This window comes from Oncorhynchus tshawytscha, linkage group LG07, assembly GCF_018296145.1.
Source record: "Oncorhynchus tshawytscha isolate Ot180627B linkage group LG07, Otsh_v2.0, whole genome shotgun sequence".
Lineage (NCBI taxonomy): Eukaryota > Metazoa > Chordata > Actinopteri > Salmoniformes > Salmonidae > Oncorhynchus > Oncorhynchus tshawytscha.
In genome coordinates, this window is record NC_056435.1 from 72,869,163 (window position 1) to 72,930,595 (window position 61,433).

General features: G+C 43.9%; 1 protein-coding gene across 2 annotated transcripts; it reads right to left on the bottom strand.

Moving 5' to 3' along the window:
• Positions 1 to 24,446: 24,446 nt before the first annotated feature.
• alas1 (aminolevulinate, delta-, synthase 1) lies at positions 24,447 to 48,287 on the bottom strand. 2 transcript variants are annotated; one of them, XM_042324914.1, is made up of 11 exons: positions 48,111 to 48,287; positions 43,506 to 43,740; positions 43,060 to 43,245; positions 40,905 to 41,042; positions 35,835 to 36,054; positions 34,984 to 35,168; positions 32,839 to 33,018; positions 32,019 to 32,183; positions 28,259 to 28,527; positions 27,338 to 27,500; positions 24,447 to 24,955 (listed from the first exon to the last, which is right to left on the bottom strand). In XM_042324914.1, the coding sequence occupies exons 2-11, from the start codon at positions 43,717 to 43,719 to the stop codon at positions 24,792 to 24,794; spliced, it is 1,884 nt and encodes a 627-aa protein (XP_042180848.1). In that variant the 5' UTR covers positions 43,720 to 43,740; positions 48,111 to 48,287; the 3' UTR covers positions 24,447 to 24,791. The 2 variants fall into 2 exon arrangements, with proteins under 2 accessions (XP_042180848.1, XP_024259306.2); XM_024403538.2 differs by having other exon boundaries at positions 43,060 to 43,248.
• Between the last annotated feature and the right edge of the window lie 13,146 nt (positions 48,288 to 61,433).

Below are 61,433 nucleotides of genomic sequence, written 5' to 3' on the forward strand. Positions count from 1 at the left end.
ACCTGAGCCCTAGGACCATGCCCCAGGACTACCTGACATGATGACTCCTTGCTGTCCCCAGTCCACCTAGCCATGCTGCTGCTCCAGTTTCAACTTCCACCTGACTGTGCTGCTGCTCCAGTTTCAACTGTTCTGCCTTATTATTATTCGACCATGCTGGTCATTTATGAACATTTGAACATCTTGGCCATGTTCTGTTATAATCTCCACCCGGCACAGCCAGAAGAGGACTGGCCACCCCACATAGCCTGGTTCCTCTCTAGGTTTCTTCCTAGGTTTTGGCCTTTCTAGGGAGTTTTTCCTAGCCACCATGCTTCTACACCTGCATTGCTTGCTGTTTGGGGTTTTAGGCTGGGTTTCTGTACAGCACTTTGAGATATCAGCTGATGTACGAAGGGCTATATAAATACATTTGATTTGATTTGATTTGATGGTAGAGGGTTAGGGTTATTATGTTAACTGGTAGAGGGTTAGGGTTATTATGTTGACTGGTAGAGAGTTAGGGTTATTATGTTGACTGGTAGAGGGTTAGGGTTATTATGTTGACTGGTAGAGGGTTTGGGTTATTATGCTGACTGGTAGAGGGTTATTATGTTGACTGGTAGAGGGTTAGGGTTATTATGTTGACTGGTAGAGGGTTAGGGTTATTATGTTGACTGGTAGAGGGTTAGGGTTATTATGTTGACTGGTAGAGGGTTATTATGTTGACAGGTAGACGGTTATTATGTTGAATGGTAGAGGGTTAGGGTTATTATGTTGACTGGTAGAGGGTTAGGGTTATTATGTTGACTGGCAGAGGGTTGGGGTTATTATGTTGACTGGTAGAGGGTTATTATGTTGACAGGTAGAGGGTTATTATGTTGATTGGTAGAGGGTTAGGGTTATTATGTTGACTGGTAGAGGGTTATTATGTTGACTGGTAGAAGGTTATTATGTTGACTGGTAGAGGGTTGGGGTTATTATGTTGACTGGTAGAGGGTTAGGGTTATTATGTTGACTGGTAGAGGGTTAGAGGGTTAGGGTTATTATGTTGACTGGTAGAGGGTTAGGGTTATTATGTTGGCTGGTAGAGGGTTATTATGTTGACTGGTAGAGGGTTATTATGTTGACTGGTAGAGAGTTAGGGTTATTATGTTGACCAGTAGAGGGTTATTATGTTGACTGGTAGAGGGTTAGGGTTATTATGTTGACTGGTAGAGGGTTGGGGTTATTTTGTTGACTGGTAGAGGGTTATGATGTTGACTGGTAGAGGGTTAGGGTTATTATGTTGACTGGTAGAGGGTTAGGGTTATTATGTTGACTGGTAGAGGGTTATTATGTTGCCTGGTAGAGGGTTATTATGTTGACCAGTAGAGGGTTATTATGTTGACTGGTAGAGGGCTGGGGTTATTATGTTGACTGGTAGAGGGTTAGGGTTATTATGTTGACTGGTAGAGGGTTATTATGTTGACTGGTAGAGGGTTATTATGTTGACTAGTAGAGTGTTATGGTTATTATGTTGACTGGTAGAGGGTCATTATGTTGACTGGTAGAGGGTTATTATGTTGACTGGTAGAGGGTTATTATGTTGACTGGTAGAGGGTTAGGGTTATTATGTTGACTGGTAGAGGGCCATTATGTTGACTGGTAGAGGGTTATTATGTTGACTGGTAGAGGGTTATTATGTTGACTGGTAGAGGGTTAGGGTTATTATGTTGACTGGTAGAGGGTCATTATGTTGACTGGTAGAGGGTTATTATGTTGACTGGTAGAGGGTTATTATGTTGACTGGTAGAGGGTTAGGGTTATTATGTTGACCAGTAGAGGGTTAAAAATAACTTCACCAGATCAAAGGCATCACATATTACTGGTCTTTATTCAGGAAGAGTATTTACAGAAGAATATACTTAAAAGAGTTGCAGAAACGTCTGCAATAGAATGTCATGTCATTAATACTGGTAGAGGGTTATTATGTTGACTGGTAGAGGGTTATTATGTTGACTGGTAGAGGGTTATTATGTTGACTGGTAGAGGGTCAGCTAAAACTTTCAAAATGTTCCTTTCAAGGTCATCCTTGAATGTGTGTGTGCGTGTGCGTGTGCGTGTGCGTGTGTGTGTGTGTGTGTGTGTGTGTGTGTGTGTGTGGCCGGCCACATGCAACCTTGCTTGGGAGGGTCTGAGAGGGGTCGGCCAATCGAGCCGTTTAAGGAATGTCCAGCTGGTTGTTCTGGACCGAATACTATGTCAGGGAGGTCAGGGCCTCAGGGGGCCTGGAGGGCCCTTGTCTCTGCCAGGAGAATAAGTGTGTGTCCCGTGTGACTCAGTTGGTAGAGCATAGCGCCACCAGTATGAAAACGTATGCTCTGGATAAGACCGTCTTCTAAATGACTTGAAATGTGAATGTGTATGCATGCGTCTTTGTCATTAGAATCTCAGCCCTACCTCAGTCCTACCGCTGTCCTATCCCAGCCCTACCTCAGCCATATCCCAGCCCTACCTCAGCCCTACCTCAGCCATATCCCAGCTCTATCTCAGCCCTATCCCAGCCCTATCCCAGCTCTATCTCAGCACTATCTCAGCCCTACCCAGCCCTAACTCAGCCTAACTCAGCCCTAACTCAGCCATATCTCAGCCCTATCCCAGCCTTATCCCAGCCATATCCCAGCCATATCCCAGCCATATCCCAGCCATATCCCAGCCCTATCTCAGCCCTATCTCAGCCTTATCCCAGCCTATCCCAACCCCTCAGCCTATCCCAGCCCTATCCCAGCCCTATCCCAGCCCTATCCCAGCCCTATCCCAGCCCTATCTCAGCTCATATCCCAGCCCTATCTCAGCCATATCCCAGCCATATCCCAGCCATATCCCAGCCCTATCCCAGCCCTAACTCAGCCCTAACTCCCAGCCCTAACTCAGCCCTATCCCAGCCATATCTCAGCCATATCTCAGCCATATCTCAGCCATATCCCAGCCCTAACTCAGCCCTAACTCAGTCATATCTCAGCCCTATCCCAGCCATATTTCAGCCATATCCCAGCCCTATCTCAGCCATATCCCAGCCCTATCTCAGCCATATCCCAGCCCTATCTCAGCCCTATCTCAGCCATATCCCAGCCATATCCCAACCCTATCCCAGCCCTATCCCAGCCCTATCTCAGCCCTATCCTCAGCCCTATCTCAGCCATATCCCAGCCCTATCTCAGCCATATCCCAACCCTATCCCAGCCCTATCCCAGCCCTATCTCAGCCATATCCCAGCCCTATCTCAGCCATATCCCAGCCCTATCTCAGCCCTAGCCATATCCCAGCCCTATCCCAGCCCTATCCCAGCCCTATCCCAGCCCTATCTCAGCCATATCCCAGCCCTATCTCAGCCCTATCTCAGCCCTATCCCAGCCATATCCCAGCCCTCATCCCAATCCCCATTATCTCAGCCATATCCCAGCCCTATCTCAGCCATATCCCAGCCTTATCCCAGCCCTATCTCAGCCTCATCTCAGCCATATCCCAGCCCTATCTCAGCCATATCCCAGCCCTATCTCAGCCATATCCCAGCCCTATCTCAGCCTAATCCCAGCCCTATCCCATCTCAGCCCTAATCAGCCCTAACTCAGCCCTATCTCAGCCATATCTCAGCCCTATCTCAGCCATATCTCAGCCATATCCCAGCCCTATCTCAGCCTAACTCAGTCATATCTCAGCCCTATCCCAGCCTATCTCAGCCATATCCCAGCCCTATCTCAGCCCTATCCCAGCCCTATCTCAGCCATATCTCAGCCCTATCTCAGCCATATCTCAGCCATATCCCAGCCCTATCCCAACCCTATCCCAGCCTATCCCAGCCCTATCTCAGCCATATCCCAGCCCTATCTCAGCCCTATCCAGCCCTATCCCAGCCCTATCCCAGCCCTATCCCAGCCCTATCTCAGCCATATCCCAGCCCTATCTCAGCCATATCCCAGCCCTATCCCAGCCATATCCCAGCATTATCTCAGCCATATCCCAGCATTATCTCAGCCATATCCCAGCCCTATCTCAGCCATATCCCAGCCTTATCTCAGCCATATCCCAGCCTATCCCAGCCATATCCCAGCCCTATCTCAGCCATATCCCAGCCCTATCTCAGCCATATCCCAGCCCTATCCCAGCCCTATCCCAGCCATATCCCAGCCCTATCCCAGCCCTATCTTAGTTTGATCATCCTGTTGTAGTAGGAATTAGGTGTGTATTCAAGGTTTATCAAGGTGGTAACATTTTACTTTACTTCCAGTGTCATTGCACGTCATAACCATGTCATAACAGCTGACATAACTTGTCATAACCATGTCATAACAGCTGACATAGCACGTCATAACCATGTCATAATATGTCATAACAGCTGACATAACCATGTCATAACCATGTCATAACAGCTGACATAACTTGTCATAACCATGTCATTACCATGTCATAACAGCTGATATAACTCGTCATAACCATGTCATAACAGCTGATATAATCATAACCATGTCATAATATGTCATAACAGCTGACATAACCATGTCATAACCATGTCATAACAGCTGACATAACTTGTCATAACCATGTCATTACCATGTCATAACAGCTGATATAACTCGTCATAACCATGTCATAATATGGTCATAACAGCTGACATAACCATGTCATAACCATGTCATAACAGCTGACATAACTTGTCATAACCATGTCATTACCATGTCATAACAGCTGATATAACTCGTCATAACCATGTCATAATATGGTCATAACAGCTGACATAACTCGTCATAACCATGTCATAACAGCTGATATAACTCGTCATAACCATGTCATAATATGTCATAACAGCTGACATAACCATGTCATAACCATGTCATAACAGCTGACATAACTTGTCATAAACATGTCATTATATGGTCATAACAGCTGACATAACTCGTCATAACCATGTCATAATATGTCATAACAGCTGACATAACCATGTCATAACCATGTCATAACAGCTGACATAACTTGTCATAAACATGTCATTATATGGTCATAACAGCTGACATAACTCGTCATAACCATGTCATAATATGGTCATAACAGCTGTCATGAAACATATCGTACATATTGACCTGTTGTGACATATATTGGGTTATGTTACGGCTGGTTAAGACACCTACATAAGAGTGTCAGAACCCACATTTATTCAAATGTATTGTTTTCCCCCCCTGCCAAGAAGTTTCCTTCCTTTTGAAAGTTTGTTTCTTAGGTCCTTTGTTGCATGTTGCAATATATCGGTCATGACAGTGTTGTTACAAGCTATGTCGGCTGCTATGACATAGTATGACATGGCAACGATCGTGACATAAAGACTTATGATGCTGGGTGTCAAGTTAAAGTGTTCCCAAAAAAGGCTTCTAAAGTAATTTCCACGTAAAAATTCCAGACTCGATTTGATCTAATGAAAAAGGTGTCAACCTGCTAAAAAAATTATAATAAAAGTAATAATAATTTGCATTTCCTGTTGCTGTGAGAAACTGGGTCAAATTAAGATACGGCATTTGTATTCAACAACCTGTTCCACTTTACTAATGTCTCATTATAGTTCAGCAGGCCTCAGTCTCATTATAGTTCAGCAGGCCTCAGCCTCATTATAGTTCAGCAGGCCTCAGTCTCATTATAGTTCAGCAGGCCTCAGTCTCATTATAGTTCAGCAGGCCTCAGTCTCATTATAGTTCAGCAGGCCTCAGCCTCATTATAGTTCAGCAGGCCTCAGTCTCATTATAGTTCAGCAGGCCTCAGTCTCATTATAGTTCAGCAGGCCTCAGTCTCATTATAGTTCAGCAGGCCTCAGTCTCATTATAGTTCAGCAGGCCTCAGTCTCATTATAGTTCAGCAGGCCTCAGTCTCATTATAGTTCAGCAGGCCTCACAGCCTCATTATAGTTCAGCAGGCCTTACAGCCTCATTATAGTTCAGCAGGCCTCAGCCTCATTATAGTTCAGCAGGCCTTACAGCCTCATTATAGTTCAGCAGGCCTCAGTCTCATTATAGTTCAGCAGGCCTCAGCCTCATTATAGTTCAGCAGGCCTCACAGTCTCATTATAGTTCAGCAGGCCTCACAGCCTCATTATAGTTCAGCAGGCCTCAGTCTCATTATAGTTCAGCAGGCCTCAGTCTCATTATAGTTCAGCAGGCCTCAGTCTCATTATAGTTCAGCAGGCCTCACAGCCTCATTATAGTTCAGCAGGCCTCACAGTCTCATTATAGTTCAGCAGGCCTCACAGCCTCATTATAGTTCAGCAGGCCTTACAGCCTCATTATAGTTCAGCAGGCCTCAGTCTCATTATAGTTCAGCAGGCCTCAGTCTCATTATAGTTCAGCAGGCCTTACAGCCTCATTATAGTTCAGCAGGCCTCAGTCTCATTATAGTTCAGCAGGCCTCAGCCTCATTATAGTTCAGCAGGCCTCACAGTCTCATTATAGTTCAGCAGGCCTCACAGCCTCATTATAGTTCAGCAGGCCTCAGTCTCATTATAGTTCAGCAGGCCTCACAGTCTCATTATAGTTCAGCAGGCCTCAGTCTCATTATAGTTCAGCAGGCCTCAGTCTCATTATAGTTCAGCAGGCCTCAGTCTCATTATAGTTCAGCAGGCCTCACAGTCTCATTATAGTTCAGCAGGCCTCACAGCCTCATTATAGTTCAGCAGGCCTCACAGTCTCATTATAGTTCAGCAGGCCTCACAGCCTCAAAGGTTTCCCTCTCAGCATAAGAAAACACCTCTAAATTACAGTTAATGCATAATATAGCATAATTTCTTGTTGCCCAAAGTTGACAAATGACTTTTGACATTCGACTTTTGGAAAGTTATTTTCCTGCCAAACATGTTTCCATAAATACCTGGATGAACAAAAGAAGACAGTTTCTAGAAAACTGATCCACGACGGCAAAGACTGAAAGAAGTAAAACAGTAAAAAAAATAATAATAATAATAATTTAACTCACAGACCAAAGATACACCCCGTTACTCTGAAACACTAATGGTGGTGACAAATTGTGTGAAATTCTTGTGTTTCCTGGTTGAATACAGGAAAGTTTGTATTGTGTGTTTTCCTTGTAATAATGGAACGGTTTCGTAGATCTTGCAATCACAAAAAAAAGTTTGTTTGTCAAGACTGGGTCAATGTTCTTTGAGATAATGCAGTTCAGCAAACTGTAATAGTCATTCTGATCATTTGAGTCCTACTAAAAAGGTCCGTTTCTCTTGTCTCAGCATTTGACGATGGGTTTCCTTTTCTGTGAGAAGTCTTGTGTGAAAATGTAAAATCACCACATTGTTATAATGCAGTAGAAGAAACATGAGGATGTACACCACCTCTGACCTTTACACACACAAACACGCCACTACCTCTGTGGTGTGTTTACTCTACCGGCTGGCTGACCCTGGGACAGATAGAGGAGATGAGAGAGGGGAGAGTCACATGATCATTCCTCCTGGGGCCCTGAGTTTCAAGGACTAACAGATAACAGGACCTTGATGAGAATCCAAGTCAGTTAAGAACAAATTCTTATTTACAATGATGGCCTACTGGGGAACTGTGGGTTAACTGCCTTGTTCAGGGGCAGAATGACATATTTTTACCTTGTCAGCTCGGGATTTGATCCAGCAACCTTTTGGTTACTGTCCCAATGCTCTAACCACTAGGCTACCTGACCCCCCAAAGTGAACTCACTGTTACAGTCAGATATAAAGTAGTTCACTGTTACAGTCAGACAACAATGACTTCACTGTTACAGTCAGATATAAAGTAGTTTACTGTTACAGTCAGATAACAATGACTTCACTGTTACAGTCAGATAATATGAGTTCACTGTTACAGTCAGATATAAAGTAGTTTACTGTTACAGTCAGATATAAAGTAGTTTACTGTTACAGTCAGATAACAATGACTTCACTGTTACAGTCAGATAACAATGACTTCACTGTTACAGTCAGATATAAAGTAGTTCACTGTTACAGTCAGATAACAATGACTTCACTGTTACAGTTAGATAACAATGACTTCACTGTTACAGTCAGATATGAAGTAGTTCACTGTTAGTCAGAAATAAATTAGTTCACTGTTACAGTCAGTTAGGAATGACTTCACTGTTACAGTCAGACAACAATGACTTCACTGTTACAGTCAGATATAAAGTAGTTCACTGTTACAGTCAGATAACAATGACTTCACTGTTACAGTCAGATATAAAGTAGTTCACTGTTACAGTCAGATAACAATGACTTCACTGTTACAGTCAGATATAAAGTAGTTTACTGTTACAGTCAGATAACAATGACTTCACTGTTACAGTCAGATAACAATGACTTCACTGTTACAGTCAGATATAAAGTAGTTCACTGTTACAGTCAGATAACAATGACTTCACTGTTACAGTTAGATAACAATGACTTCACTGTTACAGTCAGATATGAAGTAGTTCACTGTTAGTCAGAAATAAATTAGTTCACTGTTACAGTCAGTTAGCACACACATATTGAGTTATTATGACAGATCATTTCAGTAGAGAGGTAAGGTTTCAGTATCAGTGACTAAGCATTCTTCTGGAGAGTAATGAAGACCATTGTGCCTTACACTCAGGTGGACAGCACGGCTCTGGAACTACATCATCAGAATAATAATGTGGGAAGATAAAGATGAAACAGATATTTTACAGGGATCTCTCCTCTCCTCTCCTTTCCTCTCCCCTCCTCTCCTCTCCTCTCCTCTCCTCTCCTCTCCTCTCCTCTCCCTCTCCTCTCCTCTCCTCTCCCTCTCTCCTCTCCTCCCTCTCCTCTCCTCTCCTCTCCTCTCCCTCCTCTCCTCTCCTCTCCTCTCCTCTCCCTCTCCTCTCCTCTCCTCTCATCTCTCTCTCTCTCTCTCTCTCTCTCTCTCTCTCTCTTATTCAATTCAATTCAAGGGTCTTTATCGACATGGAAACCATATGTTAACATTGCAAAAGCAAGTGAGGTAGATAATATACAAAAGTGAAATAAACAAATAAAAATTAACAGTAAACATTACACTCACAGAAGTTCAAAAACAATAAAGACATTACAAATGTCATATTATGTTTATATACAGAATTGTAAAGATATGCAAATGGTTAAAGTACAAAAGGGAAAATAAATAAGCATAAATATGGGTTCTATTTACAATGGTGTTTGTTCTTCACTGGTTGCCCTTTTCTCGTGGCAACAGGTCACAAATCTTGCTGCTGTGATGGCACACTGTGGAATTTCACCCAGTAGATATGGGAGTTTTTCAAAATTGGATTTGTTTTCGAATTCTTTGTGGATCTGTGTAATCTGAGGAAAATATGTCTCTCTAATATGGTCATACATTGGGCAGGAGGTTAGGAAGTGCAGCTCAGTTTCCACCTCATGTTGTGGGCAGTGAGCACATAGCCTGTCTTCTCTTGAGAGCCATGTCTGCCTACGGCGGCCATTCTCAACAGCAAGGCTATGCTCACTGAGTCTGTACATAGTCAAAGCTTTCCTTAATTTTGAGCCAGTCACAGTGGTCAGGTATTCTGCTGCTGTGTACTCTCTGTTTAGGGCCAAATAGCATTCTAGTTTGCTCTGTTTTTTTGTTAATTCTTTCCAATGTGTCAAGTAATCATCTTTTTGTTTTCACATGATTTGGTTGGGTGTAATTGTGCTTGTTTAGGGGACTCTTCTCCAGGTTCATCTCTCTGTAGGTGATGGCTTTGTTATGGAAGGTTTGGGAATCGCTTCCTTTTAGGTGGTTGTAGAACGACTCTTTAACGACTCTTTTCTGGATTTTGATAATTAGTGGGTATCGGCCTAATTCTGCTCTGCATGCATTATTTGATGTTCTACATTGTACACAGAGGATATTTTTGCAGAATTCTGCATGCAGTCTCTCAAATTGGTGTTTGTTCCATTTTGTGAATTCTTGGTTGGTGAGCGGACCCCAGACCTCACAACCATAAAGGGCAATGGGTTCAATAACTGATTCAAGTATTTTTAGCCAAATCCGAATTGGTATGTTGAATTTATGTTCCCTTTGATGGCATAGAATGCCCTTCTTGCCTTGTCTCTCAGATCGTTCACAGCTTTGTGGAAGTTACCTGTGGCGCTGATGTTTAGGCCGAGGTATGTATTTTTTGTGTGCTCTAGGGCAACGGTGTCTAGATGGAATTTTTATTTGTGGTCCCGGCAACCTTTTTTGGAACACCATTATTTTGGTCTTACTGAGATTTACTGTCAGGGCCCAGGTCTAGCAGAATCTGTGAAGAAGATCTAGGTGCTGCTGTAGGCCCTCCTTGGTTGGTGACAGAAGCACCAGATCATCAGCAAACAATAGACATTTGACTTCAGATTCTAGTAGGGTGAGGCCGGGTGCTGCGGACGTTTCTAGTGCCTACGCCAATTCATTGGCATATATGTTGAAGAGGGTGGGGCTTAAGCTGCATCCCTGTCTCACCCCACGGCCCTGTGGGAAGAATTGTGTGTTTTTTGCCTATTTTAACCGCACACTTGTTGTTTGTGTACATGAATTTTATAATGTCGTATGTTTTCCCCCCAACACCACTTTCCATCAATTTGAATAGCAGACCCTCGTGCCAAATTGATTCAAAGGCTTTTTTGAAATCAACAAAGCATGAGAAGACGTTGCCTTTGTTTTGTTTTGTTTGGTTGTCAATTAGGGTGTGCAGGGTGAATACATGGTCTGTTGTACGGTAATTTGATAAAAAGCCAATTTGACATTTGCTCAGAACATTGTTTTCGCTTAGGAAATGTACGAGTCTGCTGTTAATGATAATGCAGAGGATTTTCCCAAGGTTTCTGTTGACGCATATCCCACGGTAGTTATTGGGGTCAAATTTGTCTCCACTTTTGTGGATTGGGGTGATCAGTCCTTGGTCCCAAATATTGGGGAAGATGCCAGAGCTGAGGAGGATGTTAAAGTGTTTAAGTATAGCCAATTGGAATTTGTTGTCTGTACATTTGGTCATTTCATTAAGGATACCATCAACACCACAAGCCTTTTTTGGGTTGGAGGGTTTTTATTTTGTCCTGTAGTTCATTCAAGGTAATTGGAGAATCCAGTGGGTTCTGGAATCCAGTGGGTTCTGGAATCCAGTGTGTTCTGGAATCCAGTGTGTTCTGGAATCCAGTGGGTTCTGGTCTTTAATAGTTGATTCTAACATTTGTATTTGATCATGTATATGTTTTTGCTGTTTGTTCTTTGTTATAGAGCCAAAGAGATTGGAGAAGTGGTTTACCCATACATCTCCATTTTGGATAGATAATTCTTTGTGTTGTTGTTTGTTTAGTGTTTTCCAATTTTCCCAGAAGTGGTTAGAGTCTCTGGATTCTTCAATTACATTGAGCTGATTTCTGGCGTGCTGTTCCTTCTTTTTCCGTAGTGTATTTCAGTATTGTTTTAGTGATTCACCATAGTGAAGGTGTAGACTCAGGTCTTTCTCTATGTTTTTGGTTGGACAGGTTTCTCAATTTCTTTATTAGATTTTTGCATTCTTCATCAAACCATTTGTCATTGTTGTTCATTTTCTTCCATTTTCTATTTGAGATTTTTAGATTTGATAGGGAAGCTGAGAGATCAAATATACTGTTTAGGTTTTCTGCTGCCAGGTTTACACCTTCACTATTACAGTGGAACATTTTGTCCAGGAAGTTGTCTAAAAGGGATTGAATTTGTTGCCTAGTTGTTTTTTGGTAGGTTTCTAAAACTACATTCCTTCCATCCATATCATTTCTTAATGTTACTCAGTTCCTTTGGCTTTGCTGCCTCGTGATTGAATGTGTGTGTGTGTTTAAGATTGACCAAAGCAAAGCAAACCCGACAGGCATTAGTTGTGGAGGTGGAGCCTCTATCAGTCAAGGTTGTTGTGTAGATAGGTAGTCTCTCTCTTTCTCCCACAGTCTCTCTCTCTCTCTCTCTCTCCTCTTATCTCTCTCTCTCCTCTTATCTCTCTGTCTCTCTCTCGCCTCTTATCTCTCTGTCTCTGTTTGGCACATGTTCCTGCTCCACATCAGCGGCAGCTGGTGGGAGGAGCTATTGTGCTCATTGTAATGGCTGGAATGGAATGGAGTCAAATGTGGTTTCCATGTGTTTGATGTGTTTGATACCGTTCCATTGATTCCGATCCAGCCATTACAATGAGCCTATCCTCCTATTGCTCCTTTCACCAGCCTCCACATGTCCTAACCCAGGGCTTTTTGACTGGCCTGCCCTGTTGGCTCCACCTGTAAATAGAAAGGGAATGACCTTTACAATAAGATTAGCATGGAGCCGCATTTGCCTGTTGGCTACAGTTCATTGATCTCACTGACCTGTTAGTAATTAATTCTGTGCTTGACAGAGAGAGGTGAAGAGAGAGAGAGAGAGAACGAAAGCGAGAGAGGGAGAGAGGGAGAGAGAGAGAGAGAGAGAGAGAGAGAGAGAGACAGAGTATGTGTGTGTGTGTGTGTCTATGTGTTTGCGTGTTTATTAAGGTTGACCAAACCAAAGCAAACCCCGACAGGCATCAGTTGTGGAGGTGGAGCCTATATCAGTCAAGGTTGTTGTGTACGAGTCTCAGACCACCCCAGTGTGCATTAACTGGTCAGGTAGGTAACTGGTCAGGCAGGTCGTCTCAGACCACCCCAGTGTGTATTAACTGGTCAGGCAGGTCGCAGGTCGCCTCAAACCACCCCGTGTATTAACTGGTCAGACCACCCCAGTGTCAGGCAGGTATTAACTGGTCAGCTATGTAACTGGTCAGGCAGGTAACTGGTCAGGCCAGTGTGTATTAACTGGTCAGGCAGGTCAGACCACCCCAGTGTGTATTAACTGGTCAGGTATGTAACTGGTCGATCAGGCAGACCACCCCAGTGTGTATTAACTGGTCAGGTAGGTAACTAGTCAGGCAGGTAACTGGTCAGGCAGGTCGTCTCAGACCTCCCCAGTGTGTATTAACTGGTCAGGTATGTAACTGGTCAGGCAGGTAACTGGTCAGGCAGGTCGTCTCAGACCACCCTAATGTGTATTAATAGTAGAAGTGTCAAATCAAATTGTTTTTGTCACATGCGCCAAATACAACAGGTGTAGACCTTACATTGAAATACTTACTTACAACCCCTTAACCAACAGTGCAGTTTTTAGAAAAATAAGTGTTAAGTAAAAAATAGATAAGTAAAATAAATATTAATATACAGTTGAAGTCGGAAGTTTACATACACTTAGGTTGGAGTCATTAAAACTAGTTTACATCCACTTAGGTTGGAGTCATTAAAACTAGTTTACATACACTTAGGTTGGAGTCATTAAAACTAGTTTACATCCACTTAGGTTGGAGTCATTAAAACTAGTTTACATCCACTTAGGTTGGAGTCATTAAAACTAGTTTACATACACTTAGGTTGGAGTCATTAAAACTTGTTTTTCAACCACTCCACACATTCCTTGGTAACAAACTATAGTTTTGGCAAGTCGGTTAGGACATCTACTTTGTGCATGACACAAGTCATTTTTCCAGCAATTGTTTACAGACAGATTATTTCAGATTATTATAATTCACTGTATCACAATTCCAGTGGGTCAGAAATGTACATACACTAAATTGACTGTGCCTTTAAACAGCTTGGAAAAGTCCAGAAAATGATGTCATGGCTTTAGAGCTTTTGATAGGCTAATTGGCATGATTTGAGCCAACTGGAGGTGTACCTGTGGATGTATTTCAAGGCCTACCCTCCAACTCAGTGCCTCTTTGCTTGACATCATTGGAAAATCAAAAGAAATAAGCCAATACCTCAGAAAAAAATGGTAGACTTCCACAAGTCTGGTTCATCCTTGGGAGCAATTTACAAATCCCTGAAGTTACCACGTTCATCTGTACAAACAATAGTACGCAGGTATAAACACCATGGGACCACGCAGCCGTCATACCTCTCAGGAAGGAGACGCGTTCTGTCTCCTAGAGATGAACGTACTTTGGTTCAAAAAGTGCAAATCAATCCCAGAACAACAGCAAAGGACCTTGTGAAGATGCTGGAGGAAACGGGTACAAAAGTATCTATATCCACAGTAAAACGAGTCCTATATCAACATAACCGGAAAGGCCGCTCAGCAAGGAAGAAGCCACTGCTCCAAAACTACCATTAAAAAGCCAGACTACGGTTTGCACATGGGGACAAAGATCGTACTTTTTGGAGAAATGTTCTCTGGTCTGATGAAACAAAAATAGAACTGTTTGGTCATAATGACCATCGTTATGTTTGGAGGGAAAACGCTTGCAAGCCGAAGAACACCATCCCAACCGTGAAGCACGGGGGTGGCAGCATCATGTTGTGGGGGTGCTTTGCTGCAGGAGGGACTGGTGCACTTTACAAAATAGATGGCATTATGATGGAGGAAAAATATGTGTATATATTGAAGCAACATCTCAAGACATCAGTCAGAAGTTAAAGCTTGGTCACAAATGGGTCTTCCAAATGGACAATGACCCCAAGCATACTTCCAAAGTTGTGACAAAATGTCTTAAGGACAACAAAGTCAAGGTATTGGAGTGGCCATCACAAAGTTCTGACCTCAATTCTATAGAAAATGTGTGGGCAGAACTGAAAAGGTGCCAGCAAGGAGGCCTACAAACCTGACTCCTTACACCAGCTCTGTCAGGAGGAATGAGCCAAGATTCACCCAACTTATTGTGGGAAGCTTGTAGAAGGCTACCCAAAACATTTGACCCAAGTTAAACAATTTAAAGGCAATGCTACCAAATACTAATTGAGTGTATGTAAACTTCTGACCCACTAGGAATGTGATGAAAGAAATAAAAGCTTAAATAAATAATCTACTATTAGTCTCACATTTCACATTCTTATAATAAAGTGGTGATCCTAACTGACCTAAAACAGGTCATTTTTACTAGGATTGATTAAATGTCAGGAATTGTGAAAAACTGAGTTTAAATGTGTTTGGCTAAGGTGTATGTAAACTTCCGACTTCAACTGTAGTATATATATCATAATTAAAGAGCAGCAGTAAAATAACAGTAGCGAGGCTATATATGTATATATATACAGGGGGTACTGGTGTAGAGTCATGTGCGGGGGCAAGGCTAGTCAAGGTAATTGAGATAATATGTACATGTAGGTACGGTAAAGTGACTATGCATAGATAATAAACAGAGAGTAGCAGCAGCATAGAAAAAGGTGGGGGGCAATGCAAATAGTCTGGGTAGACATTTGATTGGCTGTTCAGGAGTCTTATGTATTTATTTGATTTAACCTTTATCTAGCTAGGCAAGTCAGTTAAAGAACAAATTCTTATTTAAAATGACGGCCCGGAAGACGCTGGGCCAATTGCGTGCCGCCCTATGGGACTCCCAATCACGGCCGGATGTGATACAGCCTGGAATCGAACCAGGGACTGTAGTGATGCCTGTTGCACTGAGATACAGTGCCTTAGACCGCTTTGTCACCTGGGACATTGTAAATATCTTATAGCTTAGGGGTAGAAGCTGTTAAAATGCCTTTTGGTCCTAGACTTGACGCTCCGGTACCGCTTGCCGTGCGGTAGCAGAGAGAACAGTCTATGACTAGGGTGGCTGGAGTCTTTGACAATTTGTAAGGTTTTCCTCTGACACCGCCTGGTATAGAGGTCCTGGGTGCCAGGAAGCTTGGCCCCAGTGATGTACTGGGGCCGTACGCACTAGCCTCTAGTGCCTTGCGGTTGGAGGCCGAGAAGTTGCCATACCAGTCAGTGATGCAACCCGTCAGGATGCTCTCGATGGTGCAGCGGTTGAATCTTCTGAGGATGTGAGGACCTATGCCAAATCTTTTCAGTCTTCTGAGGGGGAATAGGCTTTGTCGTGCCCTTTTCACGACTGTCTTAGAGTGTCTGGACCACGATAGGTTGTTGGTAATTGTAGACACCAAGGAAATTGAAGCTCTCAACCTACTCCACCGCAGCCCCGTCGATTAGAATGGGGGCATGCTCAGTCCTCCTTTTCCTGTAGTCCACAATCATCTCCTTTGCCTTGATCACATTGAGGTCTCTGACCTCCTCCCTACAGGCTGTCTCATCGTTGTCGGTGATCAGGCCTACCAAATCAAATCAAACTTTATTTGTCATATGCGCCGAATACAGCAGGTGTAGAACTTACCGTGAAATACATACTTACAAGCCCTCTGTGTATGATAATGACTTAACACTATACATGTCAGCTACTACAGTGACTTAACACTATACATGTCAGCTACTACAGCGACTTAACACTATACATGTCAGCTACTACAGCGACTTAACACTATACATGTCAGCTACTACAGCGACTTAACACTATACATGTCAGCTACTACAGCGACTTAACACTATACATGTCAGCTACTACAGCGACTTAACACTATACATGTCAGCTACTACAGCGACTTAACACTATACATGTCAGCTACTACAGCGACTTAACACTATACATGTCAGCTACTACAGCGACTTAACACTATACATGTCAGCTAGCAGCTGACTTAACACTATACATGTCAGCTACTACAGCGACTTAACACTATACATGTCAGCTACTACAGCACTTAACAATACTACCAGGACTTAACACTATACATGTCAGCTACTTGACTTAACACTATACATGTCAGCTACTACAGCGACTTAACACTATACATGTCAGCTACTATAAAACACTATACATGTCAGCTACTACAGACTTAACACTATACATGTCAGCTACTACAGCGACTTAACACTATACATGTCAGCTACTACAGTGACTTAACACTATACATGTCAGCTACTACAGCGACTTAACACTATACATGTCAGCTACTACAGCGACTGAAATGACTGCAACACTTAACAAAGAGCTGCTGTTAGTTTCAGAATGGGTGGCAAGGAATAAGTTCATCCTAAATATATATAAAACTAAGAGCGTTGTATTTGGGACATATCATTCACTAAACCCTAAACCTCAACTAAACCTTATAATAAATATTGCTGCCTTGGTAGGAACTAATGGGGATCCATAATAAACTAATGGGGATCCATAATAAACCCCAGGAAGAGTAGCTGCTGCCTTGGCAGGAACTAATGGGGATCCATAATAAACCCCAGGAAGAGTAGCTGCTGCCTTGGCAGGAACTAATGGGGATCCATAATAAACCCCAGGAAGAGTAGCTGCTGCCTTGGCAGGAACTAATGGGGATCCATAATAAACCCCAGGAAGAGTAGCTGCTGCCTTGGCAGGAACTAATGGGGATCCATAATAAACCCCAGGAAGAGTAGCTGCTGCCTCGGCAGGAACTAATGGGGATCCATAATAAACCCCAGGAAGAGTAGCTTCTGCCTTGGCAGGAACTAATGGGGATCTGTAATAAACCCCAGGAAGAGTAGCTGCTGCCTTGGCAGGGGATCAATAATAAATACAAATACTAAATATAAATACTAAGCAAACCAGACGGAACCATTTTAATTGTTTTTATTCACGGATAGTGAAGGGAACACTCCAACACAACATTTAAAAAATATGCATTTGTGTTTAGTGAGTCCTCCAGATCAGAGGCAGTAGGGATGACCAGGGATGTTCTCTGTTTAGTGAGCCCTCCAGATCAGAGGCAGTAGGGATGACCAGGGATGTTCTCTGTTTAGTGAGTCCTCCAGATCAGAGGCAGTAGTGATGACCAGGGATGTTCTCTGTTTAGTGAGTCCTCCAGATCAGAGGCAGTAGAGATGACCAGGGATGTTCTCTGTTTAGTGAGTCCTCCAGATCAGAGGCAGTAGGGATGACCAGGGATGTTCTCTGTTTAGTGAGTCCTCCAGATCAGAGGCAGTAGGGATGACCAGGGATGTTCTCTGTTTAGTGAGTCCTCCAGATCAGAGGCAGTGGGATGACCAGGGATGTTCTCTGTTTAGTGAGTCCTCCAGATCAGAGGCAGTAGGGATGACCAGGGATGTTCTCTGTTTAGTGAGTCCTCCAGATCAGAGGCAGTAGAGATGACCAGGGATGTTCTCTGTTTAGTGAGTCCTCCAGATCAGAGGCAGTAGGGATGACCAGGGATGTTCTCTGTTTAGTGAGTCCTCCAGATCAGAGGCAGTAGGGATGAACAGGGATGTTCTCTGTTTAGTGAGTCCTCCAGATCAGAGGCAGTAGTGATGACCAGGGATGTTCTCTGTTTAGTGAGTCCTCCAGATCAGAGGCAGTAGGGATGACCAGGGATGTTCTCTGTTTAGTGAGTCCTCCAGATCAGAGGCATTTAGGGATGACCAGGGATGTTTCTGTTTAGTGAGTCCTCCAGATCAGAGGCAGTAGTGATGACCAGGGATGTTCTCTGTTTAGTGAGCCCTCCAGATCAGAGGCAGTAGGGATGACCAGGGATGTTCTCTGTTTAGTGAGTCCTCCAGATCAGAGGCAGTAGGGATGACCAGGGATGTTCTCTTGATAAGTGTGTGAATTTGACCATTTTCCTGTCCTGCTAAGCATTCAAAATGTAACGAGTACTTTTAGGTGTCAGGGAAAATGTATGGAGTAAAAAGTACATTAACATCTTTAGGAATGTAGTGAAGTAAAAGTAAAAGTTGTCAAAAATATAAATAGTAAAGTACAGATACTTTTAAGTATTTTTTACTTAATTACTTTACACCACTGCTTAAATAAGGATGTTAGTTTAAACATATTTTGCAGGCAGTAGGCATTTAGAGTGGACTGGAGCTTTACATTCACGTGATGACATCACGTGCCACGCGTACCTTCAAAATGATTTGTGAATCATCATTTATTCTAAAAAACTCAATTTCCAACATGATTTATTCAACAACAACATTTTTTTTTTTTTTTTACTAGGCAAGTCAGTTAAGAACAAATTCCTATTTACAATGACAGCCTAGGAGCAGCCTTGTTCAGGGGTAGAAGGACAGATTTTTTTTTTTTTAACCTTGTCAGCTCAGGGATTTGATCTAACCTTCCGGTTACTAGTCCAACACTCTAACCACTAGGCTACCTGCCACCCTAAAGACACCGTTTCCATCATCATTTGTCCAAATAAAGAAAGTTAGACAAAATAAAATTAAAAATAACCCCCCCCCCTGGATAATAATGTCTATCTTTAGAAAATATGTTTCCACTTCATATTTATCATAATTTCTTAGTATATCACAATGCTTTTGAATCTGGGTCAATGGAAGCCTGCCTATAGTTAAAGGTAGATTCAGCGATATGACATAGAGGCAGAAAGATAAAAGCATAGTGGGTACATTTCTGCAACAGCTAAAACAGTTGAAGCCCGAGGTTCAACTTTCTCCATTGTTTTGGTTCCCTGGTTACCACGCTGTAAAGCCATGAAGCAAACTTGTGCAGATACACTGTGTGACTGTGGGAAATCGTGCATCTCAATGGACTAGTTTTAGTGACAAGGCTGTTGACCAAAGTTAAGGAGTAAAGTCACTGGTCACGATAACAACACCAGCACACGCTCCAGCAGGTATATCTCACTGGTCATCCTCAAAGCCAACACCTCCTTTGGTCGCCTTTCCTTCCAGTTGTCTGCTGCCAATGACTGGAACGAATTGCAAAAATCGCTGAAGTTGGAGACTTATATTTCCCTCACTAACTTTAAACATCAGCTAACTTTAAACATCAGCTATCTGAGCAGCTAACCGATCGCTGAAGTTGTACACAGCCCATCTGTAAATAGCCCATCCAATCTACCTCTTCCCCATATTGTTTCTGTTTACTTTTTTGCACACCAGTATTTCTACTTGCACATCATCATCTGCACATCTATCACTCCAGTGTTGATTTGCTGAATTGTAATTACTTAGCTACTATTGGCTTATTATTGCCTTACCTCCTCATGCCTTTTGCACACACTGTATATAGACTTTTTCTATTGTGTTATTGTCTGTATGTTTGTTTATGTGATACTCTGTGTTGTTGTTTGTGTCGCACTGCTTGGCTTTATCTTGGCCAGGTCACAGTTGTAAATGAGAACTTGTTCTCAACTGGCCTACCTGGTTAATTAAATAAAAAGGTAAAATAAAAAGTATATATATTTTTTAAATCGATAGAGAAAGAAAGAGAGAACGAGATAAAATGTGTAATGTTTATACTATTCATTGTTTATTTCACTTTTGTTTATTATCTATTTCACTTGCTTTGGCAATGTTAACATATGTTTCCCATGCCAAAACAGCCCTTTGAATTGAATTGAGAGACTCAAAGATTACATTTGTCAAAACAAAAAAAACACCCTCATGATTGGTTGACAATAGATCCTCCCACAGTGCAGAAGATGGCTGCAGGAGGAAGTTAGTGAAGAGCAACTTCCAGGAACTTCTAGTCGACAGCAGTCAAAACTTCACGACCCATGATCACGTGATTTATGTCAAGCTTACGCAGTCTACACATTAGGCGCAAGTCTGACCATTTTTATTCCCATAATGCAACACACTTTGAAAGTCACCGATTTGACAAAAGCGATCCGTTCGATCACGCCCATAATCTTCGGCGCTGCTTGTGGCAAAGTCTTTTCAGTGACCTTTAACCTATGGGCTACCAGACGCTGGCTCAGGGACGGCTTCGATCTCCACTGAGTGAGATCTGATTTTAGTTGTCCCCCGACGATTGAAATCGGGGAGGGGACTGTGGATAGTTAGTACTTTAGTCACACTCGATATCAGCACCGGACTGATTTGTGCCAGAGCCAGGCTAAACAAAAGGCTTTATAGTCACTAATCCTCATAAACAAATCTCGTGTGTGCTTGCCAGCTACTCAACAGTGTCTTGATTTAACTAGGAAAATAAACGCTTCCATTGATCAGAGTTGCGATGTGGAAAATGGATTAAAATAAGAGAGATTAGTTTTACTTTAATCTTGCTCCAGTGTGACATGTGACCAAATACTTATAAAAAAGAGAAGTGTTGTTACAGTGTAATGAATTGTTTATGACTCAAGTTCAAAGGAATATTCTTACCTTACCTGTCGGTCATTCACAGTGGAATCTCGGAACCCTGGAACTGTCACAAGACCACGGCATCATTTCTAATGTGTACTGTAGAAACCTTCTGGGACTATCATTTCTAATGTGTACTGTATAAACCTTCTGGGACTATCATTTCTAATGTGTACTGTATAAACCTTCTGGGACTATCATTTCTAATATGTACTGTATAAACCTTCTGGGACTATCATTTCTAATGTGTACTGTATAAACCTTCTGGGACTATCATTTCTAATGTGTACTGTATAAACCTTCTGGGACTATCATTTCTAATATGTACTGTATAAACCTTCTGGGACTATCATTTCTAATGTGTACTGTATAAACCTTCTGGGACTATCATTTCTAATGTGTACTGTATAAACCTTCTGGGACTATCATTTCTAATGTGTACTGTATAAACCTTCTGGGACTATCATTTCTAATATGTACTGTATAAACCTTCTGGGACTATCATTTCTAATGTGTACTGTAGAAACCCTCTGGGATCCATCTTCAGATGCACTATAAACTTCACACTACGGGCCGGTTTCCTGGATACAGATTAAACCTAGTGTTGGATTCTGGGTTAAACTTGGAACATTGCTATCCTAGAGACATGATAGATCAGAAGTAAGACTATAGTATCTGAGGGTTGATAGAGACTGGTTTTTACATCAGAAGTAAGACTATAGTATCTGAGGGTTGATAGAGACTGGTTTTTACATCAGAAGTAAGACTATAGTATCTGAGGGGTTGATAGAGACTGGTTTTTACATCAGAAGTAAGACTATAGTATCTGAGGGTTGATAGAGACTGGTTTTTACATCAGAAGTAAGACTATAGTATCTGAGGGGTTGATAGAGACTGGATTTTTACATCAGAAGTAAGACTATAGTATCTGAGGGGTTGAGATTAAACTGGTTTTTACATCAGAAGTAAGACTATAGTATCTGAGGGGTTGAGAGACTGGTTTTTACATCAGAAGTAAGACTGTAGTATCTGAGGGTTGATAGAGACTGGTTTTTACATCAGAAGTAAGACTATAGTATCTGAGGGGTTGAGAGAGACTGGTTTTTACATCAGAAGTAAGACTATAGTATCTGAGGGTTGATAGAGACTGGTTTTTACATCAGAAGTAAGACTATAGTATCTGAGGGTTGATAGAGACTGGTTTTTACATCAGAAGTAAGACTATAGTATCTGAGGGGTTGATAGAGACTGGTTTTTACATCAGAAGTAAGACTATAGTATCTGAGGGGTTGATAGAGACTGGTTTTTACATCAGAAGTAAGACTATAGTATCTGAGGGGTTGATAGAGACTGGTTTTTACATCAGAGGTAAGACTATAGTATCTGAGGGGTTGATAGAGACTGGTTTTTACATCAGAAGTAAGACTATAGTATCTGCGGGGTTGATAGAGACTGGTTTTTACATCAGAAGTAAGACTATAGTATCTGAGGGGTTGATAGAGACTGGTTTTTACATCAGAAGTAAGACTATAGTATCTGAGGGGTTGAGAGAGACTGGTTTTTACATCAGAAGTAAGACTATAGTATCTGAGGGGTTGATAGAGACTGGTTTTTACATCAGAAGTAAGACTATAGTATCTGAGGGGTTGATAGAGACTGGTTTTTACATCAGAAGTAAGACTATAGTATCTGAGGGGTTGATAGAGACTGGTTTTTACATCAGAAGTAAGACTATAGTATCTGAGGGGTTGAGAGAGACTGGTTTTTACATCAGAAGTAAGACTATAGTATCTGAGGGGTTGATAGAGACTGGTTTTTACATCAGAAGTAAGACTATAGTATCTGAGGGGTTGAGAGAGACTGGTTTTTACATCAGAAGTAAGACTATAGTATCTGAGGGGTTGATAGAGACTGTTTTTTACATCAGAAGTGTTAATGGTTATCTATAGGAGCCAGATGGCTTTGAAATGTGCTGGGTGGACGGGAGGAAGTCACAGGGTTGCTGGAGGGGATACGGGTGGAGGTCTTTGGGTTAAAGCATCAAGGAGATTGAGGTCAGGTCAGATCCCCTTAAGGGAGAAACAATTGTTTATTACCCAATCACTTCCTCTTCCTGTGGAACCATAAAAGATGGAAGGATTGGAAAGAAGGTGGAGTGCCTACATTGGAGTGTGTATATATATATATATATATATATATATATATATATATATATATACACACACACGGTGGTGGAAACATGTTGTCTGAATGCAGCTGTGTTGACACTCTGGGAAGAATGAAACTTGGTTAAGCTTTCATAAATGTCCATAGTGTTTTTTTTACTCTGAGAATTAGAACCTAAACACTAGCCTTGGACTAAGATTCATTGTCAACAGAGCATCTCATATGGCTCGCTAAAGCTGCATTTACACAGGCAGCCCAATACTGTCCTGTTTTTATTTTGACCAATCACATCAGATCTTTTTCAGAGCTGATCTGATTGGTCAAAAGACCAATTAGTGTAAAAAATAAATAAATAACATCAGAATTGGGCTGCCTGTGTAAATAGCTACAATAGCTGTGTCTGGGAAACCAGCCCTTATAGGAGTTATAAACTCCTTATTGGGTTCGTACTTCAAATCAGAGGACTCGGGAGTCTTTCATGGTAAGAGATGTGACACAAAACGTTCAACTTATTTTACTCAAATGTATTTAAACCATATAGACCGGCGCTATTCAACTCTTATCCTACGAGCCTGCTGGTTTTCTGTTCTACCTGATACTTAAATTGCACCTACCTGATGTCTAAAGTCTAAATCAGTCCCTGATTAGAGGGGAATCACCCACCTGATGTCTAAAGTCTAAATCAGTCCCTGATTAGAGGGGAATCACCCACCTGATGTCTAAAGTCTAAATCAGTCCCTGATTAGAGGGGAATCACCGACCTGCTTTCCAGGGTCTAAATCAGTTCCTGAATAGAGGTGAACAATGGGGGGGAAAAAATGCAGTGAAACTGGTTTCTTGGTCCAGAGTTGAGTTTGAGGGATATAGACAATCTACGCAGGACACTACTTTTAACCAGAGCACGATGGTCCCTGGTCACCAGTAGTGGAGTATAAAAAGAGAATAACGCTGCTTTCAAGACAACTGGGAACTCGTGAAAAAAAAATGAGGTCAAACCACGACGTCAGTGATCTATCTTCAGGTCAGAAAGTTAGAGCTCTAGAAAGTTTCTGATTTGGAATTCTGAGTTGGATGACCGTTTCAAAAAAAAAATTCCCCCAGTGGGAGCAGTTTTCCCCCCCTTCTTCGAGTTCCCAGGTGTCTTGAACGAACTGATGTCGGAAGTGGAATATTTCCGAGTGCCCAGTGGTTTTGAACTCAGAGGGTGACTTCCGGAGCGTGTCGAGGGGGATCAATAAAACCCATCAACTTCAGCACACACTTCTGACTTGAATGATGCAATTCATGTTAGACATTCAAAATAAAACAAACATGAAATTCAAAATTAAACAAATTCCCCTGTGTCCTTTCACAAGATAAGTTACATTTTTAATTTGGGAGGTAATTCCATTTGTTACATGTGTCAAGCTTTGAAAATTAGACAAACAAATGCACATTGTAGATAATTAGGCACGTCTTTCCATTCTTTTGTATGAAATTGCGCAAACTCCAAACACAGGCTTGGTCAAAGTGGCTATCAAAGAGTGTCTAATTAGCTCCTTAAAACCCTCGATAATTTTTTAATCCCTCAGCTTTGGGACAGTCGTGCATATGGCAGAGGTGCAAGTGAAAGCTCAAAATGTAGGGCTGAGGGAAGAGTGATTTGGGACTAAGACGAGAGGAATGGGTTGAGTGTATTCTGTAGTGTCAACCCGCGTGAGCTGATATGGGGTGGCTCAGGCCTCTGAAGTAAGACTGTTCTCTCTCAGTCATCAGCTCAAAGTGCAGCGGCTGCCGGCAGAAGTTACACTCTGCCGAAGAATGGGGCTTCAGAGGTAGACCGGACTCCTTCCACGTCTGAACCAGCTTCTCTGTAGAGGGGAAATATTGTTGTTTAAAAACGGGGTCTCCAACAGGACTACTAGTAGCTTGCAACCCATCTATGAGTAGTTTGTCAAATAAGTCTAATATTATTATTATTTACATTTTAAAACAATATTATTATTATTTACATTTTAAAACAATATTATTATTATTTACATTTTAAAACAATATTATTATTATTTACATTTTAAAACAATATTATTATTATTTACATTTTAAAACAATATTATTATTATTTACATGTGTTCCATCGCAAACTGTCAAACATAAAAAAGTTACCAGCTATTATCCAATCAATCAAAGCCACATTGACATTATTCCACCCACACTATTGTCTTAAAACCTCTTAAGGACCGCATTCTTGTTACTTACAACCTCATGCTAATCACATTAGCGCACACATTACCTCAACCGTCCCACAGGGGGGACACTGATTTAATGTCTAGATCACGCCGTATGTAGCCAGTTAGCCATGTCTATATATCACTCCGTATGTAGCCAGTTAGCCATGTCTATATATCACTCCGTATGTAGCCAGTTAGCCATGTCTATATATCACTCCGTATGTAGCCAGTTAGCCATGTCTATATATCACTCCGTATGTAGCTAGTTAGCCATGTCTATATATCACTCCGTATGTAGCTAGTTAGCCATGTCTATATATCACTCCGTATGTAGCCAGTTAGCCATGTCTATATATCACTCCGTATGTAGCCAGTTAGCCATGTCTATATATCACTCCGTATGTAGCCAGTTAGCCATGTCTATATATCACTCCGTATGTAGCCAGTTAGCCATGTCTATATATCACTCCGTATGTAGCCAGTTAGCCATGTCTATATATCACTCCGTATGTAGCCAGTTAGCCATGTCTATATATCACTCCGTATGTAGCCAGTTAGCCATGTCTATATATCACTCCGTATGTAGCCAGTTAGCCATGTCTATATATCGTATGTAGCCAGTTAGCCATGTCTATATATCACTCCGTATGTAGCCAGTTAGCCATGTCTATATATCACTCCGTATGTAGCGTATGTAGTTAGCCATGTCTATATATCACTCCGTATGTAGCTAGTTAGCCATGTCTATATATCACTCCGTATGTAGCTAGTTAGCCATGTCTATATATCACTCCGTATGTAGCTAGTTAGCCATGTCTATATATCACTCCGTATGTAGCTAGTTAGCCATGTCTATATATCACTCCGTATGTAGCTAGTTAGCCATGTCTATATATCACTCCGTATGTAGCTAGTTAGCCATGTCTATATATCACTCCGTATGTAGCCAGTTAGCCATGTCTATATATCACTCCGTATGTAGCTAGTTAGCCATGTCTATATATCACTCCGTATGTAGCTAGTTAGCCATGTCTATATATCACTCCGTATGTAGCTAGTTAGCCATGTCTATATATCACTCCGTATGTAGCCAGTTAGCCATGTCTATATATCACTCCGTATGTAGCCAGTCAGTGATGCTAATGATACAAATGTTGGTAGAGAAAGACTCTGCCCAAAAACCTTTAAAAAAAAATTTAAACTGCAGAGTAGGCTTAGCTGACAGAAAGATATCATTATCTGTATCAGTTGTGTGGCCAAGGCATTTGCTTCAGCAGTAGGCCTAAAACAACATTCCCCTCTTGCTTAATAAGAGCAATGACACTCAAACCTAAATGTGTTCTTTTTTTTAGGCTCAGAACTGGTCTTCTGATGTGATTTAAGAGTTGACATGGACTCAAACAGTGAAAATGTTCTATGAAAAATCGTAATATTGAGTGTAAAAAAAACAAAAACAAATCTAAAAAAAAACTTTTATTTTTTTTAATTTAAAAGAATTCTGGAAAATACAAAAGATTATGGGCCCCCTTAAGAGTTGTTTATTACCCACTGTATTACCAGGTATATTGACCAAAAATACATCTCTTGTACATCATTGACCCAGGGAAGAGTTAGAGGAGAAGAATGTGCCGATTTGAAAGCTAGAAAAAATAAATACATAAAAAAACAAGCTCTCACACGCTCGAAAAATGTTGAAGATCCCCAAAGTATTAGAAGATCTAAATCTCGACATTCTTTTTGTGTGAGTGACATAGTGCCTGTCTCTAGAAGTCATTCTGGGTTGTGTTCAGTGGAGCAAAACCGTTGCCGTTGCAAACAGAAACGCTTTGGCGGGAAAATAAAAACAAGGGTTTGGGTACAGCCGTTACCTTTAGTTTAAGGTTTTCTGCCATTTTGTGTTTAGTGCTGAACACAACCCATGTTTAAAACACACTACACACACTACACACTACACACACACCAATATAAAACCTTCACCGCAGTCCTTTCCTGTTTTACTCGCTTGACCAAACACGGCTCTCTTACCGACGAAGTGAGTCATCATCTGGGGGGTGTGGTGTGGCGTGGGGGCGATGCGTAGAAGCTCCTCCCCCCTGGCGACCGTGGGATAGTTGATGGCCTGGACGTAGATGTTGTAACGACTCATCATGACGTCACAGACCTCCGTGTTCTTCTCCGCGTCAGACACCTGTAGACAACGTCCAAAATAGTAATCAATCAATCAATCAATCAATCAATCAATCAATCAATCAATGGAAGAATCATCAGGAGAATGTCAATCAATACTAATAAAACGGTGTCAATTAGTCAATATTAAATATGTCAAATCAATAACGTTGAGGCTAAATCAATATTATGCCGATCCATACTAACAATTAAAAATAAAATACTGTCTACAGTTACACCATGACGTCTCTAAGGTGTCAAGTTGACAGACACATGACCCAGGAGTTGTATCTGGTTAGGGATAACTCCCCGAGTGACTCTATGATAAATCATGTCACGCGTGCGGATTCCAAACGCTCATGTGACCACATTTAAATACGACCCAAAATGCGGGCGCAATGGGTTGATTTTGCGGGACCGTGTGTTCCTGTCACATTAGGTGACAATCTGAAACTCCAGTATTTGAGACCAGAAATCTTGTTGGTTATTACTGCATTGTCGGAACTAGAAGCACAAGCATTTCGCTACACTCGCATTAACATCTGCTAACCATGTGTATGTGACAAATAACATTTGATTTGATTTGATCCAAAAACGAGAGATGGTTGTTTTATGAATGCCTGGGAATATCTGACCATGGAAACGTTTGTGGTTGGTCTCAGGGAGACTTTTAAAAACAGTAGCAGCAAATGAGAAACTAAATGAGAATGGATGGCCTCACAAGTTTCCAGACAAAATTTCAGATTCACATTGGACAATAAAACTTGTAGTGATTCTCACCCTGACAGGGATGATGTGAGAGGGACAGTGGACGACGGGCAGTCCAGAGTCCATGAGCATCTGTCTCAGCAGCTTGACGTTGCGCTGGTGTTTCCTCCGGAGGGCACGGCCCTCCTCCCCTTTAAGGGTCTGGATGGACTCGCGGGCGCCCGCCAGCAGCATGGGAGGCAGAGACGTGGTGAATATGAAGCCTGCAGCGTAACTACGCACCGTGTCCACCAGGGCGGCGGTACTGGCGATGTAGCCTCCAACACAGCCATACGCCTTGCCTGGAAGAACAAAGACAACGTTAAATGCGCCGTTATTAAAATAAAAAAAACAGGTCGACTGAGGCTCCTCCTCTAGAGCAGGGAAAATTAACATTTAGCCAACAGATATATTTCTGGTTCACAACAAATACGAGCATCCCTGGTTGTTGGAGATTAAAACAGGACTCTTTCTTTCTACTTCTAGACCTCTTGGTATTCAACAGGTCTTGTTGTTGTGAAGCAGTTCTCTGTGTGGTTTTATTCTGGTCATCTTGACATGCTTCTATTCTATCAAGACAAAAGGAACTGAACAGATGATTGGCCTGCTGTAGTGTGTGTGTGTGTGTGCTGATTGGTCTCTCAGCTCGCCCAGGGCTGTGGTCTCCTAGCAACAGGAAACTAGATTCTAGTTCCTGTTTCTCCAGTGTCACATTAGGTGACAATCTGAAACTCCAGTATTTGAGACCAGAAATCTTGTTCGCTTCAGGGATTCAGACAACAAAAGACTGAAGAAACTCGACTACAGATGTCAGGAAAACTAACCTGGGAGGGTTTAGAAAAGCTTCAAAACATTGTGCTGTTTGGGGAGGGGGGGCAAAATGCTGTTAACTAGTAGTCATCGGGGGGGGGGGCAAAATGCTGTTAACTAGTAGTCATCGGGGGAGGGGGGCAAAATGCTGTTAACTAGTAGTCATCGGGGGAGGGGGTAAAATGCCGTTAACTAGTAGTCATTCGGGGGAGGGGGTAAAATGCCGTTAACTAGTAGTCATCGGGGGAGGGGGTAAAATGCTGTTAACTAGTAGTCATCGGGGGAGGGGGTAAAATGCCGTTAACTAGTAGCCATCGGGGGAGGGGGTAAAATGCCGTTAACTAGTAGTCATCGGGGGAGGGGGTAAAATGCCGTTAACTAGTAGTCATCGGGGGAGGGGGGTAAAATGGCGTTAACTAGTAGTCATCGGGGGAGGGTAAAATGCCGTTAACTAGTAGTCATCGGGGGAGAGGAGGGGGTAAAAAATAGTCATTGGGGGAGGGGGGTAAATGCTGTTAACTAGTAGTCATTGGGGAGGGGGTAAATGCTGTTAACTAGTAGTCATCGGGGGGGAGGGGGGTAAAATGCTGTTAACTAGTAGCCATCGGGGGAGGGGGTAAAATGCCGTTAACTAGTAGCCATCGGGGAGGGGGTAAAATGCTGTTAACTAGTAGTCATCGGGGGAGGGGGTAAAATGCTGTTAACTAGTAGCCATCGGGGGAGTAAAATCGGTAGCCATCGGGGGAGGGGGTAAAATGCTGTTAACTAGTAGTCATCGGGGGAGGGGGTAAAATGCCGTTAACTAGTAGTCATCGGGGGGGGGGGTAAAATGCTGTTAACTAGTAGTCATCGGGGGGGAGGGGGCAAAATGCTGTTAACTAGTAGTCATCTAGTAGGGGGGAGGGGGGTAAAAAATGCCATCGGGGGAGGGGGGTAAAATGCTGTTAACTAGTAGTCATCGGGGGAGGGGGGTAAAATGCTGTTAACTAGTAGCCATCGGGGAGGGGGTAAAATGCCGTTAACTAGTAGCCATCGGGGGAGGGGGGTAAAATGCTGTTAACTAGTAGTCATCGGGGGAGGGGGTAAAATGCCGTTAACTAGTAGTCATCGGGGGAGGGGGTAAAATGCCGTTAACTAGTAGTCATCGGGGGAGAGGAGGGGGTAAATGCTGTTAACTAGTAGTCATTGGGGGAGGGGGGTAAAATGCTGTTAACTAGTAGTCATTGGGGGGGGGGGTAAAATGCTGTTAACTAGTAGTCATCGGGGGGGGAGGGGGTAAATGCTGTTAACTAGTAGTCATTGGGGGAGGGGGTAAAATGCTGTTAACTAGTAGTCATCGGGGGGGGGAGGGGGTAAATGCTGTTAACTAGTAGTCATTGGGGGAGGGGGTAAATGCTGTTAACTAGTAGTCATCGGGGGAGGAAAATGCTGTTAACTAGTAGTCATTGGGGGAGGGGGTAAATGCTGTTAACTAGTAGTCATTGGGGAGGGGGTAAATGCTGTTAACTAGTAGTCATTGGGGGAGGGGGTAAATGCTGTTAACTAGTAGTCATTGGGGGGGGGGTAAATGCTGTTAACTAGTAGTCATTGGGGGGAGGGGGTAAAATGCTGTTAACTAGTAGTCATCGGGGGGTAAATGCTGTTAACTAGTAGTCATTGGGGAGGGGGTAAATGCTGTTAACTAGTAGTCATCGGGGGAGGGGGGTAAATGCTGTTAACTAGTAGTCATCGGGGGGGGAGGGGGTAAATGCTGTTAACTAGTAGTCATTGGGGGAGGGGGTAAATGCTGGGGGGAGGGGGGTAAATGCTGTTAACTAGTAGTAAATGCTGTTAGTCATCGGGGGAGGGGGGTAAATGCTGTTAACTAGTAGTCATTGGGGAGGGGGTAAATGCTGTTAACTAGTAGTCATCGGGGAGGGGGTAAATGCTGTTAACTAGTAGTCATTGGGGAGGGGGTAAATGCTGTTAACTAGTAGTCATTGGGGGAGGGGGTAAATGCTGTTAACTAGTAGTCATTGGGGGGGGAGGGGGTAAATGCTGTTAACATTGGGGGAGTAAATGCTGTTAACTAGTAGTCATCGGGGGAGGGGGGTAAATGGTTAACTAAATTGGGGGAGGGGTAAATGCTGTTAACTAGTAGTCATCGGGGGGGGGGGTAAATGGGTAGTCATTGGGGGAGGGGGTAAATGCTGTTAACTAGTAGTCATTGGGGGAGGGGGGGGTAGGGGGTAAATGCTGTTAACTAGTAGTCATTGGGGAGGGGGGTAAATGCTGTTAACTAGTAGTCATTGGGGGGGGGGTAAATGCTGTTAACTAGTAGTCATTGGGGGAGGGGGTAAATGCTGTTAACTAGTAGTCATTGGGGAGGGGGTAAATGCTGTTAACTAGTAGTCATCGGGGGAGGGGAGGGGGTAAATGCTGTTAACTAGTAGTCATCGGGGGAGGGGGTAAATGCTGTTAACTAGTAGTCATTGGGGGAGGGGGTAAATGCTGTTAACTAGTAATGTAAATGCTGTTAACTAGTAGTCATTGGGGGAGGGGGTAAATGCTGTTAACTAGTAGTCATTGGGGGGGGGGGGGGTAAATGCTGTTAACTAGTAGTCATTGGGGGAGGGGGTAAATGCTGTTAACTAGTAGTCATTGGGGGAGGGGAGGGGGTAAATGCTGTTAACTAGTAGTCATTGGGGAGGGGAGGGGGGTAAATGCTGTTAACTAGTAGTCATCGGGGGGAGGGAGGGGGTAAATGCTGTTAACTAGTAGTCATTGGGGGAGGGGGTAAATGCTGTTAACTAGTAGTCATTGGGGGAGGGGGTAAATGCTGTTAACTAGTAGTCATTGGGGAGGGGGTAAATGCTGTTAACTAGTAGTCATTGGGGGAGGGGGTAAATGCTGTTAACTAGTAGTCATTGGGGGAGGGGGGGTAAATGCTGTTAACTAGTAGTCATTGGAGCCATTTTGAACAGTGTTTAGTTTTAATACTGACCCAGTGTTCCGGAGATGATGTCCATCTTGTGCATGATGCCGTCTCGGTCCCCGATACCTCCTCCCCTAGCGCCGTACAGCCCCACCGCATGCACCTCGTCTACAAACGTGATGGCTCCAAACTCATGGGCCACATCACACAACTCATCCAGAGGACAAACCGCACCTTTAAGAGGAAAATAAATAATTAATGAGGCATTTTAAAAGGTAGGGTTACACCATACCTTTAAAAAACAAACAACAAAAGGGTTAATATCATATAACTAATTTAGCAGGAGGGTTTTTACACGGAACGATACCAGTATCCCAATAGTTTTTCCATGTCAAAAACTTCTAACACGAAGCAGACCAAACTGTTTGGTCCTTTAAAAACCTGCTGTATATGAAATACAATGTGCTGTAGCTTGGAAAATAAATCAACGCGACTCCGGATGACAACATAATGACGTTTGTTTCCAACATTACGGTTGTTTTCCTAAAGAAGTTCAAATCAGCTTGGCGTTTTGTTTCCTTGCCACAATACTAATGAGTACGGTGGTACTGACATTGTCCCGGCTCTAATTTACACATTTATTCAACAGGAACCAACAGCAAATATCATATAACCAGTGTAGGACATTTTAATAAGAGGGTTATACTCAGGCTTCACTGAGTCACCTCCACAAATTCAGATTAGAACTATTCAGGCAAATCAGACTTGTAAACGTTATATTCAAATCACAGCACTGACGTCAATGGGATATTTTAGTTACACATCGCAGGTCACGTTAAGGCACTTCACATAGGGAATAGGGTGCATTATGGGACACGGGTCCACTCACCATCCATGGAGTGGACCGTCTCGAAGGCTACGATCTTTGGAGTGGACGGGTCTGACTTCTGTAGCAGCTCTCTCAAGTGGTCGGGGTCATTGTGACGGAATACAAATTTCTTGGCTCCGCTGTTCCTGATGCCCTGGATCATTGAGGCATGATTCCCTGCATCAGAATATATTTCACAGCCTAGAGGGGAGACAGGGAATAAAACACCTGTTTAGTACCATTTCACGTTCGTCATTTAGCAGACGCAGTAATCCAAAGCGATATACAGTTAGTGCATTCAACTAAAATACTTAAAAAATATATATTGTTTTAAACATTGCAGTAAAGCCCTCCTCAAAGCAGCCCTCCTCAAAGCAGCCCTCCTCAAAGCAGCCCTCCTCAAAGCAGCCCTCAAAGCAGCCCTCCTCAAAGCAGCCCTCCTCAAAGCAGCCCTCCTCAAAGCAGCCCTCCTCAAAGCAGCCCTCCTCAAAGCAGCCCTCCTCAAAGCAGCCCTCCTCAAAGCAGCCCTCCTCAAAGCAGCCCTCCTCAAAGCAGCCTCCTCAAAGCAGCCCTCCTCAAAGCAGCCCTCCTCAAAGCAGCCCTCCTCAAAGCAGCCCTCCTCAAAGCAGCCCTCCTCAAAGCAGCCCTCCTCAAAGCCATGGCACAGATTAATTTATTTTCCATCTTTTGTTTATTCAGGAGATCATCTTGACAATCTCTCGTGTGAGATTGGGAAGGATAATAAAAGCCTGTTTAGGATCCTGATAACCCAGATTAATATGCAGTATGATATAATTACTAACCCTATTTTACCTAGGTGGCTTTGCCGACAGACATTTCAGCTCTATGATCCACAGAGACACAACATGGAGCAGGAAGTACAACAGCTTGAATCCACAACTACCTGGTCTAGAGGGGACCGCTCAACGGGCCCAGAGGGGACCGCTCAACGGGCCCCTGGCCCAGAGGGGACCGCTCAACCGGCCTAGAGGGGACCGCTCAACGGGCCCAGAGGGGACCGCTCAACCGGCCCCTGGCCTAGAGGGGACCGCTCAACCGGCCCCTGGCCTAGAGGCCCCTGGCCCAGAGGGGACCGCTCAACGGGGCCCTGGCCTAGAGGCCCCTGGCCTAGAGGGGACCGCTCAACCGGCCCCTGGCCTAGAGGGGACCGCTCAACGGGCCCAGAGGGGACCGCTCAACGGGGCCCTGGCCTAGAGGCCCCTGGCCCAGAGGGGACCGCTCAACGGGCCCCTGGCCTAGAGGGGACCGCTCAACGGGGCCCTGGCCTAGAGGCCCCTGGCCTAGAGGGGACCGCTCAACGGGGCCCTGGCCTAGAGGCCCCTGGCCTAGAGGGGACCGCTCAACGGGGCCCTGGCCTAGAGGCCCCTGGCCTAGAGGGGACCGCTCAACGGGCCCCTGGCCTAGAGGCCCCTGGTCTAGAGGGGACCGCTCAACCGGCCCAGAGGGGACCGCTCAACGGGGCCAGAGGGGACCGCTCAACGGGGCCAGAGGGGACCGCTCAACGGGGCCAGAGGGGACCGCTCAACGGGGCCAGAGGGGACCGCTCAACGGGGCCAGAGGGACCGCTCAACGGGGCAAGAAGGGGACCGCTCAACGGGGCCAGAGGGGACCGCTCAACCGGCCCAGAGGAGACCGCTCAACCGGCCCAGAGGAGAACGCTCAACCGGCCCAGAGGAGAACGCTCAACCGGCCCAGAGGAGACCGCTCAACCGGCCCAGAGGAGACCGCTCAACCGGCCCAGAGGAGACCGCTCAACCGTTAGTTCAGGTCAGGTGAGGGGATTACCTGATCGTAGAGGCAGGCCAATGTCTCTTAGTTCAGGTGAGGGGATTACCTGGTCGTAGAGGCAGGCCAACGTCTGTTAGTTCAGGTGAGGGGATTACCTGGTCGTAGAGGCAGGCCAATGTCTGTTAGTTCAGGTCAGGGGATTACCTGGTCGTAGAGGCAGGCCAACGTCTGTTAGTTCAGGTCAGGTGAGGGGATTACCTGGTCGTAGAGGCAGGCCAACGTCTGTTAGTTCAGGTCAGGTGAGGGGATTACCTGGTCGTAGAGGCAGGCCAATGTCTGTTAGTTCAGGTGATTATTATTTAGCTGGCCCTGTAGGTACATTGAGTTAGTTCAGTACAAATAAGGTGATATGCTTACCTGGTATCATCTTGGCCAGGGTGAACAGGGTGGAGTCATTGGCTACGAAGCAGGAAGTGAAGAGTAGCGCAGCGTCCTTCCTGTGGAGGTCTGCTAGTTCCTGTTCCAGCTCCACATGGAACTTACTGGTCCCAGAGATATTCCTGGTTCCTCCAGCCCCACTGCCGTGCTTACGCAACGTCTCCCTGGAAACAACAGTCAACAACAACGGTAAAACAAAAATCCTCGGGAAACCATGACAACGCAACGTCTCCCTGGAAACAACAGTCAACAACAACGGTAAAACAAAAATCCTCGGAAAACCATGACAACGCAACGTCTCCCTGGAAACAACAGTCAACAACAACGGTAAAACAAAAATCCTCGGAAAACCATGACAACGCAACGTCTCCCTGGAAACAACAGTCAACAACAACAACGGTAAAACAAAAATCCTCGGGAAACCATGACAACCCAACGTCTCTCTGTCAAGAACACCAGACAAACAGGAAACAATAGTAAACTGGCCAATTAACCAGGTAGACACCTTCCCTGGGTTCGTTAACAGCTCTGTGTGGGCATCTAGGCCAATGGATAGGTAATTGGTTCTTCATGAAACTACCAGTTTTGTCCCGTCTCCTCAGGGAGAAATATAGCCCGTTGTGTTCAGTAGGTAACAAGAACAAATGTTTTTGAAAGAGTTCAAACTGTGGAGGTACTAGTATCTGTGGGAGAAAAAAAGAAGAAGCTAATTCTCAGTTTCAATGGGAAATCAAAACAGCCCCTTTATATAGCCGTACTGAGCAACACCTGTCTGTGTCTTCATTTATCGATCCGTCCAACTACTCATCGCCAGTTGTCCGGCTACTTACGTGATGGAGTTGACGACCCGCGGGTGTCTGCTCATGCCCAGGTAGTCATTGGAGCACCACACAGACACGTCTCTCCTGTCGCTAAGGGAATCGGTGTAGTCGTCACCCATGGGGAAGTCCGTGGCTCGCCGGTTAACCGTCTTAAAGACACGGTACGTGTGATCACTCTTCTTCTCCTCAATCTTCCTCTCAAAGAACTCATCGTAGCGGAAGTTAGAGACTGCGGGGAGGAGACAAAAAAAAAGGAAGCAAACATGATTAGAGAAGGTAAAGATCACAGAGGTGTCCCGTTTTAATAAACGACAAGAGAGAACATGCTTAACGCTGTCCTCTTTCAGGACACTTTGAACGGGTGCAGTCTTTCGGTTTTATTCTGTTTCATAGTTGTGTGTGTGTGTGTGTGTGTAACCTAAACTGGGAAGTAATAGGAGAAATTGTACACCCTGGGTTTTATTGATAACAGAGCTAGGAGATACGTGGTGTGTGTGACTACTGCTCTTTCCATGACAGACTGACCAGGTGAATCCAGGTGAAAGATATGATCCCTTATTGATGTCACTTGTTAAATCCACTTCAAAATCAGTGTAGATGAAGGGGAGGAGACCTGGTTAAAGAAGGGTTTTTAAGCCTTGAGACCTCAAAGCACAGTTTTTACTCTGTCATGCACTGTCAAATGTGGGACCTTATATAGACAGGTGTGTTTTCCAAATCATGTCCCATCAATTGAATTTACCACAGGTGGACTCCAATCAAGTTGTAGAAACATCTCAAGGATGATCAATGGAAACAGGATGCACCTGAGCTCAATTGAGTCACCTCAAAAGGGTCTGAATACCTTATTTGCTTAAGGTATGTTTATTTAATACATTTGCACAACAACAACAAAAATGTATCTAGAAAAACGGTTTTCGCTTTGTCATTATGGGGTATTGTGATGTCATTATGGGGTATTGTGATGTCATTTTGGGGTATTGTGATGTCATTTTGGGGTATTGTGATGTCATTTTGGGGTATTGTGATGTCATTTTGGGGTATTGTGATGTCATTTTGGGGTATTGTGTGTAGATCGATGAGAAACAATAATTGAATCCATTATAGAATAAGGCTGTAATGTAACAAAATGTGGAAAAAGTCAAGGGGTCTGAACGCACTGTGTGGACAGTAAGATGCGACTAAAGGCTATTGGCGATTTGAGAAAGTGGCAAAAAAGGCTTGTGCTCTGATCCTCAGGCTGCACAGCTGTTCTCATCAAGTGATCATACAGTATTTCCACCCATCTGTTACAGGCTTTGATTTTTCCATTTATATTGAGGTTGGATGTTAACGCGATTAGTGTCACCTCGTTAGTCACCTCGTTAGTCGGTATTTGTTACTCCTGTGCTGGTTGGTCACCTCGTTAAGTATGTGTTACTAATGCTGGTTGGTCAAATGTGGTCAAAAAGTGTTACTCTGTGCTGGTTGGTCACCTCGTTAGTCAGTATGTGTTACTCATGTGCTGGTTGGTCATCGTTAGTCAGTATGTGTTACTCCTGTGCTGGTTGGTTCGTTAGTCAGTATGTGTTACTCATGTGCTGGTTGGTCAGTTAGTCAGTATGTGTTACTCATGTGCTCCTCCTCACCTCGGCTGTTACTCCAGCTGGTGGTCACCTCATCAGTATGTGATCACCTCGTTAGTCAGTGCTGGTTGGTCACCCATCTGTTACAGGCTTTGTCACCTTTTTCCATTTATATGTGCTGGTTGGTCATGTTAAGTCAGTAGTGTTACTCATGTGCTGGTTGGTCACCTCGTTAGTCAGTATTTGTTACTCCTGTGCTGGTTGGTCACCTCGTTAGTCAGTTATGTGTTACTCCTGTGCTGGTTGGTCACCTCGTTAGTCAGTATGTGTTACTCCTGTGCTGGTTGGTCACCTCGTTAGTCAGTATGTGTTACTCATGTGCTGGTTGGTCACCTCGTTAGTCAGTATGTGTTACTCCTGTGCTGGTTGGTCACCTCGTTAGTCAGTATGTGTTACTCCTGTGCTGGTTGGTCACCTCGTTAGTCAGTATGTGTTACTCATGTGCTGGTTGGTCACCTCGTTAGTCAGTATGTGTTACTCATGTGCTGGTTGGTCACCTCGTTAGTCGGTATTTGTTACTCCTGTGCTGGTTGGTCACCTCGTTAGTCAGTATGTGTTACTCCTGTGCTGGTTGGTCACCTCGTTAGTCAGTATGTGTTACTCATGTGCTGGTTGGTCACCTCGTTAGTCAGTATGTGTTACTCCTGTGCTGGTTGGTCACCTCGTTAGTCAGTATGTGTTACTCCTGTGCTGGTTGGTCACCTCGTTAGTCAGTATGTGTTACTCCTGTGCTGGTTGGTCACCTCGTTAGTCAGTATGTGTTACTCCTGTGCTGGTTGGTCACCTCGTTAGTCAGTATGTGTAACTCCTGTGCTGGTTGGTCACCTCGTTAGTCAGTATGTGTTACTCCTGTGCTGGTTGGTCACCTCGTTAGTCAGTATGTGTTACTCCTGTGCTGGTTGGTCACCTCGTTAGTCAGTATGTGTTACTCCTGTGCTGGTTGGTCACCTCGTTAGTCAGTATGCGTTACTGACTAATAAGATGTGAAGGGTTAACTCTCCCTAGTTTATTTCTAGACAAACATTCCTTTAACTGATCTTTCCTGTTTTCATTTTGCTCCATTCTTTGGTTAACTTCCTGTCTAAGTTCGGTGTGGGTTTCTCTTTTGTTTGCTTCTTAGTGGGCAGATTTAGTGGGTCTCAGGATGTGTGTCTTTTAGGTCCCAGTTGTTGCTAGTCAACTTTCAGTGGAATCCCCCATGAGTGTCTTTCAGAACCCCTCCTGTTTAGTTCTGGTTGTTGTCAGTGACTGTTAGTTCCCCCTTCTATTTGAGCAACCATTTTTTGGGGGTTCTTGCTGGGGAACATAATATTTTCACCGATCAATTCATTCTCGTCTTTACTAATATGGAAAGTGTGTTTAGATCTGGAATGGCCCATTATCAAAATGGGTAGGGGGGGAAATAAGCAGTCATCCGTATGCACTCCATTATAGAATGGAGGCCACTCCCCCCCCCCCCTCCTGCTTTTTACTCATGCCTGGTAGGCTGCTCCGGGTATTTCACCACATATCAACCTCTGTTTGAGGAGCTCTCACTGCATGACAGATAATATTCTACCCAGTACTCTGTGTACCCTGGGCTGTCCAACCCTGTTCCTGCAGCTACCCAGTACTCTGTACACCCTGGGTTCTCCAACCCTGTTCCTGCAGCTACCCAGTACTCTGTGTACCCTGGGTTCTCCAACCCTGTTCCTGCAGCTACCCAGTACTCTGTGTACCCTGGGTTCTCCAACCCTGTTCCTGCAGCTACCCAGTACACTGTGTACCCTGGGCTCTCCTACCCAGTACTCTGTGTACCCTGGGTTCTCCAACCCCGTTCCTGCAGCTACCCAGTACTCTGTGTACCCTGGGTTCTCCAACCCAGTTCCTGCAGCTACCCAGTACTCTGTACACCCTGGGCTCTCCTACCCAGTACTCTGTGTACCCTGGGTTCTCCAACCCAGTACTCTGTGTACCCTGGGTTCTCCAACCCCATTCCTGCAGCTACCCAGTCAGTACTCTGTACACCCTGGGTTCTCCAACCCTGTGCCTGCAGCTACCCAGTACTCTGTGTACCCTGGGTTCTCCAACCCTGTTCCTGCAGCTACCCAGTACTCTGTGTACCCTGGGTTCTCCAACCCTGTTCCTGCAGCTACCCAGTACACTGTGTACCCTGGGCTCTCCTACCCAGTACTCTGTGTACCCTGGGTTCTCCAACCCCGTTCCTGCAGCTACCCAGTACTCTGTGTACCCTGGGTTCTCCAACCCTGTTCCTGCAGCTACCCAACACTGTTCCTGGGCTACCCAGTACTCTGTGTACCCTGGGCTCCAACCCCTCCTGCAGCTACCCAGTACTCTGTGTACCCTGGGTTCTCCAACCCTGTTCCTGCAGCTACCCAGTACTCTGTGTACCCTGGGCTTCCTACCCAGTACTCTGTACACCCTGGGCTCTCCTACCCAGTACTCTGTGTACCCTGGGTTCTCCAACCCAGTACTCTGTGTACCCTGGGTTCTCCAACCCCGTTCCTGCAGCTACCCAGTCAGTACTCTGTATACCCTGGGTTCTCCAACCCCGTTCCTGCAGCTACCCAGTACTCTGTGTACCCTGGGTTCTCCAACCCCGTTCCTGCAGCTACCCAGTCAGTACTCTGTATACCCTGGGTTCTCCAACCCCGTTCCTGCAGCTACCCAGTCAGTACTCTGTGTACCCTGGGTTCTCCAACCCCGTTCCTGCAGCTACCCAGTCAGTACTCTGTATACCCTGGGTTCTCCAACCCCGTTCCTGCAGCTACCCAGTGCTTAATTTGTGAAACCAATTGAAGTGTTTTGGGAACATGTTTTCACAACGAAACATATGTTTTAATTAAAAACTGTTGTCAGACCCTCTGTGTGCTGGAGGAAGTATTGAAGGACAGAGGAAGAGGAAATGTACAGTGGTGTTATATTCTGTGGTTAAATGTAATACGTCGGCCGTAATTATATAAATAGCTAGGTTTCATTTTAGTATAGACATCAAATCATAAAAAATTAAAAATAAAGTTTTTCTGCTATGTGTAATATGCAGTCGAGGTATGTATTGTATATAAAGGGCCAATAGAGCCCCAGAGAGGGGCCAATAGAGCCCCAGAGAGGGGCCAATAGAGCCCCAGAGAGGGGACAATAGAGCCCCAGAGAGGGGACAATAGAGCCCCAGAGAGGGGACAATAGAGCCCCAGAGAGGGGACAATAGAGCCCCAGAGTACCAGGCCATTAGGACCTGATGATCATGAGTGAGTTGGGTAATACGAACATGTCCAGAGAGCATAGGAGGAGATAACCGTGGCTCATCGGTTACAATAGGCGACAGCCCTTATGTGCCATTCAAATATGAGGTGTTCCTAATGTTTTATCAACTGACTGTATACTCTATTCTACCTTGTATGTTCACGGCTAAGACAATAAAGTTTGGTTTGAATAGTCTGGTGATGTGACTCACAGCTGGGCATGTTCTCCTGCAGTAAATGGGACACCCTGGTTGGACGTTGATTCAGCAGCTTCTTCATCAGATCGGTTCGGGTAAGACCTCCAGACTTTGAGGAGGAACTACTGGCCAGAGCCTGGGCTGGGGTCACATCTGAGGAGACAGAGAGGTATAGGGCTGGGGTCACATCTGAGGAGACACTGTACATTTCCATCTCCTCCTCTTCCTCTGTCCTTCAATACTTCCTCCAGCACACAGAGGGTCTGACAACGTGTCGTTCCGCAAACGTCCAAGGGGAGACCGGTATGAGGCTGAACAGTTAAGACAGGACCGTAGATTTGTATATAATATTAGTGTAATATCTTAATTGCTATGAGGCTGAACAGTAATGTCATGGAATCAAGGGGTGCGGTAAGTTGGCTTGGACGTTTGCGGCACGACACGTTTTCCCCAAAAACGTTCTTGAACCGACAGATAAGTTTGGTCCGTTCGGTGGGTGTGGCTTGAAGCAATGAGTGACGTATTTAAGATATCACACTAAAAGAAGGTCAGTGGTGGAATTTGAACCCACAACCAACTCCTTCCCGTTTCAGCTGGTCGTTCAGTACAGCTCCGTTTCCGGAGCACAGACATGTTTTAATAGGCAGCTGGTCCTCCAATGGGGAAGGAGGAAATTAGAAAAAAAAGGAGAGCCGCACACTCTAGGAGCTCAGTAATAATTTACCAACGTTTCGACAGCCAAGCTGTCTTCATCCATTGGCTGTCGAAACATTGGTAAATTATTATTTTTTGCATCTGAGCTCCTAGAGTGTTCGGCTCTCCTTTATTTTCAAGTTTTCTACTCCGCTAGCCAGCACCTCGTCTAAATAGGTGTGCATTTATTTTTTTCTTCTAGAAGAAGGAAATTAGAAAATACATCCTGTGATGGAAATGTTTGTTAATAACGCCATTTCTGTGTTCACGCAAGTGACGATCTCTCAGTACACCCAGAACCTTATTTAGAGAAAGGGATCTCAGTTTCATGGTCTCAGCTTAGAGAGAAGATGCCTAGTGAGGTGTTGGTCTGTCACATGTTATGAACCAGTATTGGTCGTCACATGAACGAAGCAAATGTTAAATTATGCAAATATAACTTGTTTGCAGTATACAAGAGAACTAACGGGACTGCCCCGGTAGAGCTCCTGACAGATATTCACCAGGGTCTGTAGTGACGCCTCTAGCACTGAGATGCAGTGCCTTAGACCACTGAACCAGGGTCTGTAGTGACGCCTCTAGTACTGAGATGCAGTGCCTTAGACCACTGAACCAGGGTCTGTAGTGACGCCTCTAGCACTGAGATGCAGTGCCTTAGACCACTGAACCAGGGTCTGTAGTGACGCCTCTAGCACTGAGATGCAGTGCCTTAGACCACTGAACCAGGGTCTGTAGTGACGCCTCTAGCACTGAGATGCAGTGCCTCAGACCACTGAACCAGGGTCTGTAGTGACGCCTCTAGCACTGAGATGCAGTGCCTCAGACCGCTGCGTCACTCAGGAGGCCCCATATACTCCATCTGTATCAATAAAGGAGGGGTTCTCCAAATGTTTGGGGCCAGGGACCCGTTTTTTGTGATATCAATTTTATCAGGGAGAATCCGAACTCGAGTGAGGTAAAAATAAACAAACATTAAAAAGCATACATGGACGAACCAAGTCTTGGGCCCTGGGAAGCAAGATTTAAAAAGCCCGCCTCTTGGAATTGGAGAGAATATTTAACAGTTTAAGCTAAATTCCTGCAATTCTACACATTTTGCCATGAGGCAGGGAGAAAACTTTTCAGTTTTAAAGTTTAAATTACAGTGCATTTAAGTAAAAAATATATATTAAAAAATATATCAGTATTGGGTTAATTTTTTAAAAATTGGTGGATTACTGCAGTGGATACTAATATCCCAGTGAGCCTCCCAGGCCCATGTTGCCCAGGGTTAAGAACAGAGTACTGTGGATGAATAGTTTGACATTGTACTACACCCTCTAAACCGATTCCACAGATCCCTTGTCCAAAATGTATTTAAAATCTGTTAGTAATGTTAATTCAAAAAAATCATGTTTACATCTGTCCGCGGACCCTCTGAAGTACCGATCCCTGCAACAAAGGAACAAAGCTCCAGGTAGTTTAACCCCTCGTTCACCTTTCTGAACGGTGCGGACCTCCTGCACGTCCTCCTGCAGCTGGAGGCTGGCCTGGCGCACCACACTGCTGTTCTGGCCCATCTCAGCCGCCAGGAAGGGGCACTTGGAGGCCACCGAGGCCTGGCCAGAGGGGGGCTTGGGAAGGGGGTGGTTCTGAGGCAGCTTGGTGGTGGTGCCTCCATCAGCTACTAAAGCACAGAAGATACTAGGGTTAGAAGACTAAGAGCGACACACAGATACAGACCTTTTAAAAACGTACACAATACTACGAGTGGTTTTTCCTAGTGATGTGAGCAGGTTGGGAAAACACTGCCCAAGAGATTTTTTCCAACTGAGGAAACCTTGGGGTCATAATTCATATATTAACGTAACAACACATCATGATGTTACAGTTTATGACCAGGTCCCTTCTCGGCTGAAGTCACGGTGTCACAAGATCACCTACCCTTCTCGGCTGATGTCTGAGCTGAAGTCACCGTGTCATCCGCTTTCTGGAAGCTAGCCGGTGAGGAACAGAGGGAACGGGCCAGAGGCTTGGAAGCGAGGTCCATCATCACAGGACATTTCTGGGCATAGACCACCAGGGATTTCCGGGCCTGCTGGAAGAAGGCCTGGGGAACACGGGACAGGAACGGGCAGCGACGAATTATAGTCTCCATCCTTCTAACGATTGTCCAAGCCTGAGGGAAAAGAGATCAGGATCTCCTGTAAACATTTTATGAGGGTTTTTCCTATCATGCGTTTTGTCATTAATTCAAGTCTTGTCCATTTAAAACAATTTCCCCAAAGTTGTAATCAATAAAGCTATACTTCGCTCTGAGTGAGAAGTTGAACGTTGTTATGCGTTATGAACGGCTAGGCATTCACATTTCTTATCTGAAGCACGTAAGGTCATATAGGGCCTAGCTATGTCAAAACAGTACAGTCTGTGGGATAAGAATAAGCCTGTGACATAGTAAAACTAAAGAAACACACTAACATGATAAATACAATGCTTCTCACAACAATGAGAAATTCACAATGATTGATCAGTACATACATTATTCTTCCAGTCATATATATATATATATATATTCATACTAAATCCTCTATATACTACTGCTGTAACACAATGATCTAAAATGTGATTTCTGAAATGTCATTTTGAAATTAACATAAAACAGATTAATTTAGTACACTGCAGTGCACACTATCACTTATCAGATGGAATCTTTATGGTTGAGTTATGTTTAGTAATGGTAGTGAACATGCCTTTACTATCTAAGTTTGCTATATTGCTATATATATATATAGAATAATAAGGTCCTAGACGCTTGGTTTTTGGGGTTTTACAATTTTATTATTTTTGCTTCCTACTATGACACTGGAAAGCGTTAACAAGAAAAATGGGTCTTATTCCTGGAATGAGGAAGGCCGTCTAGGAAAACTTAGCCTCCATTCAGTAGCCAGGCACATAGCAGGAAAATAAATAAATAATAAAATCACACAAGAGCTGCCAACTCATTGGCCGTGAGACACGCACTTCACCCTCCTCCTCGCGGCACACCTCTCGTATCTCACGCATGGGAAAGTACTGCTTTTAATAGTCCATTGTATAGTCAACGCGTTGACATTTTTTGCAACTGTGCTACTCATGAGCGGAATCTCTATCCGTCGAACTGTCTTGCCACAGTACTGTGAACCGCGGCACATTGAAGCATATGACTGGTCTCGTTATGGAAAGGATCGAGTGGATTGGATGCGCGTTTTAAGAGAAATCGCCCCTCAAGATTAGAGTTGAGCTGAGAGAGAGAGATCATTCTCCGCGGAGTTTATTAGAAACTGTAAAAAGAGCAGCACGTTAGCGCTAGTTATGTACAATGTGGTCAACGAAATTAAGTTGCTGTTACTCCCCTCCCTATTGAAGAATGCAGTCTTTTGACAGCATGTACTAAATTTGATTCAATCCACACTTGTGTTAGTCCTCTCGTTTGGTGATTGGGATTTAGGCTGTGACAACGAAAAGGTGACAGGCCTACAGTATGTTTTAGCAGGGAAGTTTGGTAAGGGGACCTGATTTGGAACTGAAAATAAGGGGGGGACAACGAAAATACATATAAAATAGTTTGGGTAGAGTTACGTCCTATATTCTTCAGGATATTTTATTACCCCCTTTATTTAGTCTGATCACTGGAACAATTCTCTACAATGGGCTAAAATACAGGGTGATTATCTGTGCTTGACAGCAAGCACAATACTGCTATTCCCCACACTAACTTTAGTATTCCACGTATTCCCAATTCTGACAGAGTATTCACATACCTGAAATCTGACATGCCTACGTGTGTCTTTGAAAATGAATGATGAGCTATGCATTTATTTATTTACATTTTTTTTGCAGCCGTTCCTTGAACAGTTTAGAATAAGTCATACAAATAAGCATTGGAATTTGAAATGCTCCAGGAGTCAAATATAAAAATTGGACATTTTAGTATTGTTTACATGCTAGGCAGAGAGGGTATGGGGACAACACATACTATCTATGTATAGTAAGACAATGTCAAGTCTCTTCAGCTAGTAGACCTAAACCACCTGGATACTGATCCATTATAGCTCGTAGACCCAAACCACCTGGATATTGATCCATTATAGCTAGTAGACCCAAACCACCTGGATATTGATCTATTATAGCTAGTAGACCTAAACCACCTGGATATTGATCTATTATAGCTAGTAGACCTAAACCACCTGGATACTGATCCATTATAGCTCGTAGACCCATACCACCTGGATATTGATCTATTATAGCTAGTAGACCTAAACCACCTGGATATTGATCTATTATAGCTAGTAGAGCTAAACCACCTGGATATTGATCCATTATAGCTCTTAGACCTAAACCACCTGGATATTGATCCATTATAGCTCGTAGACCCAAACCACCTGGATATTGAGCTATTATAGCTAGTAGACCTAAACCACCTGGATATTGATCTATTATAGCTAAGACCTAAACCACCTGGATATTGATCCATTATAGCTCGTAGACCTAAACCACCTGGATACTGATCCATTATAGCTCGTAGACCCAAACCACCTGGATATTGATCTATTATAGCTAGTAGACCTAAACCACCTGGATATTGATCCATTATAGCTAGTAGACCTAAACCACCTGGATATTGATCCATTATAGCTCGTAGACCTAAACCACCTGGATATTGATCTATTATAGCTAGTAGACCTAAACCACCTGGATATTGATCTATTATAGCTAGTAGACCTAAACCACCTGGATATTGATCTATTATAGCTAGTAGACCTAAACCACCTGGATATTGATCCATTATAGCTCGTAGACCCAAACCACCTGGATATTGATCCATTATAGCTCGTAGACCCAAACCACCTGGATATTGATCTATTATAGCTAGTAGACCCAAACCACCTGGATATTAATCTATTATAGCTAGTAGACCCAAACCACCTGGATATTAATCTATTATAGCTAGTAGACCCAAACCACCTGGATATTAATCTATTATAGCTAGTAGAGCTAAACCACCTGGATATTGATCTATTATAGCTAGTAGACCTAAACCACCTGGATATTGATCTATTATAGCTAGTAGAGCTAAACCACCTGGATATTAATCTATTATAGCTAGTAGAGCTAAACCACCTGGATATTGATCTATTATAGCTAGTAGAGCTAAACCACCTGGATATTGATCTATTATAGCTAGTAGAGCTAAACCACCTGGATATTGATCTATTATAGCTAGTAGAGCTAAACCACCTGGATATTGATCTATTATAGCTAGTAGAGCTAAACCACCTGGATATTGATCTATTATAGCTAGTAGAGCTAAACCACCTGGATATTGATCTATTATAGCTAGTAGACCTAAACCACCTGGATATTGATCTATTATAGCTAGTAGAGCTAAACCACCTGGATATTGATCTATTATAGCTAGTAGACCTAAACCACCTGGATATTGATATGCATTACATTTTTCTTGAAGGTTGGTCGATCTTGACAAATGAAATTGTTATAACAAGAAAATGTTTCAAACACCCATCACCTGGGAAACATAGCTCAGGGGTGACCAACACGCAGGATGCTATTCCATACACATTTTAAAGAAATAGCTAACCCAAAATGACCAAATTATAACATGTTTGTGTCCTTGACTTGAAAGCAGTCTATGGATAAGCAGACTGCAATCTATGATTAGGTTACACAGAAAATGTTAATTTGATTATTAGCATTTCCTGTGCAGAGCCTTTGCTTATAACTTTCCACTTGAGGACAAGGATCAATCCCTGCTTCCAACCGTTTCTAACATTTTCCAGTCTCCCTCTCTCATTTCATTAGTCTCTGAATAAAAGTGTCAAACCAACAAACACATTTTTTTGAATAAAATATTTGCATACTTTACATTTCATACTCCAAAAATCCAAAATAACAAAAGTCGTCAAATTTTGAGTGTTCATTTAATGTTTCAAAGCATCCTGAATACACTTAATTGTGCACCCTGGACATAGGCCTAAACCATGTCAAAATACATAGAATTGCAGGTATATTGTCTTAATTAAAACAGTAAAATCGTCTAGGGCCGTAGGACCCCCAGTCCCCCGTCTAGGGATCGTGCCAGAGGGCAATGAAATTCATATAGCAAATCTCACTCCAAGCTTTCTTCAAATTTTGGCAGTCCTGATACAAGTATTTTACAAACTAGCCTACATTCTCGTGTAATCTGAGGAGACAAACCGCATATCCCGTCAATCGTGCGTGAATAATTCAACAACACCCCCAGTCATAATTTGTTGTGTTTTTTAAATCAATAAGGTGTATCCACTCCATACTAAGTTTCATAGCTATACCGACGGGTTTTAATAACTACTTAAATGTCAATGTCATCGTTACCCAATGAATAACACTAGCTAAATCTTCATTCAGTCAAGCGGCTAGAATATGCCCCGGTTAGACCCACTAGCACGCCGGGCTACAGTAGCTGGTTGACCGAGGAACTAAGAACGAAAGGAGCCTATCTCGTGTGCTTACCTCGATATGCTTCGGATCACCTTCTCACAACTAAGCTTAAAAAAAAAAGCAAGATTGTCTTGGAAAGATCTCAGCGGCTGTTTTATTGTAAATATAACACTCTTAATAGTTCATATAGCTACTGTTCCAAAACTACGTTTCGTTATCCTGCACTGAGGACGAACGAAAGGACAAGGATAGACAACCGGGTTTATAAGAACGAATACTAACGCCAAATCTCGCGAGAGGATGAGTGTGTACGTCACAGCCCTCCAGAAAGTCATTGCCCGAGAAAATGTTCCATTATGTCAAAAGCAACGTGTGACTCATATCCTCAGTCATTTATTTGTATTTTTTATTTAACCTTTATTTAACAAGGCAAGTCAGTTGAAATATACAATTAGTCTACGCTGTGGTTAAACATTTTTACGTGTAAAATATTTTTGGGGACAGGTAAATACAATTTTGACGTGTAAACATTTACATGTAAATTCTACATAAAACAATGTATGATGAGGGGCGTGTCCACTGGTATTTGAATACTGGATCATTTCACAATATGAAAAGCTAAATATATGTACTTTCAGTTCTCGAATCTCCCAAAAATGTAGTCTACCAGTATGCACTGTAAATGTCACACGCAACAAGTTAGTCTGCATTTAGAGTGTGTGGTATAGTATGTGTTCGAGTCACATGCGTCAAATACAACGGGTGTAGACTCTACCGTGAAATGCTTGCTATATACGAGCCCTTCACAACGGTGCAGCGTTAAAAACAATGTTTACAAATAGTTGTTTGTGTCATTGTTGACTTTTTAAACATGTATTTTACCTTTATTTAACTAGTCAAGTCAGTTAAGAACAAATTCTTATTTCCAATGACGGCCTAGGAACCGTGGGTTAACTGCCTGTTCAGGGGCAGAACGACAGATTTGTACCTTGTCAGCTCGGGGGTTTGAACTTGCAACCCGTTTACTAGTCCAACGCTCGAACCACTAGGCTACCTGCCACCTCTACACTCTAACCACTAGACTACCCTGCCACCTCTACACTCTAACCACTAGGCTACCTGCCGCCTCTACACTCTAACCACTAGGCTACCCTGCCACCTCTACACTCTAACCACTAGGCTACCCTGCCACCTCTACACTCTAACCACTAGGCTACCTGCCACCTCTACACTCTAACCACTAGGCTACCCTGCCACCTCTACACTCTAACCACTAGGCTACCTGCCACCTCTACACTCTAACCACTAGGCTACCTGCCACCTCTACACTCTAACCACAAGGCTACCTGCCACCTCTACACTCTAACCACTAGGCTACCTGCCACCTCTACACTCTAACCCCTAGGCTCTAACCACTAGGCCTGCCACTAGGCTCTAACCACTAGGCTACCTGCCAACCACACTCTAACCACTAGGCTACCTGCCACCTCTACACTCTAACCACTAGGCTACCCTGCCACCTCTACACTCTAACCACTAGGCTACCCTGCCACCTCTACACTCTAACCACAAGGCTACCTGCCACCTCTACACTCTAACCACTAGGCTACCCTGCCACCTCTACACTCTAACCACTAGGCTACCTGCCACCTCTACACTCTAACCACTAGGCTACCTGCCACCTCTACACTCTAACCACTAGGCTACCTGCCTCCTCTACACTCTAACCACTAGGCTACCTGCCACCTCTACACTCTAACCACTAGGCTATCCTGCCACCCCGACTTGAGAAAAAATATTTAAAGAGAATGGTCATATGTTGTATTTGTAGTACAATAATACTATTTTCCCTTCACTACAGTTTGACCTTCCATCATGGCCCAAATGCATTGACCGGTCAAATGTTACTGAATGATGATGTGCTGAACCAAAGGATGGGTTATGATTTGTTGTGATAGTGCTCCCTCTAGTGTTACTTCTGCAATAAAAGCAACACAGCAACGCTGAATGAAGTGTCCTTATTTGCGCTTGACCAAAAAAAACGTTTAGGAGAATGATATTCTGGATCATCTTCCGGTATCACTCATCACACTTTTTTTTTTTGCACTTTGAATTATGATTCTTTATTAAGAAGAAGAAAAAAAACATACACTGAGGTTACAGGACTATTCAAGACACAGACGTAGGTGCGTACGTACGTACGTCACACGCGATATCGTAGGCTGCGTTAAAACAACTGGGAACTCGGTCATGGCTCGAAGGGATCACGTTTTTGTCAAATACACGTCAAATTAGATTTTTTCGTAGCAGGTTGGGATAATTTACGCAAACAGGTTAGGAGAATTAACGTAGTAGGTTAAGGTAATTAGGTTAGACCTCGTTTTTTCCCCCTGAGTTCCCAGTTGCCTTGGAAACACCACTGCCATAGAAATCCGACTTTTACAAAATGACACTGATTGGCCAGATGGTGGCGCAATAATAAGCGATTGACAATGCTGACTTTGACTTCACTCAGCCATTTTGACCTAAAGTCATGAAATTCGGTACATTTACTACCATTCAAAAGTTTGGGGTCATTTAGAAATGTCCTTGTTTTTGAAAGAAAAGCAACAAAAAAATGTCCATTAAAATAACATACAATTTACCCTAAATACAGTGTAGACATTGTTAGTGTTGTAAATGACTATTGTAGCTGGAAACGGCTGATTTTTCATGGAATATCTACATAGGCTGAGTTGTCGAAATTGGGTTATTTTTAACCAAGCCTTTTTAGAGAGACAATAATCAATTTTGTAAAAAAATATATGATATTATATTAGGCATAACTCAATTTCTACCTTTTTAAGATGCCAAAATATTAATTGTTTTCAATAATTGTTTTCAGTACGCTAATTTTGTTTTGTTTTCTGATTGTTTCAACAAGCTTTGGAGGAAGGACTTCCACAGGGCCACCCGCCATCTCCATAGTTCACTCAAAAAGGCAATAGTTCTGAACTGTGTTTTATTTAGTTTTTGTTGTTTTAATTATTACAATTTTGTTAATTATCTTTTAAACTTTCATTGGTTAATCTATTACTAAGTTATCATTTGGCTCATGTAATTAATTCTGTAAACATCATAAGGCCATTATCCCCATAGTGTTTACATTTCTCTCATGTAAATGTTGTAGCTACATAAAAAAGATTCAACCATTAATTAATTAACCATTTTCTTCATTACCATACTGATGATTTCAAGTTGCATTGGATTTATTTGTATCTGTTAAAGATATTGATTGTTTAGTATATTTACTACATTTAGTATGTTTTGTTTTTTCCTGCTCTGTGATGTAAGTTAATTTAAAGTTATGTGATTTGGTTTATGTAGATACATTTTAATTTCAATGTTGAGTTTGCAGCAAACAGAATGTTCGCCACAAGTTTCCCAGAATTGTTTGCCAGAAGTTCACAAGTTGCCCAGAATTGTTTGCCAGAAGTTCACAAGTTGCCCAGAATTGTTTGCCAGAAGTTCACAAGTTTCCCAGAATTGTTTTCCAGAAGTTCACAAGTTGCCCAGAATTGTTTGCCAGAAGTTCACAAGTTGCCCAGAATTGTTTGCCAGAAGTTCACAAGTTTCCCAGAATTGTTTGCCAGAAGTTCACAAGTTGCCCAGAATTGTTTGCCAGAAGTTCACAAGTTGCCCAGAATTGTTTGCCAGAAGTTCACAAGTTTCCCAGAATTGTTTGCCAGAAGTTCACAAGTTGCCCAGAATTGTTTGCCAGAAGTTCATAAGTTGCCGCAACAGTTTGTTTTTCCTACAGAGGAAAACCACAAGCAGTGACACGAGCCTACCAGGCGAGCTAAATGCCTTTTATGCTCGCTTCGAGGCAAGCAACACTGAAGCATGCATGAGAGCGCCAACTATTCCGGATGACTGTGTGATCATGCTCTTCGTAGCCGAAGTAAGCAAGACCTTTAAACAGGTCAATATTCACGAGGCCGCAGGGACAGACGGATTACCAGGATGTGTACTCAGAGCATGCACGGATCAACTAGCAAGTGTCTTCACTGACATTTTCAAACTCTCCCTGCCTAAGTCTGTAATACCAACATGTTTCAAGCAGACCACCATAGTCCCTGTGCCCAATAACACCAATGTAACCTGCCTAAATGACTACCGACCCGTAGAACTCATGTCGGTGGCCATGAAGTGCTTTGAAAGGCTGGTCATGACTCACATCAACACCATTATCCTGGAAACTCTGGACCCACTCCAATTTGCATACCGTCCCAACAGATCCACAGATTATGTAATCTCAATCGCACTCCACACTGCCCTTTTCTTTGCCCTTTCACACCTGGACAAAAGGAACACCTATGTGAGAATGCTGTTCATTAACTACAGCTCAGTGTGCAACACCATAGTGCCCACAAAGCTCATCACTAAGTTAAGGACCCTGGGACTAAACACCTCCTTCTGCAACTGGATCCTGATCTTCCTGACCGGCTGCCCCCAGGTGGTGAGGGTAAGTTAACAACACATCTGCCACGCTGATCCTCAACACTGGGGCCCCTCAGGGGTGCATGCTTAGTCCCCTCCTGTACTCCCTGTTCACCATGACTGCGTGGTCAGGCACGACTCCAACACTATCATTAAGTTTGCTGACGACATAACAGTGGTAGGCCTGATCACCGACAACGATGAGACAGCCTATATGAGGAGGTCTAAGACATGGCAGTGTGGTACCAGGACAACAACCTCTCCCTCGATGTGAGCAAGACAAAGGAGTTGATCGTGGACTACAGGAAAAGGAGGGCCGAACAAGCCCCCATTAACATCGATGTAGCTGTAGAGGAGCAGGTTGAGAGCTTCAAGTTCCTTGGCGTCCACATCACCAACAAACTAACATGGTCCAAACACACCAAGACAGTCGTTAAGAGGGCACGACAACACCTTTTCCCCCTCAGGAGACTGAAAAGATTTGGCATGGGTCCCTATATCCTCAAAAAGTTCTACAGCTGCACCATCGAGAGCATACTGACTGGTTGAATCCCTCTGTAACTAGGTCCAAAAGGCTCCTTAACAGCTTCTACCCCCAAGCCACAAGACTGCTGAACAGCTTCTACCCCCAAGCCACAAGACTGCTGAACAGCTTCTACCCCCAAGCCATCAGACTGCTGAACAGCTTCTACCCCCAAGCCATAAGACTGCTGAACAGCTTCTACCCCCAAGCCATCAGACTGCTGAACAGCTTCTACCCCCAAGCCATCAGACTGCTGAACAGCGAATCAAACTATTTACATTGACCCACCCCTTACTTTAGTTTATTTAGTAAATATTTGATCAACTCTATTTCTTGAACTGCATTGTGGGCTCGTACGTAATCATTTCACGGTAAGGTGAATTTTTTAAAATTTATTTATTTATTGTTCCTTTATTTTACTAGGCAAGTCAGTTAAGAACAAATTCTTATTTTCAATGACGGCCTAGGAACAGTGGGTTAACTGCCTGTTCAGGGGCAGAACGACAGATTTGTACCTTGTCAGCTCAGGGATTAGAACTTGCAACCTTTCGGTTACTAGTCCAACGTTCTAACCACTAGGCTACCCTGCCGCCCCATTTGAATATGAGCTTGCCGTAAATTTGCAGAAAATGGGCCAAAGGTTTGCCACAACTGTTTGCCAGAAGTCCGTTTTATCAGTAAAGGTTATTTGTTTAAAACCTACAGTGAAACCCGATTCAGACTCATCCTCTCGCAGTACTGTAGCAGAGCGCTTTCGACACCCCACTCCTTTCCACAGGCCCACTCCTTTCGATACCCCACTCCTTTCCACAGGCCCACTCCTTTCGACACCCCACTCCTTTCCACAGGCCCACTACTTTCGACACCCCACTCCTTTCCACAGGCCCACTCCTTTCCACAGGCCCACTCCTTTCCTTTCAACACAACCAGCCGCCCATCCTCCGGTCGGCATATTGGGATGCAGCTTCCCCCTTCTCCAGTTAGGGTGGAGATGGAGAACGTATATTCTTCCCAGTCTGATATTGACATGCAAGCAGTAGGTCGCGTTCTGAAATACTGTATTATTATTTTATATTTACAAGTATTGTATATGTGTAAGTATATGTACGAGTTCACTATGTACATGTTCTGATGTATATACAGTACCATTCAAAAGTTCAGACATCTACTCATTCAAGGGTTTTTCATTATTTTACTATTTTCTACATTGTAGAATAAGAGTGAAGACATCAAAACTATGAAATAACACATATGGAAGTACCCAAAAAGTGTTAAACAAATCAAAATATATTTTAGATTCTTCAAAGTAGCCAACTTTTGCCTTGATGACAGATTTGCACACTTGGCATTCTCTCAACCAGCTTCATGAGGAATACTTTTCAAACAGTTTTGAAGGAGTTCCCACATATGCTGAGCACTTGTTGGCTGCTTTTCCGTCACTCTGCGGTCCAACTCATCCCAAACCATATCAGGTCATGTGATTGTGGAGGCCAGGTTATCTGATGCAGCACTCCATCATTCTCTTTGGTCAAATAGCCCTTACCATCACACCTCCTCCTCCATGCTTCAAGGTGGGAACCACACATGCAGAGATCATCTGTTCACCTACTCTGCGTCTCACAAAGTCACAGCGGTTGGGACTAAAAATATCAAATTTGGACTCATCAGACCAAAGGACAGATTTCCACTGGTCTAATGTCCATTGCTCATGTTTCTTGGCCCAAGCAAGTCTCTTCTTATTGGTGTCCTTTAGTAGTGGTTTCTCTGCAACAATTCAACCATGAAGGCCTGATTTACACAGTCTCCTCTGAACAGTTGATGTTGAGATGTGTCTGTTACTTTAATTTGGGCTGCATTCTGAGGTGCAGTTAACTCAAATGAACTTAACATCACTGGGGGCAAACTACCTGCCCTCCAGGACACCTACACCAGCCGATGTCAGGAAGGCCATAAAGATCATCAAGGACAACAACCACCCGAGCCACTGCCTGTTCACCCCGCTATCATCCAGAAGGCGAGGTCAGTACAGGTGCATCAAAGCTGGGACCGAGAGACTGAAAAACAGCTTCTATCTCAAGGCCATCAGACTGTTAACAGCCACCACTAACATTGAGTGGCTGCTGCCAACACACTGACTCAACTCCAGCCACTTTAATAATGGGAAATGATGTAAAATATATCACTAGCCACTTTAAACAATGCTACTTAATATAATGTTTACATACCCTACATTATTTATCTCATATGTATACGTATATACTGTACTCTATATCATCTACTGCATCTTTATGTAATACATGTATCACTAGCCACTAACTATGCCACTTTGTTTACAAACTCATCTCATATGTATATACTGTACTCGATACCATCTACTGCATCTTGCCTATGCTGCTCTGCACCATCACTCATTCATATATCCTTATGTACATATTCTTTATCCCCTTACACTTGTGTGTATAAGGTAGTAGTTTTGGAATTGTTAGCTAGATTACTCATTGGTTATTACTGCATTGTCGGAACTAGAAGCACAAGCATTTCGCTACACTCGCATTAACATCTGCTAACCATGTGTATGTGACAAATAAAATTTGATTTGATTTAGTGGTTTCTCTGCAACAATTCAACCATGAAGGCCTGATTCACGCAGTCTCCTCTGAACAGTTGATATTGAACTCTCACTTGAACTCTGTGAAGCATTTATTTGGGCTGGTAACTTTAATGAACTTATCCTCTGCAGCAGAGGTAACTCTGGGTCTTCCTTTCCTGTGGTGGGTCCTCATGAGAGACAGGTAACTCTAATGAACTTATCCTCTGCAGCAGAGGTAACTCTGGGTCTTCCTTTCCTGAGGTGGTCCTCATGAGAGACAGGTAACTCTAATGAACTTATCCTCTGCAGCAGAGGTAACTCTGGGTCTTCCTTTCCTGTGGTGGGTCCTCATGAGAGACAGGTAACTCTAATGAACTTATCCTCTGCAGCAGAGGTAACTCTGGGTCTTCCTTTCCTGTGGCGGGTCCTCATGAGAGCTAGTTTCATCATAGCGCTTGATGGTTTTTGGTCTGGTTTAGATCTTATCTGTCGGAAAGATATCAGTTTGTCTCTGTCGATGGTTTGTCCTCTGACAAATCAACTGTAAATTCCGGCTCTGTTTTAGGTCCACTATTGTTTTCACTATATATTTGACCTCTTGGTGATGTCATTCGGAAACATAATGTTAACTTTCACTGCTTTGCAAATGACACACAGCTGTATATTTCGATGGAACATGGTGAAGCCCCAAAATTGCCCTCCCTGGAAGCCTGTGTTTCAGACATAAGGAAGTGGATGGCTGCAAATGTTATACTTTTAACCTCGGACAAAACAGAGATGCTTGTTCTAGGTCCCAAGAAACAAAGAGATCTTCTGTCAAATCTGACAATTAATCTTGATGATTGTACAGTCTCAAATAAAACTGTGAAGGACCTTGGCGTTACTCTGGACCCTGATCTCTCTTTTGACGAAAGTATCAAGACTGTTTCAAGGACAGCTTTTTTCCATCTACGTAACATTGCAAAAGTTAGAAACTTTCTGTCCAAAAATTATGCAGAAAAATTTATCCATGTTTTTGTCACTTTTAGGTTAGATTACTGCAATGCTCTACTTTCCGGCTACCCGGATAAAGCACTAAATAAACTTCAGTTAGTTCTAAACAAGGCTGCTAGAATCCTGACTAGAACCAAAAGATTTGATCATATTACTCCAGTGCTAGCCTCCCTACACTGGCTTCCTGTCAAGGCAAGGGCTGATTTCAAGGTTTTACTGCTAACCTACAAAGCATTACATGGGCTTGCTCCTACCTATCTCTCTGATTTGGTCCTACCGTACATACCTACACGTACGCTACTGTCACAAGACACAGGCCTCCTAACTGTCCCTAGAATTTCTAAGCAAACAGCTGGAGGCAGGGCTTTCTCCTATAGAGCTCCCTTTTTATGGAATGGTCTGCCTATCTATGTGAGACACGCAGACTCGGTCTCAACCTTTAGGTCTATTGAAGACTCAACTCTTCAGTATGTACTATGATTGAGTGTAGTCTGGCCCAGGAGTGTGAAGGTGAACGGAAAGGCACTGGAGCAATGAACCGCCCTTGCTGTCTCTGCCTGGCCGGTTCCCCTCTCTTCACTGGGATTCTCTGCCTCTAGCCCTATTACAGGGGCTAAGTCACTGGCTTACTGGTGCTCTTTCATGCCGTCCCGAGGAGGGGTGCGTCACTTGAGTGGGTTGAGTCACTGACGTGGTCTTCCTGTCTGGGTTGGCACCCCCAGTTGGGTTGCACCGTGGCGGAGATCTTTGTGGGCTATACTCGGCCTTGTCTCAGGATGGTAAGTTGGTGGTTGAAGATATCCCTCTAGTGGTGTGGGGGCTGTGCTTTGGCAAAGTGGGTGGGGTTATATCCTGCCTGTTTGGCCCTGTCCGGGGGTATTGTCGGACTGGGCCACAGTGTCTTCCGACCCCTCCTGTCTCAGCCTCCAGTATTTATGCTGCAGTAGTTTATATGTTGGGGGCTAGGGTCAGTCTGTTATATCTGGAGTATTTCTCCTGTCTTATCCTGTGTCCTGTGTGAATTTAGGTATACTCTCTCTAATTCTCTCTCTCTATCTCTGAGGACCTGAGCCCTACTTGGCCGGATGACTCCTTGCTGTCCCCAGTCCACCTGGCCGTGCTGCTACTCCTGTTTCAACTGTTCTGCCTGCATCTATGGAATCCTGACCTGTTCACCGACATGCTACCTGTCCCAGACCTTCTGTTTTCAACTCTCTAGAGACAGCAGGAGCGGTAGAGATACTCTGAATGATCGGCTATGAAAAGCCAACTGACATTTACTCCTGAGGTGCTGACTTGTTGCACCCTCGAAACTACTGTGATTATTATTATTTGACCATGCTGGTCATTTATGAACATTTGAACATCTTGGCCATGTTCTGTTATAATCTCCACCTGGCACAGCCAGAAGAGGACTGGCCACCACTCATAGCCTGGTTCCTCTCTAGGTTTCTTCCTAGGTTCTGGCCTTTCTGGGGAGTTTTTCCTAGCCACCGTGCTTCTACACCTGCATTGCTTGCTGTTTGGGGTTTTAAGCTGGGTTTCTGAACAGCACTTTGTGACATCAGCTGATGTAAGAAGGTCTTTATAAATACATTTGATTGATTCATTGATTGAATATTTGTTTCATCAGACCAGAGAATCTTGTTTCTCGTGGTCTGAGAGTCCTTTAAGTGCATTTTGGCAAACTCCAAGCATTCAGTTTGTTATTTGTAATAAATTTGCTAAAATAAAAAATAAAAAAAGTGTTTTGTTTTGTCATTATGAGGAAAAAAAACACAATTTAATCAATTTTAGAATAAGGCTGTAACGTAACAAAATGGAGGAAAAAGTCAAGGGGTCTGAATCCTTTCTGAATGGACTGTATAGACGAACTGTGGAAATGCAGTCAGATCACATGCCTCTAGAGAGCATCCTGACAAAGCCTCTCCTCAGAGCACCAAAAAGACAAAAACACATGCTCATGAGACTCCAAAACTACGAGGTCAGTCTCCGAAACGTTCCGGGGAAAACATGTGGTGCTGGCCGACACCCTGAGCAGGGCGTACCTCACAGAACAAGACAACAGAGGCCCTGTGAAGGTCCAAGTGAAATCAATCAATATGATACACTACCTCCCTGTGTCAAGCGAGAGACTAAAGCACATCCAGAGAGCCACTGAGCTGGACCAGGAGCTCCAGACACTGAAACATATGATCCTGCAAGGGGTGGCCTGAAGTGTAAGAACATGTACCCTTGGAAGTAGCCATGTATTTTCACAACAGAGATGAGCTGAGTGTGCCAAAGGAGTTGTCTTCAGGAGGTGAGCGAGTCGTTGTGCCAGCTAGCCTCAGGTCAGAGATAATGCAGAGAATCCATTCCTCACACATAGGAATCGAGGGATGTCTGAGAAGTCTACTGGCCCGGCTGAGAACATACATGGGCCAATGCAGCACCTGCACTGCATTGGGGTGAGAAGCAGTAGAAACAGACTCGGAGGCCACACGAAGCACCAAAGCATCCCTGGGGGGGAATCGACCTTTTCCAGTTCAACAACAGAGACTACATAGTTATAGTTGATTATCTCAAACTTCAGAAAAGTGGACCATTTGGAGAACACACACACATGAAAACGGTCATCCGAAAACTAAAGACACACTTTGCACATACCTGACATCCTTTACTCAGACAATGACCCCCCCCTGCCCCAGTACTCTTTAGACGTATGGGTACCTGCAGTTTCAGCAATGCCTGGGACTTTAAACACGAAACTAAATCTCCAGGATAGCCGCAAAGTACTGGGAAAGTGGAATCGGCAGTGAAAACAGCCAAAAGACCAATGGCAAAAGCAAAAGAGAGAAGGTTCTGACCCATGCCTGGCCCTGCTGGATCACAGAAATACCCCCGTCACATGGAACAGACAGCAGCCCTGCAATGGCGCTCATGGGAAGACGTACAAAGACACTTCTGCTAATGAGTGAAAATCTGCTGAGAACGGTGATGACAAACTGTCAGCAGGAGAAGTTCACAGAAAGACAGCAGAGACGGGCAACGTACTGTGACACCGCTGAGGATCTCACAGAGCTGCCAATGAGATGACAGGGTGAGAGTCCAGCCACTCACAGGACAGACACAGTGGTGGCAGAGGGTCATAGCGGTCAGACATGCTATGCAGACCTGTGGAGCAAAGGTCCTACGAGGTGAAGACAGAACAGGGACACGTCTTCAGGAGAAACAGGAGACACCTGCGGAAGAGCAGAGAATTAGAGGATGACTGTTGTGGAGCCTGGCACAGAGATAGTAAACAGCACTGTGGAGGAGCCTGGCACAGAGATAGTAAACAGCACTGTGGAGGAGCATGGCACAGAGATAGTAAACAGCACTGTGGATGAGCCTGGCACAGAGATAGTAAACAGCACTGTTGAGGAGCCTGGCACAGAGATAGTAAACAACACTGTTGAGGAGCCTGGCACAGAGATAGTAAACAGCACTGTGGAGGAGCCTGGTACGGAGATAGTAAACAGCACTGTGGAGGAGCCTGGTACGGAGATTGTAAACAGCACTGTTGAGGAGCCTGGTACGGAGATAGTAAACAGAGCACTGTGGAGGAGCCTGGTACGGAGATAGTAAACCTGCAGCCCAATGTAGTGAACCAGTATGGGTACCTGCAGCCCAATGTAGTGAACCAGTATGGGTACCTGCAGCCCAATGTAGTGAACCAGTATGGGTACCTGCAGCCCAATGTAGTGAACCAGTATGGGTACCTGCAGCCCAATGTAGTGAACCAGTATGGGTACCTGCAGCCCAATGTAGTGAACCAGTATGGGTACCTGCAGCCCAATGTGAACCAGTATGGGTACCTGCAGCCCAATGTAGTGAACCAGTATGGGTACCTGCAGCCCAATGTAGTGAACCAGTATGGGTACCTGCAGCCCAATGTAGTGAACCAGTATGGGTACCTGCAGCCCAATGTAGAGAACCAGTATGGGTACCTGCAGCCCAATGTAGAGAACCAGTATGGGTACCTGCAGCCCAATGTAGTGAACCAGTATGGGTACCTGCAGCCCAATGTAGTGAACCAGTATGGGTACCTGCAGCCCAATGTAGTGAACCAGTATGGGTACCTGCAGCCCAATGTAGTGAACCAGTATGGGTACCTGCAGCCCAATGGTACCTGCAGCCCAATGTAGTGAACCAGTATGGGTACCTGCAGCCCAATGTAGAGAACCAGTATGGGTACCTGCAGCCCAATGTGTAGCAGCCCAATGTAGTGAACCAGTATGGGTACCTGCAGAACCAGTATGGGTACCTGCAGCCCAATGTAGTGAACCAGTGGGAAGCCCAATGTAGTGAACCAGGGTACCTGCAGCCCAATGTAGTGAACCAGTATGGGACCTGCACCAATGTAGTGTATGGGTACCTGCAGCCCAATGTAGTGAACCAGTATGGGTACCTGCAGCCCAATGTACCTGCAGCCCAATGTAGAGAACCAGTATGGGTACCTGCAGCCCAATGTAGTGAACCAGTATGGGTACCTGCAGCCCAATGTAGTGAACCAGTATGGGTACCTGCAGCCCAATGTAGTGAACCAGTATGGGTACCTGCAGCCCAATGTAGTGAACCAGTATGGGTACCTGCAGCCCAATGTAGTGAACCAGTATGGGTACCTGCAGCCCAATGTAGTGAACCAGTATGGGTACCTGCAGCCCAATGTAGTGAACCAGTATGGGTGCAGCCCAATGCAGCCCAATGTAGTGAACCAGTATGGGTACCTGCAGCCCAATGTAGTGAACCAGTATGGGTACCTGCAGCCCAATGTAGTGAACCAGTA

Coding starts and splice junctions, on each gene's coding strand:
- alas1 (XM_024403538.2), bottom strand. CDS start 43,719: ATGGAGACTATAATTCGTCGCTGCCCGTTCCTGTCCCGTGTTCCCCAG. Junction 43,249..43,505: donor TCAGACATCAGCCGAGAAGG/GTAGGTGATCTT, acceptor TCTGTGCTTTAG/TAGCTGATGGAGGCACCACC. Junction 32,184..32,838: donor GACGGTCCACTCCATGGATG/GTGAGTGGACCC, acceptor TTCCTCTTAAAG/GTGCGGTTTGTCCTCTGGAT.